Source organism: Daphnia pulicaria, chromosome 7 (genome assembly GCF_021234035.1).
Source record: "Daphnia pulicaria isolate SC F1-1A chromosome 7, SC_F0-13Bv2, whole genome shotgun sequence".
Taxonomy (NCBI): domain Eukaryota; kingdom Metazoa; phylum Arthropoda; class Branchiopoda; order Diplostraca; family Daphniidae; genus Daphnia; species Daphnia pulicaria.
Genome location: NC_060919.1, coordinates 11,334,377 through 11,404,586, shown reverse-complemented (window position 1 = coordinate 11,404,586; position 70,210 = coordinate 11,334,377). Strand labels below are relative to the sequence as shown.

The 70,210-nt window shown below is 37.9% G+C and overlaps 6 protein-coding genes and 1 long non-coding RNA gene across 14 annotated transcripts; 4 read left to right on the top strand and 3 right to left on the bottom strand.

Moving 5' to 3' along the window:
- Positions 1-8,010: 8,010 nt before the first annotated feature.
- On the top strand, positions 8,011-8,434 carry LOC124351169. The gene is made up of 3 exons (XR_006921415.1): positions 8,011-8,151; positions 8,219-8,306; positions 8,372-8,434. It is a non-coding gene; the product is annotated as an uncharacterized LOC124351169 (long non-coding RNA).
- Positions 8,435-41,846: 33,412 nt separating this feature from the next.
- LOC124348441 (coiled-coil domain-containing protein 50-like) lies at positions 41,847-44,310 on the top strand. 6 transcript variants are annotated; one of them, XM_046798657.1, is made up of 10 exons: positions 41,847-41,948; positions 42,096-42,211; positions 42,275-42,337; positions 42,406-42,468; positions 42,534-42,672; positions 42,737-42,851; positions 42,916-43,007; positions 43,071-43,137; positions 43,196-43,589; positions 43,660-44,310. In XM_046798657.1, exons 2-10 carry the CDS (start codon positions 42,157-42,159, stop codon positions 43,800-43,802), a joined length of 1,131 nt encoding a protein of 376 aa, XP_046654613.1. In that variant the 5' UTR covers positions 41,847-41,948; positions 42,096-42,156; the 3' UTR covers positions 43,803-44,310. The 6 variants fall into 6 exon arrangements, with proteins under 6 accessions (XP_046654613.1, XP_046654611.1, XP_046654615.1 ...); XM_046798655.1 differs by having other exon boundaries at positions 42,272-42,337; XM_046798659.1 differs by lacking the exon at positions 42,275-42,337.
- A 779-nt stretch (positions 44,311-45,089) lies between these two features.
- On the top strand, positions 45,090-49,016 carry LOC124348810 (esterase E4-like). The gene is made up of 13 exons (XM_046799083.1): positions 45,090-45,395; positions 45,479-45,629; positions 45,821-46,009; positions 46,161-46,222; positions 46,302-46,425; positions 46,659-46,754; positions 46,811-46,902; positions 46,974-47,139; positions 47,240-47,430; positions 47,491-47,674; positions 47,837-47,963; positions 48,220-48,358; positions 48,505-49,016. Exons 1-13 carry the CDS (start codon positions 45,141-45,143, stop codon positions 48,718-48,720), a joined length of 1,992 nt encoding a protein of 663 aa, XP_046655039.1. The 5' UTR covers positions 45,090-45,140; the 3' UTR covers positions 48,721-49,016.
- Positions 49,017-49,812: 796 nt separating this feature from the next.
- LOC124348811 (glycoprotein 3-alpha-L-fucosyltransferase A-like) lies at positions 49,813-52,881 on the bottom strand. The gene is made up of 3 exons (XM_046799085.1): positions 51,887-52,881; positions 50,921-51,389; positions 49,813-50,849 (listed from the first exon to the last, which is right to left on the bottom strand). The coding sequence occupies exons 1-3, from the start codon at positions 52,512-52,514 to the stop codon at positions 50,456-50,458; spliced, it is 1,491 nt and encodes a 496-aa protein (XP_046655041.1). The 5' UTR covers positions 52,515-52,881; the 3' UTR covers positions 49,813-50,455.
- Positions 52,882-54,228: 1,347 nt separating this feature from the next.
- Positions 54,229-58,181, bottom strand: LOC124348812 (7-dehydrocholesterol reductase-like). 3 transcript variants are annotated; one of them, XM_046799086.1, is made up of 9 exons: positions 57,937-58,180; positions 57,541-57,820; positions 57,384-57,441; positions 56,901-57,011; positions 56,550-56,707; positions 55,607-55,992; positions 55,025-55,173; positions 54,484-54,620; positions 54,229-54,411 (listed from the first exon to the last, which is right to left on the bottom strand). In XM_046799086.1, exons 2-9 carry the CDS (start codon positions 57,810-57,812, stop codon positions 54,306-54,308), a joined length of 1,377 nt encoding a protein of 458 aa, XP_046655042.1. In that variant the 5' UTR covers positions 57,813-57,820; positions 57,937-58,180; the 3' UTR covers positions 54,229-54,305. The 3 variants fall into 3 exon arrangements, with proteins under 3 accessions (XP_046655042.1, XP_046655044.1, XP_046655043.1); XM_046799088.1 differs by having other exon boundaries at positions 57,541-57,801; XM_046799087.1 differs by having other exon boundaries at positions 57,541-58,181.
- Positions 58,182-59,890: 1,709 nt separating this feature from the next.
- Positions 59,891-61,482, top strand: LOC124348814 (probable methylthioribulose-1-phosphate dehydratase). The gene is made up of 7 exons (XM_046799090.1): positions 59,891-60,135; positions 60,220-60,258; positions 60,330-60,490; positions 60,565-60,668; positions 60,728-60,864; positions 60,922-60,987; positions 61,056-61,482. The coding sequence occupies exons 1-7, from the start codon at positions 59,993-59,995 to the stop codon at positions 61,141-61,143; spliced, it is 738 nt and encodes a 245-aa protein (XP_046655046.1). The 5' UTR covers positions 59,891-59,992; the 3' UTR covers positions 61,144-61,482.
- On the bottom strand, positions 61,206-63,098 carry LOC124348813 (RING finger protein 121-like). Its single transcript, XM_046799089.1, has 7 exons — positions 62,609-63,098; positions 62,437-62,474; positions 62,222-62,363; positions 62,106-62,155; positions 61,576-62,046; positions 61,404-61,505; positions 61,206-61,341 (listed from the first exon to the last, which is right to left on the bottom strand). The coding sequence occupies exons 1-7, from the start codon at positions 62,657-62,659 to the stop codon at positions 61,221-61,223; spliced, it is 975 nt and encodes a 324-aa protein (XP_046655045.1). The 5' UTR covers positions 62,660-63,098; the 3' UTR covers positions 61,206-61,220.
- Positions 63,099-70,210: the final 7,112 nt, after the last annotated feature.

Here is a 70,210-nt window from a genome sequence, read left to right as displayed (position 1 = left end):
TCCGTTCTTCCTATATTATTCCCCACGTCAGTAAAATCTGTAAAATCTTTCTTCCGGCCCTACCAAAAAAACTGACTCTCCCTTCCTTTGGACTAAGCATTGTCTCGAGGTTTGGGTGTTTTAAATATGATATTATCCCTCACGTTAGTGATTAACTGTTGTATCCACAGCTGACTTATTCATTTTTTCATCATTATATGCTAAAGTTTAAAAAAAAATATATAATCAATCTTTCTCGACCTCGCCAAGAGGACAGAAAAAAATTTTCTGGACCAAGCATTATCTTAAGAATTGTCTATTTTGAATACCATCTTATTTCTTGCTCTAGTGATTTGTAGCTATACCTACAATGGACTTATTAATGTTTTTTTATTATTTTTTCGTCCTTTACCAATTGGGCCTTCCCTGTTTTTTCTTCAGTCAAAGAAAAGTCTGAAATCTTCATAAAATTAAATTATTTAGCAAACTGCAAATGACGTGAAATTATGGATAAAACAACGAACGATGTTTTATCAACTATCTTTTATCAACTAATTCCTTTTACTCTATTTCTTACCAATGGATGGGGGAAAAGGGGACTAGTTGGCAGGATTATCTTTTCTGTAACTTTATTTGAGTTTTTCTACTACACGTTTTACAATTTAAATGAATAAAACAAATTCAGATTTCAGTTCTTTATGAATTAATTGTGTATATTCGTTGACAAAAAATTGTGAGATTGTGTTAACCCCACAAACAAGTCTGCCAACTTGCCTCAACCACGGGGTAATGATAGCTGACGATTCTCTATTACCCCAGAGTTTCTAAGTCAAAACATATAAAAAGAACTGGCAACTCAACATTTCGTTTTTATAAAAAAAAACTATATGCCAACATCCCCCTCAAAGTTACAGGCAACTAACCCTACATGGAGCTCTTCAAACAAACTAACTGATAATTAGAATAATTTTCTAATATGCTATTGTCCGTGTTTTTAATAAAAACAAACATCGACTCTTTCTTACTTAGATTTTCTGACTCTCTTAAAAGGCACAATAATTTTATATCTTACTTTTGAAATTGTGTATAAGCAATCTGGGTATTGTCCTTCACATTTGGTATAAAAGGCTCGATTTGTTTCGATCTATAAGGATCTAACTAGCAAAATGCCAACTTACCCCACCTGACCAACTAGCCCCTCTCTACCCTATCCTTTATCAGAGAATCGGTTCATCTTTCGACAACACAATAACCAAATATTTTTTCTCAAAGAACGGACCTTCTCCTTCTTCCTGAGCCAGAACCAAGTATATTTTTTCTCCACAACAAATAACCAACTTTGAATAATTTAAAAAAAAAAGTCTAAAAATAATTCGGTTTTTAGACATAACTACACACCAATTGAATTTTATTTCCCCCAACCAAACCTAGTTCTTTTTTCGGTTATATCAAGCATTTTTAAAAAAAAACCTTCTTCTCCTACAGGAGCATGAACGTGACTCGAACCTCCTATGAAATAGAGGGACAAATGATTAACATGGACTTTGTCATTACCCCAACATACCAACATCCCACATCTAGACCAGCTTGGACTGATTTTTTCCAACGAGTCAGTTGGAATACAACCCTCCCGCCACCAAAGAACCTTTTGTGTATCAACTTGGAAAACCACGGGATATTCGTGTACAGACGATGCCCACCATTTGTCCTGGACAAGGATCCATGTGCAAACTGGTTGGAATGGATTATCTACGGAACACCGATTCCAAATGGGCCCATTAAAATGTTACACGTTAAAAAAGGAATGAATCCAAACAACATTCAGAACAACACTTCTATCTGCACCCACATAATGTACGAATTGTACACATCCCAACTTGAGGCGAAACCTAAAGATGAACCAGCGATCCCAAGTCGACAGTGTGCCATACTTTGAAAATTTAATAATAATAAAATTATTTGGAATTTCCCAATACACTTATAATAAAAAAAAAACAACGATATTAATCTTGGAGTCGCAGACTCTATTAAACCAGATCTTCTAACCCCTCGGCCAAACCCTATATAGCATTTAACAAAAAGAAATAGTATAACGTAAAAAAATTCACATCCAACTTCCAAACCAAAGAAAGGAAAGCTGATCTGGGGTATTCAAAAAAATAAAAAGAAGTTAAAATAAATCTTTTAACTACCTCAACACCCGACGAAGAGGAAAGGTTTGGTTTTCACCGGAAAGGAAAGCTGGGAATTCGGGACTGGTTCGGGCTCCCTCGCGTGCACCACGACTAGTCTGAGATAGCCTAAGAGCTCGGCGTGATCTGGGGGTGACGGGTTCGGTGAGCCTGGACTTCTTCACGTGCCCTTTGGCTAATCCAATCTGGGGTCAATCAGAAATTTCTATTTCTTCCTTGAATAAAATAACGAGCCTTAATAAGTCTTTAACACACCAAACTGACCAAATTAACTACACACCATTTAAATTTTATATCCCACAACCCACACTTTTAAACACGGCTCTTTTATCCTTCTCTCTTCTTCGACCAAGCCAGAACTGAATATTTTTTTTAATAGCGCAAACACAACCTAATAAGGGCCTGAGTCCGATGCGAAGTAAGCTGTGATATTATTTTGAGCCCTTTGCATAAGCCCGGAATTAGTCCTTGGTTCTTGGTACTACCACTTAGGTAGCAGTAATCCGGTCTTTCAAATCAGACGCCCCGGACTAATTTCTGTCCCAACTCATAACTAAAATTAATGGTGTATAAATGCCAGCCATTGGCTACCTCCCTTTATTTCTCCAACATAGCTCTGGGAGTGGGAGTTATTATGGCGCCCACCTCTGGTTCTGTAGCGGATTATAAAGCCTCTTCTGTTTTCTCTTTTTTCTTTTTTAACAACTGGGGTGACATAACCAAGTCCTCCAGTTTCCTGTAAATGATTCTCTTCCTTCCAAAAAAATTATTTTGACTCTAAAAAATTTTTTTTAAACAGTTTGCTCTTTAAGAATTCGCCCTTAAACTTTATCAAAAGAAAAAAACTTCCGTATATTTTTTTACTCTTCAAATCTGGGTTATTTAAAAGTAATAAAATTAAGTTAACGTAAAGAATCTTTAACCTACCTCAACACCCGAAGAAGAGAAATTCTTCTTTGAATAAAATAACGAGCCTTAATAAATCTTTAACACAACACACCAAACTGACCAAATTAACTACACAACTTTTGGATTTTATATTCCATAACCCACACTTTTAAACACGGCTCTTTTATTCTTCTCTCTTCTTCGACCAAACCAGAACTGAATATTTTTTTAGCGCCAACACAGCCTACGACTCTACTAAATTTATCTCCCGATTCTTTAAGAAACAACTCATACCTCTTGTAAATCGTTCCGACCTTTGATTATTATCGTGTTCTGAATGATCTATCCCAAACTTCCGGTTCTGAATACAAATTTATTTTTTCCGGCTCTACCACCCCTTAAAGGATCTTTTCCTCCACACCGGCTTCGCCGGTTAACAAATGATTTTTAAAAATAACACATTATTTTGAACTAAAATAAACTAGTCTCTTACCCTGGTCGCTAGATGACTCATCACACAAAGGTCCTATAAATAAAACAAAATTGACCCCGTTCCATCGAAACATAACATAATAGCAAACGGGAATGAAATAAATACAAACATATATACACAGAAACCTATAAAAATTCAAGCACCATGTACTAATTCATCTGACACAAAGCCGGACACCACAAACACCGAAAAAATAAAAATTTGATAAAAATAAAAATGAATATACCGGCTCCGTCGGTTAATAATATAAACTTACCCTTTACTCCACACATCAGTTATCTAGACTGGCCAAACCTAACCTAATTGGAAGTCCCGCACGGAACACAACAGATTGTGGCTCCACCACATAAAATAAATTACAAACCCGGCGTAAATTATTAAAAAATTCTCGCGCACAAGATTAGATGGCACACAGAATAAGCCAACAAACCATTTAACCCCAACAAGAGTACAAAATCTAAGAAAAGAACAGAATTAACAGAAAATCGGCATACCGGCTCCACCGGTTAAATAATAAAATCCGATCCCGTACTTTACACATCAGTTATCTAGACTGGTCAAACCTAACCTAATTGGAAGTGTCATACAGGACGCAACAAATTGTAGCTCTGCCACACAAAATAATTTGCACACCCGGCGTAAATTACTTAAAAAATTCCCAGGCACAGGATTATATGGCACATAGAATATGGACCCCACACTGTTAAGCCAACGAACCATTTAACCCCACAATGGGTACAAATCTAAGAAAACAACAGAATTAACAAAAAATCGGCATACCGGCTCCACCGGTTAATAATTAAATCTGGTCTCCCTACTCTACACATCAGTTATCTAGACTGGCCAAACCTAACCTGATTGGAAGTCCCGCACAGGATGCCACAAACTATGGCTCCGCCACACAAAATAATTTACACACCCGGCGTGAATTATTATCACGCACGTGATTATATAGCACACAGAATATTGGCCCCACGTTGTTAAGCCAACAAACCATTTAACCCCAAAGAAAACAACAGAATGAACAAAAAAATTGGCATACCGGCTCCGCCGGTCAATAAAAATCCGATCCCGAACTTTACACATCAGTTATCTAGACTGGCTAAACCTAACCTAATTGGAAGTCCCGTACAGGACATAACAGACTGTGGCTCCGCCACACAAAATAATTTACACACCTGGTGTAAACTACAAGGGATCGGCGTGCCGGCTCCGCAGGTTAATAATAAAATCCGACCCTTCACTTTACACATAAGTTATCTTGACTGGTCAAACCTAACCTGATTAGAAATCCCACACAGAATGCAACAGACTGTGACTTCGCAACACAGAATAATCTACACACCAGGCGTAAATTACAAAAAATTGACATACCGGCTCCGCCAATTAATAATAAACTGGCTAAACCTACCCTAATCACGTATATTAAAAAAATCGGCATACCGGCTCCGCCGGTTAATACTAAAATCCGACCCTTTACTTCACACACCAGTTATCTAGACTGGCCAAACCTAACCTGATTGGGAGTCCTGCACAGGACGTAACAGACTGGGATCCCGCCTCACAAAAAAACTTACACACCAGGCTTTAATTACAAAAATTTGACATACCGGCTCCGCCGGTTAATAATAAATTCCGACCCTTCACTCTACATACCAGTTATCTGGACTGGCCAAACCTAACCTGATTGGAAGTCCTGCACAGGGTACAACAAACTATGGCTCCGCCACACAACATAATTCACACACCTGGCGTAAATGACTAGAACAATTCTATCACACAGGATGAGAATTAACCCAAAACTTAATAAACTCAGTTCCCGATTAGGACCGCTAGATGACACACAGAATATTGGCCCCACACTTTTAAGCTAACCAAAAAAAATTAGCTTTTTATTCTAGCCGCTTGATGGCGCATCTCATGTGTCAACGTCAAAATGAATAGAAACCATTGAGCTCGTTTTTTCAGCTGTACAAAGAAAACCATCTAAAGGAAAAAGCACATTAAAAAAAAACCCAGATCACCTCCCTTCAAAGAATGTTTTGTTATCTGAACTCTTTTCCTCCAAACAATTGTCTTTTATATCTGGGGATTTTTTTGAAAAAATTTTTTTTTGCAAACTTTTTTATAAAGAAATATAATTTCATAATGGAAATATCAACAAACCAGGTTACCTCTCCAAAAAATTGTTTTTTTTTAGAAAACCATGACAATATTAACGAACCAGATTGTCTTCCTCTAAATAATTATCTGAACTCTTTTTACAATCTTTTGTAAATGGCAATATTAACAAACCAGATTGTTTTCCTCTGGAAAAAAACCTGTCTTTTATCTGAACTCTTTTCAAGATGGCAATATTAACAAACCAGATTGTCCTTGTCCAGAAATAATTGTCTTTTATACCTGAGCTATTTTTTACCAACTTTGATAAAGGAAAATCATTCCAAAAATGGCAATATTAACAAACCAGATTACCTCCCTCCAACAAAAATAATGTCGTTCATATCTGAAATTTTTTGACAACTGTTATGAAGAAAATTACTGCAGAATGACAATATCAACGAGCCATATTGTGTCCTTTATATATGAACTCCTTTTTTAAGGAAAAACATCTCAAAATGGCAATATTAACAAACCAGATTGTCTTCCTCCAAAAACTTGTCTAAACCCCCTTTACAAACTTTTTATGAAAATAACCATTTCAGAAAGACAATATTAAGATTTTCTTCCTTCAAAAAAATTATTTTTTACAAATCCTTGTAAGGAAAACCTATTTCAAAATGGCAATGATAACAAACCAGATTATCTTCCTACAAAGAATTATCCAAACTCTTTTTACAAACTTTTGTGAAGGAAACCATTTCTTAAATAGCGAAATTAACAAATCAGATTGTCTCCCTCTAAAAACATTTTGAACTCTTGTAAATAAAACCATTCCAAAATATCAATATTAACGAACAAGATTGTCTTTTTCCGAAAAATTGTCTTCTATATCTGAACTCCTTTCCACAAACTTTTGTAAAGAATACCATTCCAAATTGGCAATATTAACAAACCGGATTGTCTCCCTCCAAAAAAATTATCCCTACTATCTGAGCCTTTTGTATACCATTTCAAAATGGCAATATTACCAAACCAGATTGTCCTCCTCCGCAGAAATTATCTTCTATATTTAAACCCCTTTTTACAAACTTTTTCGAAATGACAATACTAACGAACCGAATTGTCTTCCTCCAGAAAGAATTACCTCTTATATCTGAACTTTTTTTACAAACTTTTGGAAAGAAAACCATCTCATAATGGCAATATTTACCAGATTGTCTTCCTCCAAAAGATTGTCTTTTATATCGGAACTCTTGTTTACAAACTTTTATAGAAGGAAACCATTTCATAATGGCATTATTACAAAACCAGATTGTCTTCCTCCACAAATAATCGCCTCCTATATCTGAATTCTTAAAAAAAAAATTTTTAAAGAAGACAATTTCAAAATTACAACATTAACAAACCAGATTGTCTTCCTCCAAAAAATTGTCCTTTATACCTAAACTCCTGTTAATAGCTTTTGTAAAAAAAAAACATAAAAAAAAAACGGCAATATCCACAAACCAGATTGTGTCCCTCCCAAAAAAATTGTCCTTTATACAAACTGTTGTGAAGAAACCATTTCGTAATGGCAATTATTATTATTATTATTACTATTTTTTTTGTCTTTTTTATTATGCACTTAAATCTAATTTAACACTTAAAAACGATACTCATGGCGTATGTTCCTAGCCCGACCCCTGCCCCTGCCTGGCACGGTCGTCAAAGTAACTAACACCGCTCGCTCACCCAAACTTCTGGCCAGGGCTTCACCGGCGGCCTTGAAGGCTACCACCTCTGGAGTCTCTAAACCCAACGGATCCTTTGGTTCCTCAGGTTCCACCTCCAAGGGTGGAATTTGTTCCATGTAGTTGTCAAGGAAAGGGCGGAACAAGGACCTTATCTCGTGATAAGAAGCCAATTCAGCTACTAGCTCGGCGGGGAAACACCAGGGCTTATCACTTCTTCTCAGACCTTTTATTGAATTATCTCTTGTTTTCCATAAGGCTTCTGGAGAAAATTCATAAGCCCCGAAAAACTCCCTCTTAAGGGCGAGGAACACAGCCTCCACTTCGACCTTCAAAAGACGTGGATAACGATGAGGTTTCAAATAGCACAACGCGAGCCGTAGAGCTCGCCAAAAATCGGCGTAAGCTATAGCATGCGGGACCACAATATGACCGCAAAAATCCCCGTGACCAGCGAGACACGCTGGGGCAACTTCATCGAATTTACCCCCATTGACCGGCATGTCAAGTTTGTCGTAAACACATGTCGCGGCCAATTCAAAATGATCGAGCGTGAAAACACGACCATTATTGAACCAGATGTCCCCCTTACCATCTAAACGAACTATACGGGTGTACTCCATATAAGTATCGATTGAGATTTTTTATTATAAAAATCAGTAAAGTAAAAAAAAAATTATATATTTGGTAACGCTTTTTGCAATTACGTCATAAATAGCAGTGCTGATGGGCCAAGATCTTAAGTTTGACAGAGCTAATGGTTCAGGTGAGTTTGTTTCTCTTATTTTAGTTTTAAATTTTATTTAAAAGACGTTTTAATTTGCATTGATTAGAACTTGATGTGTTATTACACTTGTGAAGAAGTGAAACAGCTTCGTGATGTCAGAGTTAAATCAAAATCTCACCCTTCTACACGATGCAGTAAGGCTTTAATAACAGTAAATGATTTTCCTTTGCTTAAAGTTAATATTTACATTGTTTGATAGGTGCCCAAGTCTAGCTGGCTTGGGTGTTACAAAAATTTAGATTTACCAATCAACAAGAATGCAATTGTGCAAACCATGGAAGATGGCAATGTCATCCACAGCCTTGTATTGCCAGAGCTGATTTCTGATTTCGAAAAGTATACTTTTTATCCAAGGATGACTCAACAAAAGTCGTCGCAACCAGTTTACTGGGAAAACACCAAATTCATGAACAATAGAAATCCCAAGTCAGATTGGCTCGAGTATGAATTGGTCAGTTATCTCAATCCACACGACTTAAGTAAGTTTTAAATGTATGTGTGTATCTAAACTATTTCAGCTTGTAATTAATAATTTTCTCGTTTATGTTCTTTTAGAATCCTTTGAAAAAAATCAACAAGAGGCTGAAACTTATCACATCTGGTCTTGCTACAACATGGGAAGAATCAGAGTCAGAAAAAATGCTTGGTGTGGGCAAGCGAAAGAAAATTTCAAGCTCAAAATTGCAAGATGCAGCAGCTTTGGTTGTTGTGAAACCGAGACGAGATAAAAAAAAAAGTGACAAATATTACGACTGAGAATGGTATATTTCACATTTTTCTGTTTATGTTAATCTTTTAAGTACTTAACAAATTTTTTTTTAGAAGGAAACAATCAGCCATCTTCCTCTATCGTTCATCGTATCGACAGTGGGTCACCTTCTGTCGGCCGGAATAATTCTCCGACTGGGAATGGTATGTAAGATTCATTTGTTTGTTTTGTATATTAGACTAAAAGTTTTTTATTTTAATAGCGAGAAGCAATTTGCCTAATATCCCTTTCGTTCGTCAGTCTGACAATGGGTCACCTGTCCTCACCGACTGCGAATGGTAATTTTTTTTTTTAATCTTTTGCTTGTGTTAAATCTGTAAAAGAAATTTGTTAAAAAAATGTTTTTACTTCATAAGCAGGAAATAATTTGCCATTTTTCCCGTTCGTTCATCCGACTGACAGATTGTGGCCACCTTATACCCCGAATAATACTACGACTGGGAATGGTAACTTTTTTCTTTTTAACTTGAAAGTACTTGATTTAAACTTTTGATTTAATTAGATGGAAGCAATTTGCCATCTGTCCCCATCGTTCATCGTGGGTTGTGGTAACCATCTGTCCCGCCTAATTCTTCAACTTGGATTGGTATAGAAAACAATTTGCCATCTATCACTTTTGTTCGTCCGACTGCTGACCATGGGCCACCTTCTGTTCTCACTGATAGGACTGAAATTGATGTGTGGTCAACTGCTTGCTTCACTACACCAACAGGAAACGGTAATTTTTCTTAGTTATTACGGATTACATTTTTCAATACTAATCAAAGTTGACTAAATTTATAGGAGGAATAGGTGCAGTAGCCCAGGATGAAAATTCACATTCAACGACTGGAGAAGGTCATTTGAGAGAGAGCAGTCTAACTTCATTTGGTGTTGCGATTGCAACCTCGATTTTTACTGGAGACGAAGATGTGCAAACTCCCACTACATCTGGCGTTTTTCGTCGCCCGTGGCAGATGACACTTCCGTCAGAACCTCACACAGAAGTCTACAATGTTAGTTCTCCTCCACCGATCAAAATGCATCAATCCCCGCCATGTTTGATCGATAGCTCTGCAAATATCCATTCGTCAAGCAGTTCGGCATCAAGTTACATTTAAACATCAATTAACAACGTTTCTTCCAACCGTTTGAAAAGGCGATGACTTCATTACAGTTCCGGAAGTGAAGATCCAATGCACCTACTCGACCTCGGTACCATGAAGAAGATTTCTATTTTTCTTTTTGGAACAGATAGAAAGAGAAGAAATGCGATGGCGACGATCGCCCCCTTCGACAAATGCCCCCCGACTGTCGCCCCCCCCCCCCGTGCCACATGTTACTTTGCACCACACAATAGTAGATTAAATTGATCCCTTTATTACGGTCCATATAAGTCGGTTTATGTCAAGAATTGAATTTGCCCGGCAGCCACGAGCCATAAAAGAACTTTCTCGTTGGAAGACCTCTGAATTCTGAACTTTCTTTCGTTACCTCGGAGTAGTAATTTTCCAGCTGTTTTTGCAAACTGAATTTTACACCCATTTTCTTTTGCTCCATGTAGCTGTAAAGTTATTATCGTATGATCCTTGGTCCGTCAATGATAATGCGTATGCTAACGCACTGCTTTCTCGTTTCGTTAATCAGTCGCTGGCTCTTTATTCACACTTATTTATGTCTTACAACATTAATGCATTATTTCATATGTCTTCCGATGTCTTGAGGTTCGGGCCGCTTTGATAATTTCAGTGCCTATCTTTTTGAAAGCTATAACGGGAAAATGAAAAAAAAATATCAGGACAAATCCCTTCAACTGCGTGTTACACTTCTATTAGAAGAAGTAAAAAATCAAAGTTTTGTCAGGGTGTCCCTAAATTATGGACTTGGACAGTCCAAAATGGACTACTAAAATAATGGACTTCGATCCAAAACTATGGACTTCACCAGATGGCGCTGCCTGTCCGAAACTATGGACTTAGGGATCTAAAATATGGACTTTGTCCTAAAACTATAACTTCACTTCATGGCGTTTCCAGTATGTAGGTATGGATTTTGGTGCCAAAAAGTGCACTTATTGGCCCTTACTGCAACACAAGATTTGATCCAACCAAATCAAAACCTTTACATGCTACAATCCAGTGGTCCCTATTGTTGTGGAGTATTTGTATCCACTTATGGGAGTTGGCTGGATTGTACTGTAGCATGCCCCCCCCCCCATTGGCAATTATACAGACCACCAGCTTCAGGTAATTTCTGTTGAATGAGTTCCATCGCCGCGTTTCTCACTTTCGTTGGCAGCCAGCTTTCTGGTTTTCCTATTTCGATGATTTCTTCTTTTTATAATATTTCCGCATTTCTTGCGGTTGGCGATAACTGGTTGAATGAACAATGATTCAGCTATCTTGACTTTCAGTTCAATGTCACTCGCATTTTCAGCCTATAAATAGAAGAAAATATGGAAAAAAAAAATATCTTTGTGACCAAGGTTACCTCATCATCCATATTTGTATAAAGTGAAGGCGACGGTGAGCAGGATTGTTTGCCGTCGGACGCTGAAGGTGAAGGCGACGCTGAGCGGGATCATCTGTCGTCGGACGCTGTAGGTGAAGGCGACGGTAAGCAGGATCGTCTGCCGTCAGACGCTGAAAGTGAAGACGACGCTGAAAGTGAAGACGACGCTGAAGGTGAAGGCGACGCTGAGCGGGGTCGTCTGCCGTCGGACGCTGAAAGTGAAGGCGAAGGTGGATGTCGAATGAAGACAACGTGAGGAATCTCTTACTTCTAAAGACCCTAACCCTAACCCTATCACTAAATCCCCCTAGGTTAAATGAAGGTCAACGTTATTATGACGCATCTTCTAAACCACTTTCGGCATATTTAATATTCAATTACCCATTATGTGAATGTATTTGAAATAAATTTAAGAAAATGAAGCAAATACATAGATAACAGCCGAATGTCTACACATTTACAAAAATCGACTGAAACCAATTTGAACAGCTTCACATGCGGGCATAAGTGGATAACAGTTTTATGGGAAAAAAAAGGTAAGCTGAAACCTATCACAAAAAATCTTAAATAAAAATTTGGCATGTAATTAATGTAGAGAAATTTGAATAAACAATAGAAAATATCGTTGCCTGTTAGCGCCTTAGCGGACAGCTTAACCAAAAACTTCAGTTGAATTTGGATAAAGTCCATATTTTTCAGGAAAAGTCCATAGTTTAGTATGGCCATTGGTGGGGCGTTCATGTTCTAAAATATGGACTTTGACAGGCAGCGCCATCTGGTGAAGTCCATAGTTTTGGATCGAAGTCCATATTTTAGTAGTCCACTTTGGACTGTCCAAGTCCATAGTTTAGGCACACCCGTTTTGTCACCTGAAATATTGACGTCTGCAACGAAATAGAATTTTTTGATACATACAACAGTGAGCCCGTTTTGGAAAACATTCATGGTTTGCAATTCAGATCAGAAAAAATTCTTTGAGTTGGTCACTTGAAATCTGATGAAGAACAACTGTTTGTTTCTCAAAGAAATGTCCGTTGTTCTGATTTCCGACATAGTTAAATGCCCATATAACAATGTTTTTATTGGAAAAAAATTGAAAACCAATATGATGCATATACCTATCCCTGTTCTTTGTCTGAAATCCAAGAATATCTTGTTTCTTCACTTTCTGTTAACTTTCAATGTTGGAATATAACAATGAAGACATTTTGTGTAAGGTAGTTAGATTGCCTACTTCAGCCTCACTCGAATCGTTTGTAGTTTTCCCATTAAAAAAAACAATGAGTTTTCAGTTTTTCACTTATACTTTTGTTTATTTTGAAAAAAAGGTTAAATTTGACATTAAGAAGGCCAAAATCGATTTCAAAATAGCCGTTGTAAATTCGACTTTCCGGAGCATCTTCAAGCCATCTTGAAGACAACTTGATGTAGTCGTTTATGGCGTATCCAGAAGCCATCTTTGAGTTGACCGTAGGACACAATATTTTTGTCTTGAAATCGCTTGAAAAACACAGGAAAAGTTGGCTTAAGGTCGCCTTGTCGATACGCCTTAAAGATATCCTTGAAGACATCCTTCTGGTCTCCTTCTGGTCCTCTTTTCTACTTGTACAGTTGTCTCGAGATAGTATGATCTCAAACCTCTTATGGGCATCTTATTTTAGTACCACTGCTATGTACTAAGTTCGTCTTTTTGTGGACACCGTTAAGAAATATTTGTTTAGTCTTCTATTCAATTTTTAGATCGCATTTAATGATAATAATAATAATGTATTGCATTTATATTGAATATTTCAATTTGCATTTCAACCTGGAATCTACTTCTACGGAGAACCGCTTGGATTGTTAGGTTCTCCAACAGATGACGGAAACGAAAGCGTAACCCAGGATTAATAATAATAATTGTAAAATATATTTTTAAGGCGCCTTTTTCATTGCATGCCAAGGCGCCCTTAAGCTCACAATACGTGGATGATACAGTATCTAGGGAAAAACAATTTGGAACATAAAAGTCTTGAGTTGGGTTCGAAAGGAAGAAAGAGTGGGGAGAGAGCGAAGAGAGAGGGGTAGGGCGTTCCAAATTCTAGGAGCACAACAGGAGAAGGCTCGTTCACCCTATCGTTTGCAACGGGATTAGGACTGACTGAAGCAATTGAAGTAGGAGATAAAGAAATAAGAGTCACCAGAATGTCAGGTGAAGAGTTAGACGAAGCGGAGTTGACGATTTACAGGCAACTCAAGAAGGAAAGATATCCGAAAGCGTTTTAGACTCTCCAGCTTGGACGACCGATTCCCTAAAAGAAAAAAATTTCATCTCTTAATCCAGTTGGGGATGAAAGTGATAAAATCATCCAGATCAGTGGTCGAGTCATTCTCGCGCTCAGGGACAAGAATATCGAGTCTCCTTTTTTACTACCTGCTAACCACAAAATTGTTTCTTTTATCATAACAGAAAAACATGAATCGATAATCCATGCAGGCGTGAAAACAACCCTCTCCGAGCTTAAGGAAAGATTTTGGATAATCAGGAGACGTCAGCAGACAAAGAAGGTGTGGTTTGCATGTGTTTAATGCTTCAACGGAATTGGTCACCAAACTTAGACCTAGGGCAACTCCGAAGACGTAGTCGTTGAAGAAAACGCAGGACTGAAGCTGATCGATGATCCAGCTCCACCTAATCCGTCGCCGATAATAAGTTGAGCCGGATGACACGGGCTCTCGTGGGGAGTATGTTGGGAATATATCGATTCCCCAACAGCCTACTACAAGATCTGGCCGTCGGAACTCGGAATCGAGTACCTCAACATCTCGACGATTATTGCCTTCGGGGCCCCCATTGGGCTCCTTATAACTATTTACCTTCACCCTAAGTGTGTAAACACCCCAAATTTGCTAGAAAATAATTAGTGTGAATCAAAAGTCGAGCCTGTCTACACCAGCTTTTTTTTAGTGTTGAACCTTCTCTCAATTTTCATCTTTGGGTATGTAACTGGTATACACTTCCGGTAAAGTGTTACATACTCAACACTGATCAACTACTATGGCAAGTTCATCGCAAAATTGTCGCTTGTCGTCACTCGGCAGCCCCCTTAAAACCATCTGCTGAGTAAAGATACGCTGTAGAAATGGTAAGAGGCTCAATAGAGGGCTTGGTGATGTGCCCCTATAACCCAAAACTCCCTTGACGTTTAGCTTGTGATGTTTCCTTTTGCCGTAGCCGCAGTTCTGTCCCATATTCTATCCAATGGAGAAGAAAGACCAGTCGCCTATGCTTCGAAGAGCCTGTTGACTGCTGAGAAGAAATATTTCCAGCTAGATAAAGAAGCTGTGCATAATATGCTGAAGCTTATACATAATTTTTAGCATATTAAGCGGTTGCATTCCTACCTATTTGGTAGAATGTTTACACTAATCACAGTCCACAAGCCTTTATTATTTATCTTAAGTAAAAACAAAAATGTATTCCGCCTCTAGCAGCCACCAGATTTCAGTGTTGGGCATTGATCCTTGCAGCATATACCTACGAGCAGTTGTTTAGGAAAACATTGGAATGCTAATGCCTTATCTCGATTTCGGTTAGAAAACGAAGACGATGTCGTGTACCATCAGTTGCCTACTTCTGCCACGTTTACCATGGATTTCCTCAACACTAAATTACTCACCGAGGAGGTACAAATGGCCAAAGAAAAATATCCAGTACTTCAGGAGATCATTGACAAGGTACCATATGGGTAGAACAAGGTAGATGCAACGAGTGAGCGGTTGTCCAGTTATTTCAGAACAAAATTTGAACTATCTTTTGGAAACGGGCAACTTTATGCAGAAGATGAGATGTCATCCTCAAACCTTGTGGTCAAAGTTTCTAGCAATTTTACATGAAGAACACGCAGGCATAGTTCGGATGAAAGCAGTAGCCCGGATATATGTCTGGTGCACAGGATTGGACGAACAAATTACTCAACTAGGAACCTCCTGTGCCCCCTGTCAATCTCTTCGAAATCTACCCAAAAAAGAGAAAGACGCTAGGTGTCCGGTGACTGAGCAACCATGGTACCGCCTGCATACTGACTCCGCTTGTTCACTCCAGAGTAGGAGAAGTTATTGGTTTTTACTCATGAATACCACGTCAAAAAGGCATGAAATATTCAGGCTTCAGCAAAAAAAAACAACAACTATAACCACCTTGAAGACCATTTTTTTCGTCTCGGCTTGCCACAAAAGTTGGTGACGGATAATAGCCCCAATTTTCTTCCGAAGAGTTCAGGGGATTCATGCTGATGAATGGCAACGTCCAAAGGATGGGAGCCCCCTACAATCTCAAAATCAACGGATTTTGCTTGACGATTACGTTTGACGAAAAGCTTTTTAGATTTCTAACCTCCTACAGAAAAACCTCACAGATCCACTGGAAGATCACCAGCGAGAATTTTATCAGGGGCAAAAAACGAGAGGACACCTTGACCTCATTCGGGCGCCACAAAAGCCACCGCCAACAGATAAAATTCCGGCTAAATTAAAAATAGGTGAACCGTTGTTGATGAAAGATTTTCTGCCAGGAATCCTTTACCGTCAGCATCAGAATGCCCAGTTCCAACCATTTAAAACGCCATCCAACCCACTGCAGCTACCGCTTCATCACAGCCCATGGAGCTCGCTAATTGGAGGTTACCCATACAGTTCAACCCACTTCCGATAACTAAAGATCACGATCTTATTCCAAAAGCTGATTAATAAAGACCCCTTGAGAAGATTAGGTTCTTAAAAAAAATTGTCCTTACCCTACCCGAAATTTATCTTGTTCTATGGCCGTAGAATAATTCTTAGTTTGCAATCGAAACGTTTTGGGAACTTTCAGTTTATTGCAGTTTTAGGTGAGTTGGAGAACGCAGTTCAATATCCGACATGGATGATCAGAAATTAATATTCCACTGATACTTTGTGTGTTCGTGACTGTTAAAGTGGGAAAGAGGATTTCAAACAAACATTCAAATTAAGAATTTTTGTTTTCTTTTTTTTTGCGGATATAAAATCCTGCTGGAAAAGAAGAAGGAGCTGAAAACAATGGGGAATCAATGGAAGCAGCATGAGAAAAAACGCTCAATTAACCGTCTCATTGTTAGCAACGGAGAAGACAATTAACAACAAAAAATGGAAAAGTCAAAAACAATAAATCGGTTTCCAAATCATTTCAGCCTGGAGAAAAATGAACAAATCCTGAACCACCAAAAGCAGTGTAAAGAAAAACAACTATATCTATATTGCTGGGTGAGTTATTTGGGAGTCATTCATATTGCCACTGCCTTGGTAATCCAAAAGCAGCTTGGAATGAAGAAAGATATATAGTTTAAATGTGCAAAATTAACAGCGTCAAAAGGAAAGTGCTGCCTATTAATTCCTAATCGTGGTCTCGAACGCAATATTGCTCCAAAATCTGTTCAATTTCCATCAATATTTTTCCTTTCCCCATGTTCTTAGTTAAAACATGCAGAAACGATTCTTTTTTTGTTGAAATACAATGTATCAGAAAATGAAAAAAATGAGAAGGTGAAGACGTTGCTTCTGGAGGTGTAGGAGCTGAAACTGCTGGTGTCCAAGGGTCCGCTGTTGTTGATCTCCGTCAAGAAGCCAAGATGCTAAGACGGGCAGGTCACCATGGATGTCACCAAAGAGGTTGACCTGGGGGAGGGAGCGGCTGATCATTGAATCATTGAACTCACCACCGAAATACTATGCTGAAACACAAAGTTGAAGTATCTTCCATTTTTCATACTAGACTAGGTCATTTTTTGGTCGTCAATTCAATTATTCTGTTTTCAAATTTTCATTCAATCAATTTGGAAAGCATATTGTTGCTATGCATGTTAACAGCAAGCTTAATTAAAAGTGATGTGTGCGTTTTCTTTTATGTCACGTTATTTATGGCACGGAAATTAGACGGGATTCACTCTGATGCAGCTGAATTTTGTGGTATGTCGTCTTATTCATCGGATTGGACAGGAGGGAAGTTGTCTGCGTCGAAAAGCTCCATCTCATTGGTGCTGGAGGCAGCGCCTCAGCGTCCAGCCAACCCTGGAAGTCGTTTCCGGCTTTGGGTGTCGGTATCCCAGCATCCAATGAGTCGGCTTTAGCATCCGGCGGAGAATGATTTGGTATTGGAAAGGCAAGTGGTGTTGGGGCTCGTGCAGCATCACTTTCCAGAGACAGTTTTTTGTTGCCCTTTTATTGTTCGACAATGCCGTGCAGCCTTTTCTGTGATGATTAGCGGTTTGGCAAAGAAGATGGGGCCTTTTTTCATTTGGTGATGACATGTGTGCCAAATAGAACAGTTGTTCAATTTTCTCTGTAAAATTCTATGAAATTCATAAAATTTTGGCTATGTGTGAAAATTTTGGTACAATATAGTATTATAAAAGTAAGAAAATTACTTTTTGCTAGATAGTAAGAAGTCTGTTAAAAGAATTTTTAATCAACTATTTGAATTAAAGTGTAATGCAGTTGTTTTCAATTATGGCCAAATATCTTGATGCCAGTTTACTCCAAACATTTTTCTCGACACTTGGAAAAGCGCAATTTCCAAATGTCGAAGAAGTAGCCAAAATACAAGTATGGGAAGGACCAGATATATCTAAGAGAGGAAGTAAAATGTGCCAAACGTCGAAACGAATAACCTAAAAAATGGGATCACGACGGGACGTCTTAGAGATAACCCTGTACCCTTCATTCTATTGGCTCAGTTTTGGCATCTCGCTGGGCCAAAATTCCTATCTGGGGGATTGATAAAATTCTAGGTAATAAACTGACCACATGAAGCTTTTTCCCCCACCCTATTTTAGTTGAGATTATAAACACGAAAAGAGCTATCGAGACCGAAATCATTTTTTAAACCCATACATTAGAAAATTTCCCAAAATATATCGAGGAAAAATATTGCCAAGCCCTTTAAAAAACAGTCGTTTTCTAAACCCAGAATCTCTTGTAAAACTTACTTCGAAGAAAAGTGAAGCAAAAGTCCGGGAATCTGATTTTCTTTTGATCATGAAAGCAAGACAACTAATGCTACACGGTAAGAGGTTCCGAAGATTTTTAATTTTTTCACTTTTTCCCTGCCATTGTTTCAAGCTTCGCCTTTCCCTCTTTTTTCTGTCCAAAAAAATGTGTGTTCAATCTAGCACAGCTTCATACCTTTTATTAATGTAGCATATTATTTTTTTATCAAGGTTTTTAATTTTTATGAAGAAATTAAACGATACTTTGACCGATAAATACTAATGTTCTGTTTTCTGATTAAAATGAATTTGGTCCCAAGTTTAACGTACCAAATGTAAAAGGAAACAGAGCAATACTTCTGTCATATGGCTGTAGACCATATAAATTATCCTGTAGTAATGACGATACCGCATTGTTGACACCGCGTTGGATCAAAATGAAACCCGAGCTTCCCCATGACGTTCGAACGATCCAGTAGTTCACTCCGGAGAGAGTGACCCATCCTACAACGACCACTGCGTGATTTACGGACAAATTATCGCATGCTTTATCCGTATAAACTCCGCTTCTTCATTGATTTTGATCGTTGTTCAAATTAATTAGTATTAGTTTTACCATAGTCTACATCAGGGCTCGATGAGAAAACCAGCAGACGACACCAGCCTCCTATATTCAACCGATCGTATCCCACCAAAAACCCCACCTACCTAACACCCAATCACTCAAAATAAAGTACGCTTTTAAGGCATGGTATAAACAAAGAAGTTTTTAGCAGTAGACGTGATCACGTAAACAAATGTTTTCTCAATTTTCATGTAATAGTAGAATGAATCAATGTCTGTGATAGCCAAAGAAACAGGGCCATAGGTTTGAAGGGTCGTTTGACTAGAGGTAGGTGAGTTAGATGCAATTTCGGAATATCCAAGAACATTTGAGTGCATCATAGACGTAGTGTACTGGCAGGTATTTTGCTGCATTTTAAATCAAGCAGTATTAATAGATTTATAATTAGCCAAAAACTGTTCAAAAGATACAATCAAATATATAAACACGCGAATGAAACATTGTTTACAATAGCACTTTAAGTGTAAAGTGACTTTTTCTCCGACCCATCCATTAGTTAGTCCCAGGCGCTTGTATATCATCCACCGTCACAGCCACCATCGGTAGAGTAGCAGTCGACTAGGTGCTGTTCGCTTTATAGAAAAAATATGTTTGATAATTAAATCTTTTATGCTACATGATTGTCCTAAAATCTACTGTTTCTCTATTTCAATAATGAAATTTAGCATAAAACCAAAACTTATTCTTTGCATAACTTCGCTAAAGTTAAAGCATCATATGATGAATTCAACCAATACCTTAAAATTTATTCGAATTACCTCAAAAGGACGGATGTCCCTTGTTTTTGCATTGGGCAAACTCGAGTGACGAAATGGCAGAGAATGCCCATCAGCTTCCACACTTTAATAATTTAAAAAATAATTTAAACCAATTCAAAATTAGAATTAAGAAATATAAATTGTCCTGATCGTAGTTAACAATAAAGCGTATTTGATCTTGAACGGCTGACAAGCATTTGTTGGTTCTATATAATCAAACTGGAAACAAAATATATATTTTTCATTAAACATTTTTTAACATAAAAATGGATGAGTAAAAACTCACAGAAGTCTTTGGTGCGCTAGGAATCATCAAACTGATGATCGCCAATTAGATATCTAGAACCTGTCTTCGCAGGAGCTCGTTTACTAATGTAACGCTGTTTCTCTTCATCATCCTTTACATGTGAAGCAAGTAAAAAATGTGTTTGCAGAAGGATTAAATTTATAGAAAATGTTATAAAAATCAAGCTGGCTGCTCGCAGCAAACAAAATAGTGATAGGTCTATACTTTTTAAAATAAGGAAAAAATTATTCCTACCAGTATGGAGAATTTTTTATGCTCCATTTGAAAAGTGATGTTCTTGTTTTTTCAGTGCTCCTGGGTCATGGCGTGGACCTTGAAATAAAATTATTTGCGCTTAACAGCTTCAGTGTTGGATTTTGTGTTAATTGGATGATGAGTCTTTCAAAATAGATTTTAAACTATTACAGTCTTCCCCACCCAGCTATTATTGGTCACCCAACCCGGTAACCCAGCTATGCTATCCGCCCCCCCCCCCCCACTATCATCTATGGCTGTATTTCACCCCTATTTTTCCGAGGCCCTTTGCCCACTTGCTGCTGCCATCTACCGGGAGATCGTCAAAATGGCCGAACAGACTGGCACAGATAAGACAGATGAGAGTCTCGTTCTACCAGCGCGTTCCACCAACATTTCACATAACAGCAATTGACCAAGGGAACAGCAGGTAAGCAGCTCATCATTTAGGAATTTTTATCAAATGAACTAAATTGAATTGAGTTAAGGCTCTGGCGTGTCTTGGTGATTTGTGCAATGTCATGAAAAGATCCAGAGGCCGTGTGGGATGTAACCAGATTTAAGTCCAAGTGCTCAACAGCCGCAATCCAAATTCCAAGAGACAGCCAGCTAGAGTGAGTGACGTTGCCCATTCATTTTTACCTGAACTAATTTTTTGATTGATTGATTTAATGGTACAGGGAGCTTATGAGTACGGCATGAGTTTGCTGATAGCCGCTCTTGTCTTGCGTCGCTCGACCAGTTTCTCGCCGGACCGTAATCGCCAGCTGACCGCCTTGCTTTGTGATGACTGGAACCGACTCTTGGCCGCCATGCAAGAATAAATGACCCGCCTCAGAGTGTCTAGGTTGCATTATCGTGACATAGCACAGGTACTATATAACTGACCAATATATTCATTAATAAAGTTAAATCAATCAACTTAATTTCGGTTCCATTCCAAAAGCCGACTTGACTTTGGACAACTCTGAGAACCAAACAAAGTGGGCAAAAGAGAACAGGACATGCGGCAAATATCTGGCGCCGGAAGCCGAGCAAGTCTTCCGCACCGTCGAAAGGATTATCCGTCTCGGCTTGCTGTTGTAGCACTGAATCCTCCATCCTCTATTGCCGTGAGAAGAGTATAAAAATCTATTGAAATAAAAACCAAATTCTTAAATAAAAAGTAACTGTAATTTTCAGGTTAAACGGATGTCCGGAGAACCAACAGTAATCAGCGAGAGGATTGCTAACCTGACGGAACTGGCCCACCTTCTGGACGTGGCCCTGGGTACCAGTTACGGCTATGGCAGCTGATAATGCGGAAGGCATTTAGAGACATTTATTCGCTGTCGGGTCAAAACAGTATCACCAGCAGTACAGTCACTCTGGCCGTCTCTTAATCATGTAAACAAGTTATCTAGCTAATATTACATTTATATATTCATTGTTGATTGGCATCATACACACACGTTACATCAGTTGGAAGGAGGCTGTCATCTACCGGAAGATTGTCCAAATGGGCAAACAGACTTTTGTTTTTGGATTTACGAAAAAATTTGCTCGTAACTATTCCAGATAACATTCATGTTTTAATTATGTTCATTTCATCTTTCGTGTTACCTGATTTGAATAAAACAACATTTGAATTTGTCTCAATTTTCGTTTTTCGCATTCTAAAAGCCAGCGTAAATTACTAGTATTGAGGGATGCCTCCTGATATTGTCTTTGAGGATTGCATATCCTGTGGAAAGGCAGTTGAAATTTCTCTTTTGGAAAAACATGTGTCAAAGTGGTAATTTTTTCAAAAGTATTAATTTCTTCATTGTTCTACATCTTCTGTTTCTTTAGTCAAATTCTCAATGAGCGAACAGTTTCTGCTGTCAAAAGTAAACCCAAAATTAAGATCGACATACACCAGCTGAAAAATTATTTGGGTAAGAAATTGTATTCTGCAGATTAAAAATACATTATATATTATTTTTAATTTTTTTTTGTTTTATACTATATGGATTAAAGAAGACTTCCTACTACAACTATTCCTACTCAAGAAATTTGTCGACTGCTGCAAGTGTCAAGAAGGACTCTGTTTCGTGTACTAAAAGAAGTAAACCTCTCAGCTGGATCAAAGTACGCAGAGATTTCAGATCAAAACTTGGATGGCTACGTTGATTCATTGCTTAAAAAAAACCCACAATTTGGTGAGTTTTTATCACAACCATTTCATGACGCTACAAATGTAAAATGTTTGATATCCTTTAGGCTGCCAAATGTTTCATGGGGCTGCTATTGCAGACAATGTTGTTTTGAAGCAAAAACAACTAAGAGCCAGCTACCACCGAGTAAGGAAGCAAGACAATTCTGCACTAATGCAAAGAATCCATCGCAGAGTATACGAAGTTCGGTTGGGGGACATTCAGGCCACAACCCTTCAGGCCACAACCATTCAGGTCAGTAAAATTACATGCCTGAACTTCCATGACCTTTCAGGCCAGTATTTATTATTAGTTCCCAGGGAGTTCGAATTCTCCCCTTCTTTCCAGTCTTTTATTGATAGTTTACGGCTAAGTTTACTTAGTTGAGTTAGCAGTTCCTTTAATGACAAAATTTTTTCGTTGCATTGCTTCCATAGATGAAATAAGTGCCCATTCCATGTCGTAGTATCTTTATAGAAATTAAATGATATAAAAGGTATTTTTAATTTGCTTGGTTTTTTTTACCTTTGTTAGTCCTTTCCAGAATTTTTTTTGGGAAAGCAACTTTGCCTTAAAATCGATTTTATTGGCTTCTCCTTTTAGCAGCCTAATAAATTTTATTAGATTGATGCTGTTTGTCGAAACCTCAAGCTTCAGGGAGTTGTGGTAGCCTATAAATTTAAAAAATTGTGTAGAATATATTAATGTTATAGTATTTTCATTTCCATTACCTTCTGCGTTATTGTTTGTTAGTCTGTGTTTCATAAATCAAGACCATTGAGTCGGTGGCCATATGCTTCTGGTTATCGAAACTCTTTCAGCATACCGACAGAATTGTAGAAGGAGTTCGGATTTCTCCATCTGATTTACCCTATCCATAATACTGTCGAATCTCTTGGGAATTTTTTCAGCCGGCATTAAGTGAAGGGAAAGGATTTCGCGGCACACCCCTGGCACAACTTGCTGGGGTCTAGTTGTTGCCTTATTGGTTCTTGGCTCTGGTTTCTTGGCAGGAGCTTTACGTTTTCGGCTCACAGATGACTTAACTCCATGTTTTTTTGCATAACACAAAATACACTCGAAATCTAAAACTTTGTTGTTCTTTTTTAGCCGTACGTACTCCTGAGGAGATAAATTTTCAGGAAGGCACACTCTATGAACAAGCTCCTTGCAGGAGCAACAAACAACGATTTGAGGATTTCTCCCCTTAGAAAAATCTTTCTTACAAGTAAAGCATAATACTGGATCCGTGCTTGCCATTTTTAGTAGAATAGAGTTTGACAACTACGTTTGACGTTTTTCAACTATTGACTTACAAAGACAAACTGAATTGGCAGACGGATTTTTTCTAGCGGTTTTTTTTCGCGTTCACATCTTTGCCATATGTATATATATCGACTTTTTATTATTTATATTTTGTAATTTATATAATTCGTAGTGCAATACACAATTTTTTTATACACGGGCCTGAAGGGTTATGGCCTGAATGGTTGTGGCCTGAATGCCCATGACCCCGAAGTTCGTGCACCGCTTTCGTTGTGGCACATTAACGGACACCACAAACTTGATTGGTAGATTTTTTATTATCCATAGTTTTGCTGTTTATCCTTAATGAGTTATATTAAGGATAAACAGCAACAAAGCCATAGCTGTAAGAAATATATTTCTTACAGCTATGGCTTTGTTATCCATGGAGCCATTGATGGTTATTCTCGTTTAATCGTCTACATTTCTTTGGAAAACAATAATTCTTCTGAGACTGTTATTGGCTTGTTCGAGAAAGGCGTGGAAATGTGGGTTTGTCCAGCAAGTGTCAGGTAAATTTTTTAAAACTTTTCCTAAAAGAGGTTTTTATGTTCAGTTGATACTTCAATTTATATGTAGGTCTGATCTTGGAGGTGAAAATGTGCTGGTAGCAGACTTCATGATAAATGCCAGAGGTATTAACCGTAAGAGCTTTAGAACTGGAAAATCAGTACATAATCAAAGAATTAAACGTCTCTGGAAAGATGCAATAGAGCGTTGTATACTGTAACTTTCATGGATATTTTTGGGTTAGTTGTCTTTACCTTCTATCACTACTTTACAAAAATTCCCCCTTATTAACCTTTAATTTTTTAATGTGGTAACAGAGAAATGGAGTTGAACGGAATTCTAGATGTCGATTCCGATGTTGATCTATTTTGTTTACACTTTGTTTCCTATGATCTCATGCAACGCTCATTACAATCATTTAAGGACGCGTGGAATCGCCACAAACTAGGAACAGCAAAACACTAATCACCAATTCCGTATTTGAAAGGTTTGAAACATCTTAAACAACAACAAGGAATTGGAGCTATAAATGGGGAAATTACTGAATTAATTCAGGTAAGAAACCTAAAAATTAAAAAGAAAATATCGATTTTAATCTTATGCTATAATTTTCAGGGAAAAAACTCAAACCCCTAACCAAATGGAGCAGTTACGAGAATTCAATTCAAACGTCGTTAATTACGAAATATTCTGTTGATATTTCGGATAATATTTTTATCTATTTGGAAAAAATGATGAAGCCAAAATCTATCCAAATCTGGAATGTGAAAGAAAAATTTATTGAGTTGAAGAATTTATTGTCGGCTGATTAAATGTACTGAACAATAAAGTTGCTGACTAATTTTAAGTTAGCTCGTTTAAAAAATTTAGTTTTTTTATTCAAAATAGTCGGTTCATAAAGAACTGGGGGATTAAAATATGATTACACATTCCCTTCCTCTTGCGTCTTCCGGCAAAATTCAAAGATTCCCATCAGCCGTTGCTGTTATGGGAAAGTAAAGGATGGCAATACATCGACAACTTGAATGATTTTGGATTCAACTTTTGCTGAAGAAGAAAGAAGAAGAAGAAGAAATTTCTTCAGGCTACAGACGAATCTTCTCAAACAGCATTTTGGTTGGAAAATTGAAAGCGGAGCTTGTAACCTTCTTCTGTGTTTTTTCATTTAAGTGAAAGACAGTTTAAGTTTTTCCGTTGAACAGTACACAAGTCGTGAATTTACGTTCCCTTATAGGTTTTCCGGTTTTGTTTTTACGCACATTTCGTTTCCTAGCAGGCTCTCAACTATGAATTAAAAAAATGGAAAAATAGTTTGAACAATTTAAAACCAGCCTAGAAGGAAGTGAAGACGACGTGGAGGATGTAGATGATAAGAAAATTCTATTTTATAACGTCTGATCCCGTGTTTATTTTTATCACTAGAATTCCGTGGTTATTCCTTTTTTTCATTGCTGTGATTAATTTTAAATATCTTTTAGATCCAGTGCCGTCAACTTCCACTGGGAGAAGAAATTTCACATCCCCTCCGCCGGAAAGTAGGAAAAATCCTAAGAGACTTCAAATAAAAAAACGTGTTGACCACTTTGAAAAGGAAAAAAAAGAAGAACGTCGAAAGTTATTCCAAAGCAAAAATAAAGGTATTTTTCAAATTTTTACATTTTTAAAAAATCCTAACCTTCTCTCTTTTTCTCAGCTCCTAATCAATTTGAGAAGGAAATACGATGCTTGGCAAAGAGATGCCCCAGTAATCCATTTATCAAGCCAGTTGACACGAAAATATTGGAAAAACCGGACTTTGGGGGAGGACAGTTTATTTTTCAGAAGCGGACGACAAAAACACCGTGAAGCTTAAAATTTAACAGTAAAAAAATTTTTATTGGAAGTTTATTGAATGGAGATGAATTAGATATCAATATCAATATCAAAATCAATATCAATTTAACAGGGCATTTCCAGAGGTGAAGGGTGGCTTCAAGATGCTTAAATCAAACAAGAACGGAAAGCAATTATTTCTTATTGGGGATGGGCCATTTATCGTGGACGGAAAAACACTGAAAACTATCTCTGCTAAAAACATTTATATCTGCTCCATACAGAAGGATATTGAATTTACTGAAGATGACATGGCTCAATCGTCAACCGATGACGAATGCATGGAAGAGTGTTTAGTCTGCGGTAAGCAGATGCCAATAACAGTAATGCTTTTACATGCTGAAACGTGTAATGCTGAAGAAAAAAATCCTGATAGCAGCTTCGACCTTGGAGAATATGACTTTGGTGCTACTTTTGCTACATCCAATTCACCAGATCCGGAACCACCGGCTGAATTAACTTGACTTATCATTTCGTGATTCCTTCCGCTTGTTGATTTGATTAGGCAACATCTTTAAAATTTTGTCTACTTATAGGATTGAACAACATGTTCATACATCGCACCAAAATCATGGAATATACCGACATGGAGGCTTATGCATCACCTGACGAAAAGGCAAATTCTCTCAACGTGACACGAGGCACATATGTGTCTGATTTAATTATCGCATCTAAAGATCCAGTTTTCTTGTAAGTTTTAGTTGGATGGAAGAAGGAAGCTTAAAAAAATAATCCCTCTTGTTTTCCCCTCTATTCAGGGCCAAGATTAAACGTCCCTTACTGGTCACTTTCATAGGCGAGGCAGGACAGGATGGCGGTGGCTTGCGGAAAAATCTACTTTCCATGGTTGTTGACCATTCAAGAGATGTCTTCACTACTGAACCGGACGAAATGGCGATTGATGCCGATGACATCGACGATATCCATTTTGCTTTGTCTCTTTTTTTGGGTAACATTTTGAGAAATAGTAGCCCATGAAGTGAATTAAATAACCGTTTCGTATTTTTTAAAGGGATTGGAATTGTGCAGGAAGGTTTATGCCCAAAATTTCTTATCGGGGTCTGGAAAAAGCACATAATTCGTCACGGGAGAAAATTTAAATTTCATCCAATTAAAAGGGGCCTCGCATTATTTGATGTTGATAAGGTTGGAGAATTCTTACTTTTTGTTAAAAAGTAACGTAATCGTTTTTTTTATCATAGTTGCTGGAAAACGTACAAATACAAACGTTGTTTGTAGACATACCCATTACCGTGGCATTAATTTTGGAGATCCTCGAAAACGATTCTAAGCCATCAAATCCCGAAACAAAAATGTGTCAAATAATTTCTTTCAATTTTTTTGTTGACTTTCTGAGCAACGTTGCCGACGGCAAAGTTTTGGTTCCGAATCGCTTCATCAAGATTTCTTTGGAAGAAGTTTACTACTTCATTACCGGCTTGAAAAACGTCCCCGTTTGTTGGGACAGCTTAAAGTACAAAATTAAATACCAACTTAACGACACCATCAATCGATTCCGTCCTTCATCGAACACCTGTCCCGGAGTTGCCCAGCTTACGCTGCCAATCGTCGAAAAATACAAGGACATGGAGGACGGATGGATTGATGCGGTACTTAGTCTTGAACACGGTTTTGGCCGTTTGTTATCTGTTCTAAATTTACTAACAATACAAATCAAATTTGAAAACGATTTAATACTTTCCCTTACTTCATTATTACATTGGCTGCATCATGAAATAATTGTGATTAAAACCAAAGGCTATCAGCAAACTCATGCCGTACTCATAAGCTCCCTGTACCATTTAATCAATCAATCAAAAAATTAGTTCAGGTAAAAATGAATGGGCAACGTCATACTCACTCTAGCTGGCTGTCTCTTGGAATTTGGATTGTGGCTTTTGAGCACTTGGACTTCAATCTGGTTACATCCCACACGGCCTCTGGATCTTTTCATGACATTGCACAAATCACCAAGCCACGCCAGAGCCTTAACTCAATTCAATTTAGTTCATTTGATTAAAATTCCTAAATGATGAGCTGCTTACCTGCCGTTCCCTTGGTCAATTGCTGTTATGTGAAATGTTGGTGTGTTCAACTTGTATTTTTCCAAACTCTTTCAAACGAGTCATTCTGGAAATGTAAAGAAAACGAAAACATTTTGTAGTTGGCAAAAACTGTTCTGTAATTCCTGTTGGTTAAATAGAATATGGTAAAAAAGAATTTGAGCAATTAAAATATTTTTCTTATATTATAGTCAGTAAATAAATGCTATTGGTAAAATTACCAGTACCAGAAACATGTTTGCCAGAATAGAAATTATGGCAATTGTACAGCCACAGGATATCACTCTTCAAAAAAATTTGAAGAGACATAACCCCAAGACTTGTTCACGAAAGATTCTAGAATAAAACCTAGTCGAAATATAATGAAAATTATTACCATGAAATGCGATTATATTCAAATGAGATACAGAATTTGGACGTGGAAGTAAACAACAGAAGGCCTATTCTGTGCAAGGGATTTCATAGATGAGGGGGCGCTGGTAGAACGAGACTCTCATCTGTCTTATCTGTGCCAGTCTGTTCGGCCATTTTGACGATCTCCCGGTAGATAACAGCAGCAAGTGGGCAAAAGGCCTCGGAAAAATAGGGGTGAAATATAGCCATAGATGATAGCGGGGGGACGGATAGCATAGCTGGGTTACCGGGTTGGGTGAACTGGTAATAGACCAATGTAGAATGGGATAGATTGAGGAGTTACTAGTACAAACTAACTTTTCTAACCAAAATCCCCTACTAACACGGCCCATCCTCTTTATGTAAGATGTAGATAAATATGGGATGGATAATCCAGGTCGCAATTGTGGGGCGGTAGTATAGCGTAGGTATAAATTTATTCGGATCTAGGATGGGATCAAATAAAGAATATTCATCGTATGCGCAAGTTGCGTTTATACCTTCTTACGGCGAAAGCTAATGTCAAAAGTAATTTAAAACAAATATTTTTGACTTTTCTTGGAACCGAACATACGATCTTTTCACTGCTGTGCAAGAGCTCTACCACTGAGCTATAACGACATGTTTCTTTCTTAATTTTTTTCAAACCAACATGGAAGATAACGTCGCAGCTTGCGCTTCTGCTAGAAACTTGCGTTTTAGCGAGTGCGTAAGTTTTTTAATTTAGTTACTTTCGCTAGTTTTATTGCGCATATTGGTGAAAGTTTGTAGGGGGACACATATTCGCAAAAATTAAGGCGAAAGCTTTGTGTTTAAGAAAGTTTGCGCAGGTTGCGTACATGCGCGAAACTTGCGACAAAAGTTGCGACTGAAACCTTTAGCAGGTCTGATAGCCGGAGATTTGTCACCTTTTATGAATATTCATAGCACCACGGTAGAGCACTGACCTGGAACAGCGTTAACTGGTGGTTCGATCCCCACAAGTATCGTTACTGATTAAGAATTAAAAATAAAAAACCTTGCACTCATACTCATTATGCCACAATGTTATTCAAGAAGGAAATTGCTCGCATGGTTTAGTTAGAGAATTTATTTTTGAAACAACCAATAGAAAAATTCTGAAGTTGGCATCAATGTCAAAAGTGCATACAACAGAATTCGGAAAGTGTTTAATTGATGTTGCGTAATCGTCCTAATTTTCAAGTTCATCGTGCTACTTTCGCAAATAAGCAATGGAAACGTAAATATTTTTTATTTTGACCAAAATGTGCTTTTTACCGCAGCTCCCGGGGGTATGATTTTGTTGTGATACCATTTGGTACATACACAGAATGTGCATCACAGTATAACCATATTAGGTACACAGTGGACGAAAAAGCTAAAAAATATCTCAATTTCCATTACTCCCAAACGTTTGTTCCTAAATTGTACGAACAGTAGGTCAAATGGTTAGAGAGGTGAGCTACGGAATTGAAGGTCAGTAGATCAAGTCTCGGGGTAGACTTTTATCTTTTAATTTCTGACAGAAATCATATCCAAAGATGGATGTTATTTAAGGATACTGTGTATACACAAACCGGTATATTCAAGGGACATACAAATGGTACGTGCGGGGAAGGGGAAATAAGGATAAACATGAAGCATTCCATGGATATGCTGTTTGTATCTCCCTTATCCTTGGGAGTACGCTTCAGTCATATCCATGGTACATCGCTGTGTTATTAGGGTCGCGTTTTATATGTTGCTGATAATGTGTTGACCTAAGGTAATGGAAAATTGTTTTCCACTCCACGTTTGGATTGTCGAAAGCCATACGTTTCTGTAACATAATACAGAAGCGAAGTAACGTCCATTTCTTTATGGACAACAGGTAACCATTAGTCTTAATAAAGACGTCAAAAATATTTGCTTGTCACAAGGCGTCCAGTCCTCTTTACTATTTCCAACAGACATGAGAAAATTATAATCTATGTATGCTGTATACCACATCCTGTTGCTACAGATATTTGAACAGTTGGCCTAAATCGAAGACAATGGTCTTATTGAAGCCTACGAACTGACCATACGTTAATTAATAAGGCTTACTCATATCCACAGTTCTACAATAAAAATTTACCGATAACAGCTCAACATTTAGGAAATAGTAGGGTAATTTGGACCGGTATCTGTTCTTTACGCACAACTTTTCCTGTTTTACCGATATCTCATTTTATACATAGTTATGTCTTTTTTATGCAGCATATATTTTTTAAAATGGGGAATGTTAATTTAAAAGTTCTAAGCGTAATACTAGACCTCACTTTCATGAATTTCCACACACCCAGTTTTTGCATTTCTGTTCCGGTTTGGAGCTGCTATTTTTCATGAAATTTGTTAGAGTAGGGACTAATATTATGCTTATAACTTTTACACTAGATGCCTTATTGTCTACTGACTAAACCTTCGGGTCTAATTTTGAAAAATATAAAAAAATTTGTTGTGCATCCATTTTAGCGGCTAACGTGGCCAGCAGTGCGAAAAAAGGTATGTAAGGGATGATAAAGAGTTCACCTTGCCTGGACAAGGAAACTTTCTTTACTGCTCCGAAGTATGTAAGATAATAAATTCTAGACAAAGATCGAGTAGTTCTAGCAACATCAATGGGGAGAAACGTAATCGCACAACAAAAAGTGTGCAAAACAATAGCCAAAATCCTCTAGACGAGATGTCGAGAGAAGATATGATAACATTAATTAAGAACTTAAAAGAGGAAAGAGAGACTCACATTCAAGAGAAGGAATGTATTATTAAGCATACTAAAGAGGTAGAAATTGAACTAACTGGGCCTAGTATTAAAATAAAACTTGCAAATAAGCTTCTGGAGAAGTTTTTCAACGATGAAAAACGAAGCAAGGCAAAGGAGTCATTTGTTGAGGTAGGCTCGCAACAAGGTAAATCCTACGCTGCAGCGGCCTCAAAATCCGTTACCAGCGTGACAAAACTAAATCCAGAAGTGGATACGAGCAATCTGAACGCACAGCAGCGACTGAATACTTAAATTATAATACTACAAAATGGCCAGGGGTACTACAACGGTTTTTAATACTAAAAATCACATCATACTAGAATGGTTTAGGTTGCTAAAAATCTCGCCTTTATTTTAAGTAAGGATACTTCCCCTACTGAATTTTCAGTGTTCAAATTTCCTACTACAATTTCTATATAGTACTTACTATTTTGGGATCATACTTAAATCTAGATTCATTTTGTAACCTACTTAAAATCAATCTATTAGGCAAGAAAAACCATAATGCTCAGTTCCAGTTGTATTGATTACTAAAAGAACAGCTACACCAATTAGAAAGAAAATTGAACTGTGTTACATAACACGCAATTACTGATGTTACTATTGCACTGTACATGACAATGCAAATTTAACGTACAAATACAGACAGTAAAAAGTTTATAGCTAGGAAAAAACAAATGCAATTAAGGTTATAACTGGGAATTTTTAGCCATCAGCTAGATCAACATCGACGGAATTGTCAACCAGGAATTTGTTAAATTTTGTCAGGAAGTTTTTAATACACTGAAATTCTTTCTTGGCATTCTTGTTCAAGCGTTTACGACCGTACGTTTACAAACATTCAAATAAATAAAATTTCATTAATTGCACTATATACGACACTAAAAATTAAATCGTCATGCTTGTTTATTAGTCTGTTTCATTCCCGCACTTTTTTGATTTTCATAATGGCCTTTTTGAATCGAGGTTAGGATTAGGTTAGGATTAGAATAGGTTGAATAACTACCCTATTTTTTTTTCTTAATAAAAAATAAAATCTAGACCCCCCGCCAACTCATAAAGTGTCAAAATGTGTGTTTTTTGACGGTTTTTTGGCACGCTTGGACTGCGTGTTAGTTTTAAAAATCGGGCCTTAACATATTATTATTTAACTAGTGAAACTACATATTTGTACCAATTTTGAACCAAATCGAATGAAATTTAGACCCCCCACGATAAGTATTTATATTCCGTTTTTGATATGACAAGGTCACTCAATGACGTTACCTGTGGGGGTGTGAAAAATTCCCTTTAGTCTTATGTGTAGTGTTATGTAATGAGTCATTAGACTCATAACCAGTCACCAGGCAGTCCGATGTGAACCTTTTTCATGTGCCTCGCAGTGAAGAGAAATATTTTCAAATGAAAAGCCGAGTTTCAACGAGTCATTCTATTACCGATATCATCATTGGATGCATAGAAAATGAAAGTCTTGCTGACAAGTGTAAGCTTCCAACTAACAGAAGCGTCATGGCCCGTTATTTGCACATGAGAACTGAAAACGCTCTTAAACCCAACAACGATCTAATTAGTTTATTGTTTGGTGAAATGGAAATTGTGTGGGCAAAATCTGGCATTCCCATTAAACAGAAGAAACATGTGACGAAACAACTAACTTCATTGTTGGACGAATACCGAAATCTCAAGAAAGAAGGTACCTGGTATATCTGGTATATCGGTATATCTGGTCAGTTCCAAACCAACGCGCTACAAAAAAGAGAGCTTACTGCAAAAGAAAATTAAGTGCTTTAAAGAAAAACTGAACGAACTTTGTGATATTTCTACTAGTGACTGTTATCAAACACTACGTTCTTCTAGAAGAAAAAATTGGAAAAATGATTGGGATTTTTACCAAAACCAAAAAAGTATCAGAACCCCAAACCTTGTTGCTGTTGACAGAAATGCCCAAAACATCGAAATGAAAAGAAAGGAAAGCGGTCAACCTGATACACACAATCATCGGCAAGGCATGACAGACAAAGAAATTCAAGATGCGCTTAACTTTTTAGATGGTGAATCGGACTCAACTGACGCTGATGAAGAAGAAGATTATCAAGTTATCCCGTCTAAGAGAAAAAAGTCCAGTGAAAACGTGTCTCTTACACTTCCAGCAAATGAGTTATCGAAAGTTATGTCGCAAGTGTTCGACCGATCAAACATTTCCGTTCGAAAGCAGTTACTAGTCCAATCTGCAATTATTAATTCTGACGGTGAAAGCGTTAATTCATTTTCCTTATCCGTGTCATCCGTCTGGCGTCAACGAGCTGCAGAACGGAAACTGAAGGTCAAAGAAGTCAAGAAAACTACTTGAAGAATAAACGAAAATATACGACGGTCCATTGTGACTCTAAACTTATTTTGTTAGCGGAAAAAAAGAAGAGCGCGTTGCTATATTAGTTAGCGGTGCATCAAGCGGGTATAACATTTAAAGGACTTAAGAAATGATTTGGTATTTTTAATACTTCATTTTTTTCATAGACCGAAAATCATTGGCATTCCATCCGTTGCAGATTCAACCGGTATTTCGCAAAAGAACGCAGTAATTGAAATGCTAGATGATTGGCAACTAAAACAAGACTAGTTTTTGATACCACCGCTAGTAATACTGGCATTCGAAATGGTTGCGCCAGTTTAATTTAAAAGGATCTGAACCGCCCTCTTCTTTGGCTGGCCTGTCGTCATCACATGTACGAGGTTCACATAAAAAATATTTGGAAAGCCGTTTCTGGTAACACATTTGGCCCAGATGAGTTGCTTTTCAAGCGGTTTCAGAGTGACTGGGAGAATATCGATCACGATCTTAACGACGTAACTCTATTTCAATGGCCTGGGACCACGGATGACAACGGGGAGCCAATTACATCAATGATAGCATCAACTGCAGCAGAAGTTCTAAAAATGGGCGGAGAATTGTTATTCGACTGGTGTGTTTCCTAGGGCCGATTATAAAGAACTGCTAGAGTTAACGATTTTTTTTCTTGGCGGTGACGTGACGATTAAATTAAGGAAACCGGGGGCGCTCCATCATGCCCGGTTTATGAGTAAGGCGATTTATTTCCTAAAAATGTGTCAACTCGTCTTGAACTTACAGACAAAGAGCTAGATCAAATAACCCGGATGGCAAATTTCATCGCACTTTTTTATGCTAAATCTTTCCTTCGATCTAGATCGGCCCTTATTGCCCCAACGGACGATTTTTTGTTCCTTGGGTCAATGGTATGGTTCAGAGACGATGACGAAGTAATAGCAAACGCAGCGATTGAATCTTGTCTCCGCCATAAATGGTATTTTACAGAAGTCTTAGTTGTGTTTGCAATTTCAACGAGCATTTATCGGAGTTTACTCGGTCAATGCTAGCTCGAAAGTTGTGGGAAACACCCAGACCAAAGGGGTTCATTGTGGGAAAACAAAAGTTTCCGATTAAATCCATTGACGACATGCCTCTTTTACATTCACTCATAGGCCCAAACTCATGGCTACTTTCGTAAATGACTGCGCAGAACGCGAAATAAAATTGATTTCCGATTTTAAAGACATTTGCCAATCCGAGGAACAACAGGCTTTTTATTTCAAGTTGTTGAAAATCATAGAGTATCAATGGCGTCCGTGAAGAAGACTGATCTTGATCGCTTATGAATTTATTCTGTTTTTTATGTTATTGGTTATCAAGCTGTGTTATTTTAATAGTCATGAACTAAATAGTCTTCTTGTCCAAAATCAACTCAGTGAAAAATAAATTTCTCTCATCAATACTACTAATTTATTTATCAAAACTTATCGCGGGGGGTCTAAATTTCATTCGATTTGGATAAAAATTTATACAAATATGTAGTTTCACTAGTTTAAATAATAATATGTTAAAGCCCGATTTTTAAAACTAACACGCAGTCCAAGCGTGCCAAAAAACCGTCAAAAAACACACATTTTGACACTTTATGAGTTGGCGGGGGGTCTAGATTTTATTTATTTTTAAGAAAAAAAATAGGGTAGTTATTCAACCTATAAGTAACCTCGATTCAAAAAGGCCCCTATGAAAATCAAAAAAAGTGCGGGAATGAAACAGACTATTGTTTATGTATAAAAACTGGCGGTACGCCTTTTACACCACGCGCATTTGACGAAATGCGATTAATTTCCATAATCCAAGCAAGATTTCCATCCTTTTCCTCAGTATAGTCCATAAGACAGCCACCAACAGCAATTAGGTAACTTCGAAACTTGTCCAACAGCCAGACGAAATGTTTTTTAAACACAGTTTCAGAAATTCCGTTTGATTCAATCATTCGAACAAAGTCGCCGTACGTCTTTAGGAATAGTAAGAGGAGGCGTTTCAATGTTGGTAATTTCAGAGAGAGGTGTTTTTTCTCCTAAATTGTTTTCTTTGACCGTTACAATCATAGTTCCTAAGGTAGAAGTAAAATTAACAACCAAAACAAGGTAAATAACAAATAAAAATTAACAGACCCATTTTCAATATTATTTCTTCATTGACGTTCAATACAGTCAAATCAGTACTGTCATCAGCCAAACCTGCAGTTAAAATCAAGTTTTAGTACGAAAATAAATGACAAACATTTCATATGTTACGTATAGCAAATGCATTTACCATCCATGACTGTCACAACACTAACTTTGTTCGATGTCATAAATTGGATTGTAGGTTGGAGAAAACATGCTGAGTAATAGTTTAACCAGACAAGTTGAAGTATTGAAATATATGAATAACATTTAAATATTGCTCCATAGATATCGTTTTACCTTCTGTTTCTCCCAAAGCACCATATGTGTCTGATGTTATCTGAGGTGTGGCTGGGAGAACACACTCTGAACGGTTTAAGAATATTCCTTCCCAGTGGAATATACCGATGAACTGTTGCTGGCTGGAACATCAAATGTTGATGTAAAAAGACAATATATATTTCTCTGAGTAATGTTAGGTAAACATCAGCTAAATTGTAATAATTACCTTCAAAATGAAATTATGGTTGTTCCTTTAAGAGATCTTGGCTAACACATTCAATTTTTACAATAAGATTTTCTGGCAAATGTTCTATTTGATCAGAATGCCCCAAAAGTTCCTCAAATTCTTCAGAGAAAAAAGAAAAACTTTGATAAACTTTTATGTCTTCGAGTTTAATTGAAGAAGTAATTTGAAATGCCTCCATGTATAAATATGGACTGCTCATTATTTCGGTGTAGTACAACTTTTCTCTAAGAATAGATAAGTCCGACAAACGGTTTTGAACACATTTCCCAGGCAATGTGAAAACTTTCTTTCCAATGCTTGACTTCAATGCACCGTAATAAACAATTACTTTGCGAGGTAACAGGTTGATATCCATTACTAACCGTAACACAGACCTCGTGATTCAAAAATCAATGGCTGCCCTGCTTAACCTCCTCTCCGTTGAGCTATAGATTCACCGCGGCGTACTTGTCAACATTAGGAAGATGTTGCCAATTTTTGATAAACATCACTCATTTCAATTAAATTTTCAAAAATTGATAAGCAGTACAGTTCACACTTCTATTTCACTTTCATTCTTTACATTCTTGAAAAAAAGGAATTATATAACGGGAATAATAGAATTCTTTGTGAATCAGAATACGAAGAACTCTTGAAGACCCACAGAAGAACTAATGGAACAAAAAAAATTACATTACGATAGCTCTTTACTTGTCAAATGCAAATACTGGATGGAATCGCTTTATACCTAAAGAATATAGACAGCTGCATCAACAATTTCCAAAATGACTTGATGTTGTGTGGAATTTTGTGTCAATCAATGTATAACAAGTAGGGAAATAAATGTTAAGTAGGCTACCCGAAAATACTTTAAATTTGTTCATACTTAAAAAGACTTATTGTTATTTATTTTCCATTAACCTACTTCAGTTCAGAATCATTACTACCATTCCAGGTAGATAAAAATAATATAGTGTTTCATTTTGTATTTCAGTATTCTGAAAAATGTTGAAGTAGGATACAATTTTTTGTAGTGTTTATAAATGAATATTTAAACGTTTCAGTAATTTCAAACCACTAAAACACCTCAAATTAAGTATTCGATCGCTGGTATGCTACGATAGGAACGTTTCTTAAAAGTAAGTCGTTTTAAGTTTAATAGTGAAGCAGATGCCCAAAACGCTAAACAATTAATAGAAGCAGACTCTACAATTAAGGTATCAGTAAAATCGGTTACACAACGTAAACTAGAATATCCAATCGCAGTCTTTGGAACATGAACAGAAAACCTAGAAGAACTTAAAAATGAGATGGAATTTACAAACGAAATACTACGACTATAAGTAGAATTAAACCCCTTTCAAAGCTAAAACAACATTTAAAGATCTATGTTACATCTAAAAAGTGCGAAGAAACAGTAATTCAGGCGAGGAAAATCTCGATGAAAAATGCTGCAGGTGATTTTAAGGAACACAGGGTAGAAAAAACTAAATTGGACTTTGAAATGACATACTGCTTCAAGTGTAAAAGACAGAGCCATGTCGCATTTAACTGCCAAGACAAAAAAAAACAGCAGAAACCTGTGGCAGATGTGCGGAATCGCACAGAACGCAAGACTGTACCCATCCGGATAGCAAACTCAAATGTGTAAACTGCAAAGGTGCACACAGGTCGGACGATTTCCAATGTCCGGTGCACATCAAGGCAGTAAATAGACTAAAACAACTTTTAGCTTAATTATGGAACACAAAAATATGGCAAGAAAACTAAGGTGCATACAAATAAATCTAACATTCCATCTCAGCAACACTCCATCTAATTAAATTAATGAACGATCTAGACATAGATGTCACCTTAATTCAAGAACCGTACGCCAATAAGATCATTTTTAACAATAACGTAATACATCTATCAAATTTTCCAGAAATATATACGATTCATCACAACCTTAATACAGATCATGCATACAGAGCGGCTATAGTAACTAAGAAAGTACATTTAGAAAAAAACATAACCTCGCCGAGCAGTAACTACTGTGCAGGCATAAACATAACAAAATATAACTCCTTATCTCTATTTTCGATTTATTGTCGCCCCACCCAACCACTCGATACTATACTAAAACCTCTAGAAGCACATAAAGATCTTAATAACACTATATTTGCCTTGACTCAAACGTAAATAATAAGATGAGGAATAGCAGCAACGCAGACAAGGGTCTGAACTAGAAAATTTTACAGAAAAGAATAATCTTTATGTAACCAACAAACCAAAGAGTAAGTTAACCTATGTCCCAAAGCATACATCTATGATAGACGTTACAATAGCAGGAGATAATCTTAAAGTAAAGTCATGGGAGTACCTCAAAGATGACTCATTATCGGATCACCCGTAAATCTATTTTGAGATCGAGTTGGAGAGAGAGAGTTCACAGTGGTAATACTACGGTACCCAGAATTAAAAACTTCGACAAATCAAAATACTTAAAAACCCTAGAATCCTCTCTTAAAACACTAGACATTAAATGGTCAAGCACGAAAACAAAGGAAGAGCTAGATGTAGTAGAAGGGATTATCACAAACACAATAGCAACTTGCACTACTTCTACTTGCACAGTAGAAGTAAGGTCCCATACAAATTGTTAAGCAAAAACAAATTAGATTTTTGGTGTGAGGAACTCTCAATAAGACAACAAACAAAAGGCGTACAATAGATTTGGCTAACGTCCGAAGTTGCCAGTTCGCTGAAATTGTGGAAAAAAAATTGGACGTGAACTAGTAACATTTTTTTTATAGTGGCTTACGGAGTTTCACCCGTTTCAGTTTTTGTTTCAATTTTTTCCATTGTTATTTTTGTAATTTCCGTTACCAATTGGATTACAAAATTCTTTAGTTATCAGTTAATCTTTTAATTTTTATTTCCCCTCGATAGTCATTGTAGTTTATTTATTATGAATTTTTTTGTAAACGTCCCTACTGTGTTTACAAAAAAACATCACCATTTCCTGCCCCAAGGGAAGAATGGTAAGAAGAGACGAAGGAAGAAACTAAGAGGGGACAAAGGGGTGCGCGGGGTTCTCTTTCCTCGGGGCTTTGAAAACCAAATGCCTTTTACTTAAAAATTAATAATAAATTAACTGCAATAACTATCGAGGTGAAACAAAAATTAAAAGATTACCTGATAACGAAGGAATTTTTTAATTCAATTGGTAACGGAACAGACGAAAATTTCAATGGAAAAAATTAAAACTAAAACTGAAACGGGCGAAGCTCCGTAAGCCGCCATGAAAAAACTGTTACTAGTTCACATCAAATTTTTTTTTTTTCACAATTTCAGTGAACTGGCAACTTAGGACGTTAGCCAACTCTATGCAAGAGACGTGAGCGAGGCAAATGAAAACTTATATAGGGAACTAAAATCACAATACCAGCTTCTACTAAGCAAGAGTAAGGAAAAGGCCAAGATGAAATTTATGTCAGAGGATATGAATAAGTACCCCTATAAATGTATCTGTTCTTTCCAACCTTTTGCCTATCAAATCCATAATATTAGAACTCTCTGCCTTCCAATTCATCTATTATAACAATAATCAATTTTCACCTATCTCTATAAATACCATCGAGTCAGTTTTGCTAGTTGTGGTCTAGGCGCCTCGGTTGACAAACGCAGAAAGTTCTTTTCATCCGAATTCCCACCGTGGATGTATCACAAACCGAAATTTCAAGCAGTGTCACCTGGAGATCAAGACCATGAATTCCTATTCCCTCACGAGTGTCACGACAAGAATATGCATGAGTATTTGGACGAGTGCCATCAATACTAAAAAAGGAGTCGGAATTGTGATCGTAAGCTGATGTTCAGCAGGGGCTATAGTTATTCACAGTCACCAAGCCAAACTACCAGACTTTATCACCGTAGAACAGGCTCACACACAGGCGCTCGATCTTGCACTACGCTATGCTGACTCCAAAAGATCCAACTAAAACAGCTGTTTCATCAATAGCATCTCAAAAAATGCTCTAATAGGGGAAACATCAGAATCCAAACCAACCAGCACTGAAAGATCAAACCGAATGCTGCTGCTTAAAAATCCTGGCTACATGAAATTACGACTGACAGAAAATACTGGGACAAAAGGAATCTCTATAGCTAACCAGAAAGCGAAGATAGCAATTAAACAACTATCAACGCATCACCAAACGGTTTCCTACAGTCACCTACCCTTTTACACCGAGTTATCTTATCTAAGTTAAAAGAAAACTGGAACGAAGACTTGGCGCACAGTGAACAGAACATAACGACTAGGGATTTCTCCCCAACATCAAAGACGCAACAGTCTTCAAGAATGCCTACATCAACCACCAAGTCACCCAGGTGCTCACAGGCCACAGCAAACTCAACAGCCATATGCACAAAATAAACAAAATCTCTTCATCTATGTGCAACTGTAACGAAGAAGAGGAAACAGTCGAACATTTTATCTATAGATGTCAAAACCACGAATTCCTGCTAAACAACCCAGCTAGCAGAGTATATTTCCTAAATATTGCTAAAATATTATATTCCTACAATTGAGATGTTTCCAATATATTTTTGCACCCAAATTTGTTGGCTCACAATATTTTTTCAACTTGTTTTACTTATTTTACTTTTATTGGTGAAATAACAGTTTTACTACATTTAAAATTTTGACGGAAATCTGTTAAAAAATCTGTAAAACTGAAATTGACGATTGGGGGGGGGGGGTCTATAAAAACATGAATAACTTACAGAAAAATCGGTCCCGCCTTCAAAAAACTAATAAATAAGGGGGAAAATAAAATAATAATAAAGGGGAGAAGAGGAAAGTATGGGTCCCCCCTTTTTTCATACTTTCCTTTTCTCCCTATTCTTCCCTCGGGCCAATTCTCCGACCAAAACAACCAACTAAAATGGCGGAAATCGAAACAAATGACACGCGAAACCGCGAGGTGAATAGCCTCTATAGATTTTAATTTTTTTTAAATACTAAATTATTTTGAAATTTAACAAAAATTGGAACTTAAGTTAATCTTGCAATTTTCTTTAACAATGTATTTTTAAAATAAAAAAATTTTAATAAAAAGACACCATTTAGCAGAAAGTTAATTTTTAAACACATTTTTTAATATGATTCCTTTATTTTTTCTTGGGCGGGTTTTACACAGAGTAATAAAACATAGGTATAAATAAAGCTCATTAAAAAATTGCTTTTAACAATTTGTTTTGGGTGAAAATGCTAAAATGACTACTAATGGTAATCAGTAAATTGTTATTATTAAAGGAGAGTCACACTATCGAGCGCTAGATGGCGTCCTGATTGGTCCTAAACAGCACGTGATCAGAAAGGATTCTGATTGGCTTTGGTAGCAAATCCTCTCGCCTTCATAGGGAAGATTGGAGTTTACTGTACTGGCCGCAACCATTAAGTTTTTCAGTAGGCCTTCGCCTTGGCTCAGCCTATATTTGCTACTCTAGGTCACTTGTAAATAAATTCAATTTATTTCATTTTTACTATTACTTCGTCATTGTTTAAAATAAACAATGATTAATTTACAATTCCTTGAACACTAGCTTTACAAAAATGTCACTCATTTCTTTATTTCTTTTTATTTTCACATTTCTATCTTAGTTTTCCTGACACTTGTTTGTGCTTTCTATCCAAACCTTGTTGATGTTCATTCATTCCTAGGATGGATGAACCAAAGCCTTTGTCCGGTGTCCAAAACAAACGACTAGTCCAGGAAGGCAAGTAAATTTTTATAACTTAAAATGATTTTGAGTTTTCATCCTCTGTAATTTGAAAAGAAGTTATGAGCTCAGTGTCATCTCAAAGAACTTCCACTTGTCCTAAAACGGGAGTTTTTCATGAAGGTGACTGGGGCTTTTGTTAATCATGTGTTCCACTTCTAAATTTATTGGTTTTATCTTGGATGTTTCAGTTTGTAGAGAATGGCTTGTTATTGAAGATGGTGCTTTAGCACATCAGCTTCAAGATCAAGAAAGTAAGTTTACTAGGAAGAAGGTGTGTTTATTGAGAACAGCTAATAGCAGTTTTGTTTATTTTTAGTTGCAGCTCATTATGGACACAATCGAGAGAGAAATCGTATAGTCAGAGGAGATGTCTCTCAAGCACGTACTGAACAAGAGGATGAATTAAAACAAGCACTTGCTTTGCAACAGTTTCAACAAGAGCTACGACTGCAACAGTAATTTATTACTTTTTTCTCTACTATACCTATGACATGAAAAATAACTTAATTTTACATATAGAGAAAGAGAAGATGAAGAAGCTGCAAAACAATTAGCAGAAGAGTTAGAAAGAGAAGAAGAACTTCAAAGGCGCAGAAGAGTTATTCAAGATGAAAAGCTTGCTCAGAAGCTACAGGTTTATATATTTTTTTCAATGTCACCATTAATTTTCTTATTGATGTTTAATATGTTACTGATAGATCGCTGCAATTTCCAAGCCTATTGGGAAATCGCATATTTCAGATAAAGAGTTGCGTTCCAACTCGGTGGAACCTCTTTGTTCTTCAATAAAGTTAGTTTTATATTGAAGTTTTTATCGTCTATCAAATTTAATTTTTGTAACTGATTTTACCAGAATGCTAGATATGAATCAACCGATGTCGGAGGAAGAAGCTCGCGAGTGGCAAGAACGTTGTGATGCAGTAATTTTACTTTAATACGCCAAAATAAATACAGTATTAAATATAATATTTTCGTTAGGAAATGGCTAGAAAACTACAACAAGAAGAAGAAGAAGAATCTAAATTCCGGAGAGACGTGACTGATTTGAGCAGAAAACTGGCTATCGAGGCAAAAGATTTAGAGCTGGCTCGTATTCTGCAAGAAAAGGAAAAGGCTCGCCTCCGTAAAGCCAAAGAAAAAGCCCGTCTTAAAGCGCAACAAGCCCAACTAGCACAACTGTCTCAGCAAAATCAACACGGTCAACAAATAACTTCCGGGGTGGAAAACCACAATCGGCAACAAAGCCCTTTTTGTGTTCCCGAAACTCAAAATATTGCAGCGTGCATTGATCCAACTTGGAGCCGGAGGTATTGTAATCCGGAAATTCGCCCTGAATCCGGACAAAGGACACAAATTCCGATAACCGATCTAGGTTTGGAACATTACAGAGTTGTTCAGTCATAAACAAAAGAAAATCGGAATATTTTTCTTCTCTTCCATAGATTTCCCAGCACCCGTTCAACCAATAGTTTCTGGTCATCGTCGAACTTCCAGTGTATCTCGATCAGAATCACCTGCTGCTGAACCGTCTAATAACGTAGAACAATCTCGTAACAAATCTCGAAAAGGATGTTCTCACCAATGATTGAAAACGACTTACTTTACAACCTTGTCACTATAACTGTTTAACTAATCTTACTAATATCGATCTGAAATCGTAACATTTCACAACTTATTGCTTTATTACGACCCCAAGAATCATGTGTCACCATTTTGGGGGTGATTTATCTTATTTTATTTTTTATTATTCCAATATGTATTATTATTCAGTGTTTACTTTTTGACATTTTTACTTCATTTTGCGTAAACCAATGTAAACATTTGGTTGCCTTACTCTACTTCTCATTCGTTGACATGTAATAACGGTTACGGTGTTGAAGTCGATGAGATTTGAATTTCATGTGTTCCGTCCAATAACATTTTTGCCTTCCACTAAATTTGCACGAGGACCAATTTTGACTGATCTATTTACACTCAACTTTTTTGGAAATTTCTCCCATCTTCAGCCAAACATAATGTCACATGGTGAAAACCTAAGCTTGAAGGTTTAATAACTTGCATCTAAAAATAAACGGATTTATTAGTTCTTTAAACTCAATTTTTTAATTCTATATTAATAGTTAAGCAAGTGCGTGCCCATCACAAGTGTGATAGTTATATTGTATTGATTTTTATAAACTAGGCATATATCCTTCAGTAGCAAAAGTAGGTCAATAGTGTAAGCTTATGGAAAAGGTGGATTTTTCGTGTGCAGTGATTATTGATCTTAATATTTCCAGAATCACAATATAAGGGCGTCCTGGAAGTAAAAGGCTGAATTAGAGTCATAGAGTTTATTACTTACGTACCCGTACCGTAACTTAGTTGATTGTAAGTTAGTTAATAGAAATTGAAACCAGCAAAATGAAGTTTAAATAACGCAACCCTATTTTCACATTTACTGAGTATATAACGCAAATGAATACAGTTTACTATTTGAAAGTAATAACGTAAATATTTTGCATAATTGATCGAAACATGCAACGATAGTGTTTTCGCTGGTTTTCCGTCGTAAATATATATATGCTAATAAGTACTATTTCTTATTTTCTAGAAACACAACATTTTATGTGTATTTTTTGTAGAGTCGGAATAAAAATTGAATTATAAAAAAGCTTATTCTGTCTGCGTATATTCTGAGTCTAATTTAGGTTTGGTTTCGCAATTGTTTTTAGTTAGTTGTTTCGTTCATGCGAGCAAACTGACGAATAAATTATAACGAGTAACATTATACACGAGACTGAACCCGCACATTTGTTATTGGGGCATGGTGGGTAATGCACACATGGTCTTTGGAACTTTTCTATCTATCACTACTCTACAACTGATAAAATTCAGTCAGTCTCATAACAGCTGTAGTGCAGCTCTGAACACAGTAAAAGCCATGAAAGGCTGGGAAGTCATAAATCTTGATTTTCTTAAGTTTCTTTTGATCCTAATTCTAGCTTTGCCATGTCTTTCGGTAATGAATAGACCTGCTGTAAAAGTGACTACCAACTTGGGCAGAGTAACTGGTACTGAAGAGACAATCGGACCTGAAGATGGATTTCCAATTGGAAACGGCGGACGTGGTAGATTTTTTCGTTCCTTTCGTGGGATTCCCTATGCAAAACCTCCGATCGGAGAACTTCGTTGGAAGGTCGTTTTAATATTAACTAGAACCTTAATTATTTATAATTGGCTGTAGAGTGCATGTAACACTAAAGTAATGTTCCGTGACAGGATCCCGTACCATATGGTTTGTGGCCAACAGATCTGGATGGGACCAATTTTGGACAACAATGTCCTCAGTTTGATCGAGTCACGGGCCAAGTTATAGGCAACGAAGATTGTCTCTTTCTTAATATTTTTACTCCGTACATTTCGGTTGCAGGTAATTTCCAAATAATGATGGATATGAATACATTTTTAGTCGAATCCTGTGTTCACTCTAGAGTAATAATTAGCATATTCTAATTCAATTAAGTGGTGAAGTAATAAACATTAATAATAGTTCATTGTGTTGAAGTAGGCGAGAAAGAAATGTAAGCACAATGATAAAGGCTACTTGAAATTTTCTGCTAGGTCGCGCAGAAATAATTCAGTCCGACGAAACTAGTCGACAAGACCGTCAGCAAAAACCTTTACTTCCCGTAATGGTCTGGTTTCACGGTGGTGGTTACGTAAGAGGCAGTTCTCACCAATTTGGACCCGCTTTCTTGATGCGAGAGGATGTTGTCTTGGTGACAGTCAACTATCGTCTCGGGGTGTTGGGTAATTTATTTTAAAATTTTCGGATGTCATTTGGAATTATTATCGCTGCCTCTCAACTTCTTCTTGGCGTGATTGAGGACCTTTAAGTTTCCCACGTCGTCACTGCACGTGCTGCATAACAATTAACAATAACTGACTCCTTTGGTTATAGGATTTTTGAGCACTGGCGACAGGAACCTACCCGGAAACTACGGAATGTTGGATCAAATCGAGGTAACATTATATTTTAAATCTATATCCTATACCATCACAAATTTTAATTTTGGAAAAATTATCCCTCTTCATTATGCAGTCCTTAAAATGGGTGAAAAATCATGTATCCGATTTCGGTGGTGATCCACAGCAAGTTACCATTTTCGGAGAGTCTGCTGGTGGCGCAATCACCCATCTATTGGCACTGAGTCCCCTAGCAGCAGGTTAGTTTCAGATACTGGTGGTAGTGCTTTGGTTTGGGGTTCAACGAAAAATTGTCATTCACGCGCCAACATCCGCACTTTCGCCATTACATTGGTAGCAAATGAACAATGTCAACCCCCTAAATCCTGCTTCTTTAATCATGAGCGCATATTAATTTGAAGGCCTGCTAACATAAAGATTAACGTTTTTTAATAAATAGAAATGACTATTATTTTTGATTTTATTTTTACAGGATTGTTCCATAAATTTATTCTTCAATCAGCCAGTGCCCTTTGCGATTGGTCAATAGAGAAGTCTCCTTTAGAATATGCGCTGAAAGTAGCTGACGGTAAACACCAAACTTGCATGAATACAACGATTATATGTTTAACAGATTTTGAATAGGTCTGCAATGTTCTGGTCGTCCAGATTCCATCGTTCATTGCCTTAAGAATCAGAGTGTGGATCATTTGATTCGAAAACAAACCGAATTATTGGTAAATAAAAACTCAGATCTAGCTACTATGAGAGAATTGCGATTAATTAAAAGTAAGTTGAATTATTTTAGCAATACAGCCTTTTTCCAGTAAGATGCGCTCCTGTATTGGACGCACAGTCACGAGACCACCCGTTTTTACCGGAACCCCCACAAGATATTATTAAAAACCGAAGATATAATCCTTTACCTATGATGTCTGGTTTGAATCCGGATGAAGGCTTATTATTCTATTTATGTAATTATTTTCTGGATAATAAGTTTGTTATCAGATAATGACATTGTGAGATTTTTCAGAATGAAATAATCGCATAAACTTTTCATTCTTTCATGACTAGGGATTCATTACGAAAACATGGCAAAAATGACAAGCAAAACATTTTTAAAAAACGAACTTGTCCCCGGAGTGATTGCTTCGTTGATTAAAAATGTTACTGAATTGGATTCAACGGTAAAAATAATTCAAGAGCAATATTTTGGCAACATGGACTACGGGGATTCAAGGCATTTCGTCCCGAGGTTTTCGCAGGTTGAGTTATTGCATTTAATATACTTTAATGTTTCATAACATACTAAAGCAAAACAATAGTTGATAGAAGACTCTTCATTCACGTCGTGCGTCTATTCAGCACAGCTGCTACATGCTAACTCTTCGGCCATACCAAGTTATGCATATCTTTTCAGTTATAAGGGAGAGAAAACCCCCTCCTATTCAGCAGCGTTTGCTGATCTCGTTAGAATGACTGGATTTGACCATCCGCTTATAAGCAGAGGTAAAATATTTTGGCAAAAAAAAAACAAATTATGCTTTCTTGTTACGTCAGACAAATTAATGGGTATACACCAAAATCGTTTTCAATTAATTTTAGAATGAAAATAACTATAATATTACGTATAACTCTTCCTAACTGACGAGAATCTTGATTTTTGTACAGGAGTAACGCATGCAGACGAGCTTCTTTATTTGTTTCGGATGGCAGGACTAACAGCTGATTATTCGCAAAGAGATATGCAAATGTCCAGAATAATGACTCGGTTATGGGCCAGCTTTGCCAAAACTGGGTAATTTTTATTTTCATTAAGTTATGCTATGTCAAATCATTCTCGCAAAAAGGTTGTTTACCCCAAAAAATATAATATGGGTATTCTAATTTTGTTCCCTTTTCAATTTCGGATCATCCGTTCTTCACGGTTCACGGTTGAGTAAATTTAAAAGAAGGGGTGGGAGGGGGGGGGGATAAGTATCAATGATTTTTTTTGGGTTTCATACCAATTAGCGAAGTAATGAAAACATCTGATTGTGTTGTTGTTCATACAGCAATCCCCTGACAGAATGGCCATATCCTGAGATCATTCCCAATTGGCCTCATGTCTCTTTACACAACGGCTTAGATGGTGTCTTGTACTTAAACTTGGACCTGCCTGCAACTATCATTGGCCTGGATTTTCGTAAAGCGGTGAGATTACCGCAATAAAGTTTTATTAAGAAACTAGGCTAATTAATTTTTTTGACATATTTGCACTTTGAGTTTAAACCTTAAAAAAATGTAATGAGTGGTTTAAATCTGATTGAAATAAAAAATTTTCTGATAAATTTTTTTAGGAACACAATTTTTGGATGAACGTCATACCGCATATTCGATATACCACGGCAACTTCAAATCAGAAAAGCAATGAGTGTTTTTCAGCCGTATGGTCATTGTTGAGTTTGCTGATAGCTTCTCTCATTATCATCGTGTTGTTGACTTGTATCATGCTGTTGAACAAACGGAAACGACGATATCCTGAAAGAGGAGTGGTCCTGCAGCGAAACAATTGATAATATCGGTAGAGACATTTACATAGTTTGCTTTTACATATCGCCTCCAAAAGAAACCGGACAACTTTCTCCTGTTTTTAATTTACTGGCTTATGCTGTTTATAATTCAAATGGGATTGAGAATGCAGGGGGAATTCAAAAAAAGCCTTATCGTAGTAATTTTACGCACTACTTATTTCTTTATTGTTTTCTTTTTCTCCTTCTTCCACTTTAGAGATGCAATTCTTTTGTGTAGTATTAGCTATTACTTAATGTTTTGTGAGGACCTGCTAATAAATTAACCAACTGTAAACACTATATATTTGCCAAAAGAAACAAGCAAATAATTCACAAGCGATTAATTACGCGTAAGTTTTTTAGACAATTACAAACAAATGGCGTTGATCGGCTTGAGCCGAAGGCTTACCTATAATTGCGATGAAGAGTAATGGCGTATTATTTTACACTTCAGCTGATTCACTCAAGTAAGAAGTTAAGATAGACCCTAAATTTCCAATACGTGTCATATCGAGGTGCTTTGGGTACTCGATTCATATATCTTCATGACACACCGGCAGCAGTTTGTAACGAATGTGTGCGTGTGAAGTTCTAACAAAAGTAATTTACTAGGTTATAACATACACCTGATATACATCCAACTGACTGACATGCATAACAGCAAATCGGATAGTCTATTTCACAATAAGTCAAAATCGAGTACCGTACGATCGTATCGAACTAACAATTTTTTTTCCAAGAATGCTAGCACGCAGTACAATATAAACCAACTTTTCAATAACAAAACACACAACTTAACATAAAAAATAATAATAATAACTCAATAAATAAAATCCCAGCAAACTGTGAGAAGGTAGAGCTTTCAATTCTTAAAAATGACTATAATTTGTATGAAAAAAACGTTGCCCTGAAGAGGGGTTTCTTCGAGATTAAAAATCGAAGGTTCTCAAAAGTCGCCCATACAAGTCACGATTTCTTCGCTTCGTGGTAGATCGAATTTTATTGCATTCGCCATCAGGCACGCATCACATTGACGTTATTGTTAAATCGATTGAGCCAAGAAGGGGGGAAGAAAAAACATGCGTTGAAAAGGAATTTTTGAATATCCATTTTTTGTGTATTTTCAGTTAGAAGTTTGGTGTAACAGTAAATTTCATTGGGAACTATAAAAAAAAATGGGGAGTCAAAATAAAGTGCACAACCCGGAAACACAATAGTGAACAGCAAAATGACGTTCATAGAAGACGAGAAAAAAAAATGCCTTCCCCGAATGCGAACCAAATAACACAACAATTATAGTGGCCTTTTAACAACAATGTGCAATCAATTGCGACTGGATTATGTGCGCCCGTTGGTCTGAAATATAGTGACATTACACAGAATAGAATCGCAGTGTGCTGTAAATATAAATAGCATACACACGTTCACTGTATCAGTGACTAGCACCCAAAGAAAAATGGTGTGGGGGTAAATCACAAGCATCCCATCCATTAAATAAAAATAGATTGGAATAGCACAAACCTTATCTTTTCAGAATGCATTCCAGTTCAGACTGGAACGCCGTCATTTCAATTCAAGTCTAAAGTCTTTTCACGGTTGTGGATGGGTGTGTGCGTGTGTGTGTTTCGTAATTTTTTCCAATTAAATTACAGCTTTTTAAAAAACATCTTAGGTGAACCTACTTGACCTCTTGGAATTGGCATCAGCATTAGCCATCAAATCTGTAAATTGGAATGTTTCAATTCGACTTGCGGACTGCGCCGTCTCCACCGCCTTTCTTTTTGTTCTTCTTGTTACGTTGGTGGTTTTCTAAATCTCGCCAGGATCCCTTGATGCAATTGGTGCCACCTCTCCACCACTCATTAAAATCGTCGTAGTATCGCGGAGGTGAATAGGGGGCTTCGTGCAGCATGGAACACAAACGACAGAAGAAATATGTGTTGATGAATTGGCCGGTTTCTTTCCACTCGAAGTACTCGTTGTAAAGGGTGTCGTTCGAGTTGAGTAAGTGAAGATAATCAGCCAGTTCTTTGGGAGTCGCAAAGTCATCGACGTGGATAAAGGAATGTTCAGGAGCATGCTTCTCATAATCGGCTCTGGGAGCTCCCATCACTATGGGAAGGACTTTGGACCTGCGATGGGAAAAAAGCAATTAAAAAAAGACCAGGAAAACTCAACAGTTTCGGAATGAATCAAAACCTACCCAAGTCCATTGACATAAAATTTCTCGGTGATGTAGTCTCTGCAATTCGAGTTCTCGAAGGCCAAATAGAATTTGTATTCGGTCGACAAGATATCCAGACAATGGTCGCCGCTATGTCTTGGACAATTCTTGGTTCCACAACTGCCGTAGATGTCGACATCGATGTGCTTTTGTAGAGCGTGGGCATATTCGAGACGATTGTTTTTGGCTCCACAGTTGGAGACGAACCACGCCACCTTTTTGGTCTTGTTGGCTGCAAAGTTGGTTGTGACTGGTTTCCTCCTGACCTTGTCGTCGAAGTAAACCCATTTTTCGTAGGGTGTGACCAACTCGCTATCCGACTTGTAAGTGGCCGTCCAGTTGAACACGTCCTTTTCTCGGATGTACTGAGTGTGTAACGGGCATTCCAACATGTACATGATCCAGATTTGATGTGGTGGTCTCGGATGGCTGGGCGTAGAGAAGAAATCTGCACGAGAATGATTTCGATTTATTATTATCAGTTGTTGCTATTGCTTCAAAATTTTGAATTTGCTCGTTTCTAGATCTAGACTAGACGTTAGTAGACTGAAATACGGCCGCTAGATGGACTTGAAAAGAATTCCGTTTTTGACGACTGCTCTTAACTCTTAAGTGTTCCTCCCTTCCGTCGACGGAAACGAGTGTCGGCATTGGCAACACCACCCATCCAGACGGCCCAGACCCCTCTAGCTTCCCGCAGGTGTCGTGAGCTGGCATTAATGAAATCGTACACGACGCAAGGACGCTTGTCTCGCATGTACTAACACACACGTTATTAAAAACAATTTCTTTTACACAACAAACCCAAATAGAACGTAGCAACAATCTAACCTTCGTCGATGTTTACTTCTTTGTTCTAATCTATTTGACATTCCCCCTGCGGTTTAGGACGTACAACGTAAATGGACGGGAAAACCGAAGGCAAGATTAAATAAAAAAGCCAACCTTTAAACATGATAGCGTCTGCATTGGCCGCCTCGTCCCTGTTGCTCGTCAGCGAGCACCGGTCTACGGGGCATTTCTGTTCGGTGAAAACCTTTTGGCCGCTCTTTGTCTGCCAGGAACCCAGTCCGTTGGGCAAGAAGATTTTCTTCAGCTTCGGCTTAACAGGAAACAATGTGCCGTCACCTGCCGGAGTGGCGTGCTGGTCAATATCTCGGCTGGGAATCATCAGCTGTTCTTCTATCCGATCGCCCTTTAATCGACCAACAGGCCAGATGTTGTCGACTAGATCGCCTTGTGATGGTCTGTAGCCATCGTTCTTGATGTACCATGGCAGTCCGTGGCGGCGCAAAATATTGCTGCTAATCGTCGTGTTATTGATTCTAACATTATTATCAGCACTTGGTATCTTGGACTCGTCATTGTTGATGACGACAAAATTGGCAGAGTCGTCGTCGAGTTCTTTGCTGTTTTGTTGATAGTAACCACCACCTTGAGCCGACGACTGCTCTAACACCCTCAGCCATAAGGGATTTTGTTGTTGAACATGCAATGCCAACATGACTAATGAAGTCACCACCACAGTATAGATCGCGTAGACAAATAGCCGACGAACAGAAACGCGTGGCATTTTGATGGCAGTGATGGGCAGAAGCTCAGTGACACACAAATGTATCAAAACGGTTCCATCTAGACATATCACAGCGCGCAATAAGAGGATGTGGAGACGGATGCGAACGTGATAACCGACAACAAACTACTGAGAGACTCTACTTTTGGCGACGCTCTCTCTTCCGTCTACTATGGCGGCTCCGTGACACACACCCGCCCAGAAAATCAATACCGTTGCGCCGAATCACAAAGGGCCACCATCATCCGATCTGACGAGACCCAGACCACTTTCAAACGGAAAGCACAAGACTTGTAAATTCATTTGCACTGTTCACGCTACCGACTACCGCTGGCCTGAGAAGCAGAAGGCTGACTGACTTGGAAAATTTAAAACACCACCTGGCGACCAACTGTGTGTGTGTGTGTGTGTGTGTGTGTACATATGGACACACCTGAAGCGTGTGTAGCCTTCGAAATGCTCAATTCGGTAACAGGGTCAATTGTTTATATGTACTTGGACGCTTCAATGAACTTTTTTTATTGATTCGAAATCAATCAAGTTCGCTCATTGAATATTTTCAGTAATTCAATTTTCTCTGTAAAAAATCTCAAACTTTGGAATTATTTGGTCGACGTGAAGCAAAAATCCAGCCCATTCAACTAGTGTCCTTGAAAATGTTGACGCCTCTGGGGGGGAATAGAGAAACAAGTATTCTCCTCTCCCTCTTCCGTAGTTTTATTTATTCCTCTTTCCCCCACTTTCCATTCTTCTCCCGCTTATCTTTCTTACCTGTGATGAAACGAAGAGCGCAGCAAATCAAAGAATAGTTTTTTTTTAAAGATGGCCGCTAAGTCTCCTCCTCCCTTTTAGGTGACAAAAGTCTGCGGACGAACGAACGACTTGGTCGGATTCCGTTCAATATATCAATGAACTCGAATAACATTTTTCTTTAGTTCATTTTATTCTTATAAATCTAAGTTGAATGAAAAAAAGTCTAGTATTATGCCAACGGTTAACAAGACCAAAACACGTTTAATTTTAATTATTGTTGCGCTAATTACGGGTCAGATATTCAGATTTGTATTGCGGTTATAATTGTTTGTTTCTACGTATTAAAAAAAAAAGAAACCCAAACCAAAAAATAATTGGCTTCATTCTGTATAGCTGAAGGGTTTAATCGCCCTCCAAAACCAGATTATTAAAATCCGGTTTTGATCGGGACAAAGAAATCCGATTTTTCTTTTTGGATAGGATTTAAGCTCGGTTGGTTGAATAAGCTCTTATTGTGGGGCAAGCGTAAAATTTTCGATTTATTCTGATCCGATTTTTTTTTCCTTTATCCAAGTCAAACTTTTGGGCCCTCTGTAAACTAAACAATTGACAATCTCTAGCTAGTAGTGTCTCTCACTATCATCAGTAGAATATACCCCAGGACCGTTCTTTTGTAGCGAGCCCCCAATCTAGTCATTTTTTATTGTGGCTTGGCTTTTCCTCTTTTTTATTTGTTGTTCAAATTCTTTTGTGTTTGTAAGACTCTTTGCAACGCTCTTCAAAAAGGGCGGATGCGGTCTGGCACACTGCAATGGGCGCCCATCGAAAATCGGACGTTGAACTCGGGCTCTTTTCATTCTCATGCGCCGCCGCTACAGAACGGAACGGAATTTCACTGACCACAATCGACTCCCGTCGTCTCACTCGGTATCAAATTGACATCACCCCCAGAATTAGCCAATTCTTTTGCTCACAGTGATTTATTATTGAAGGAACACTTTTGATTGAGACACAGCGAAATAGGATGTGGCTTCGAATTTAAAAGACATAAGGAATCATTCGGTAAGGAACCCGCTTGCAATATTCAACCCAGGCTGGGCCGTACTTGTCCATACACTTATCCTCGTCGCGGTAGCAGCGATGCCTAAAGAAATTTAGAAATCGATACATCAAATAAGAAATAGGGCTTCTTTAACCTGTCACATTTGATACTTACACTAGCAGCACAATCAGAAAAAAGAAATATAAAAATGGCCAAATTCCATGACCATACCCCGGGAAGCACCACATCAACGCCGCCATTAACTCAAATGTATAGTTTAAATGTCGCGCCACACCCCAAAATCCGGAGAGCTGCAAATTTAGAAACCATTAAACATACAAATACACAGTCGAGCATTATTTTTTAGACTTCTAATAAATACATTTTTTGGGGGGATCTAAAATCTCAATTGCGATTAATTAGAGAGTATTAATAAATTTTAAAAAATGTAATTAATAAAATAAAATAATCATTTCATCTTCCGTCTCCATTATTAATTAACTTGTCAAATATTCTTAAATTTAGTCCATTATGTGTAAGAGAAAACATATTTTCATAACCACAAAGACGAATAAGGCCCGAACCCCAGTTTCCATTTTCTAACAATATACTACCGACCTACTAGTAATAATAATTTTTTTGTTATTTGTTCGCTGTTGCCTTATTTTGATTATGGAAAATTAAGATCAGGTTGTAAAAAGTGGAGTTGACTCACTATTAATTTGGTACTTGGTTTTTTGGTTTTTTTATCGACAGTTGGCAAAAATTTGGCTGGTTTGCCCCACAAACGGCACTTTCCGTCTGTTTCCCGGAAGAGTTGTTTTTCATAATCGACCCAGTAATTCACCACAACACCTAATAGTCCTGTGAAATTTGAAAAAAAAATTAAAATTAAATAAAAATAAAAAACAAACAAATAAAAATAATAACATGAAAATTCTCAATTGAAATAGAGAAGAGACATATTAACTAAAATCTACTACTCATGGATGCAAGACTGCAGGTATTCTCTTGCCTAAATGGCAAGAAAAAGGTATAGAATTCTTTTGACTAACCCCCCTAAATCAACGAATTCTACCTTTTAGTTTATGCATTCATCTTTTAGAAACGTGACTCCCATGAATAAAAAACTGCTTTCTCCGATTACGTAGGCTAAAGTAATAGATAGATGAGAAACGCGCTCGTAGATCACATCAAATATCCCAAAGATCTTTTTGAAACTAATTATTTCTCTCTATACGCACGGATAGCCACCATTTGCTGAGAGACGGTGTCAGATGAAAAGATAATAAATTACCTAATAATCCGATGACGAAGGCACCTTGGGCAGAGAAATGGGACCGATTTGCCACTAGGTAGTAACTTGAGTAGGTGTAGAAAGCTGGTACCCAAACCAGACATCCCCAACAAATATAATATCCAGCCCTGTCCAGTGTGATGTCCAAAGTGTTAAAGTAGCCAGTCTCCCACCAGAAGAATTTGGCTATGTAGATGGTCTGGAGGAGAACGTTAGTTACATGGCCCGGACTTATCCCTTGTCGTCCCCCGGCAATTAGGAACGCAACGATGAAGATTTGCCAAATCATCATGCCGACACGACAGTTGGTCCATTGCTTGACATCAACACCTAGCAGACGTGGGTGCAGCTCCATTCCGCGATAGAATTCAAACAGCATCGGCGATCTACATAGAAAGAAGCAGGGAAAAGAAAAAAAAAGAAAAAATCAATAGGTATTGCTGATGGCGAACATTTTTCGTTTCAAATTCTATTAGACTCTTTTGGCAGTCAGAGCGTAGTCTGACGGCTCTATATGTCAAGATCAAAGACTTCTTTAATTTAATTGGCGCACATATTGCTGACGGCATACTGCACAAAAAGAAAAAGAAAAAGGCTACGGCAACATTCGGGAAACTCCAATCACGCCCACTGAAAATGCTGTCACGAAAGGGATTCCGCGAATACCGATAGCAAGGTCGATAATAATGCCAGTGCGATAATACCATCAAACCCCTCCCTTTCCCCTTTATCTGACCAAGACCAAATGGTAATGGTTTCAAAAAAGAGAGAGATCCTTTGACTTAGTCAATATGCACTTGTGGGCGTTATTCACATCTCACTGTTTGCCCGACAAACAAACAACTGTACAAACACAGTATCAGTATCCCATTAACACATCCAAACATGTTGTATATACAGTATATGCAAATGAAAATGAGATTTTTGGATATAGTCGGTGTACCTTGGCAGAACTTCAGAAGTTTGAGGCCGATTCCTGCCCATAAAGAGAAGAACGGTGCACAGAGTCAAGGCGAAAATATTCAGCGAACCCAGAATGTAGGCCATGTTGTCGTAGATGTCCAATGACAAATCAGGATAAATGACGTGGAGCCCCAAATACTGTTGGGGGGAAAATATATTGGATTGTTTCAGAAACATGGCGCGATATAACATTCTCTTTTTTTATAAGCAGATTTCTTATTCAAGATTTCTTTTAAAAAACAAAACAAAACAATATAATGTAGAAATAGTGTCGAGCAAGTCCCGCCCAAAGACGGAAGCCATATAATAAATGTGGCTATGCTTCGATTACCGTAAACAAAGTTGCCGTGTAGTACACCATTCCGTTATCAGCATATTCTGGCTTGTAGCCCATGGGCGAAGGTGGGCCGACGAAAGTACGAGAGGGAATCAGCAAGAAGAACTAAAAGAAAAATGGATAAATTTGGTTAACTGGTTAAAATGAAGTACAGACGTCTGGTTGAAATGGACTACAGGGATGGGAAGGATAGGCCGACAGGTAAGACGACGAGTGATTATGTAATTGTGATGAGAATCGAATAAAATGGCGACAAAAGAAATGCTGACATTTGGGCCAAGCACGTGTCGGACATGGCGTGATTTGAAGGTTTCTGTCAACGAGTAACACGTTGCTCAGTCAAGGTCAGCGACACGTTAGCCAAGGTCAAAGCGAATGGCGATAAAACCGAAATGAGCCAACGTACGACACTTCAGTAGACGAAAGCATGACATGAAACGAAGGCAGAATGAGAGACGGCACAACAAAATGAATTACCAGAGACCAGAGGAAAAAAACGGCGACGGCCGTCCACGAGAACGAATTGCCCAGCAATCTATAAAACAAAAGAAAACAAAAAAATATTTCATACTCGCGTGACGAATATGCTAGCTACAATATTGCTGCCAAATGAAAAATGAAAAATGGTTGCTACCTGTCCCATTGGAATGGAGCGGCAGGGTTTCCCAAATGTGCCAAAATCTGGATTGCTGGAGTGAAAAAGACGAGGAAAAAGGGTGCAATCACGTCATTAGAAAAGTGCTTGATGCGCGACCATGTAGTAGTCTGAGATTCGGATTTCTTTTCTGCTGCTGTTGCTGGCTGCTGCTGCTGCTGCTGCTGTTGCTGCTTGTGCTGTCTCATCTTTTTCTCAATAGGCGCCGGCGCCGGCGTTGCGGTTTTCTTCTTGCTGTGCCTGCGTGCCATTACACACCCTATATACGAACGTGATAGTGGTGATACAGTCGTTTGAGCCGTCACACTCGGGCTCTACACTCTTTACCGACTTGCACAATAAATTCTTAGAGAAACAAAAGACAGCTGGTGTTACTTGAGAGATTTTTCTGAATGCTGACAGCGTGGTGGAATTGATATTGTTGAGCGAACAGTGATGTCTGGCAAGATGAAACGGTAGCGAATGGCGCCCGGTCAATAACCTCACCAGCCAGCACGCAGCTTCAACCGTCTCCTAACGACGAGCCAACACTATTTTGAGGCTGGAATCGTATTGCGCAGTCTCCAGCCGCAGTGTACTATGCCGAACCCCTACTACTGATGGCGCCCTGAAACGAGAAGCGGAGTCTATTTAACGTCTTCTCTTATTCCGCCCAAAGTCCGTCTGACAACGTGATCAGGAAATGAATTTTATAAACACACTTTATTTATCGCCTGTCCTTTTAAAAAAAAAAAAAAAAATTATGTTGAAACATTATAGAATTCAAGTTAAAAAAAATTTATTTTAACTGCATTTCAAATATTCATTTAGCTTTAATTAACACACGAATAAATTACGCATTCGTCGTCTTGCATCGTTTTAATGGAAATTATTATTTGCTTTGGCAAACTTGGTCTATTGCAAAACGACAATCGATATTTGAATTTTGATCTATTGGAATTTGAACTAGGAAGTGAGGGACTTGGAACTTGTTGGACTTTTAAATCGACAATCGCCTTGTGGTCTTTCCTTATCAATCGATCGATATGAAAAATGAACTGTGTAGAAGAATTGCGTACAGTTACGCTTAAAGTCTTACAAAAAAACAAAAACCTTTTAAAATTTATTTAAAGAAAAGGACATTGGGTTCAAACCAAAATTTATATTTTAATGTTTAGCCTCCGGCAGTCCGGCTGTTTTAGTTAGGTTTGTCCAAATACGGCAATCCACTATATATACAAGTCAATCACGCATGCTGCAAGCTTGAGCATTTTTTATTCTGCTGGATCATAAAAGTTAAATATAACAAGGACAAGGTACAAGAAGGTACCTTTCTACATAACATATTCAAATTGCGATATCTGCGAATAACACCCAGTCAATGCCAAGGACGCAAATTTGGCGTAACATAAGGGCCGCGGATTTGTCAGAATAAAAAATTAAAATCCTTTTTCTACTATGCAAAATAAAAAGCCAATTGCATTTTCGAGAAAAGGGGAGAGTATTAAAGAGGGAGGACTTTTCAATTTCTGATCTGAATAATTACGTAAGAAATCAAATAATATATTCCGTTTTTTTAACTTTGTTCTTAGATTTTTAAAATTATTCCAGTCTAAAAATTAAAAAAAAAAATGAGTTTTGCTATGGAATTTTTTTCTGGTGCAATCGCAAAATGGCTCCCCTCATTATTCATTAAGTATGTAACTGGGTAGTTTGTCGTTTGATTAGGAAATCGTAATAGATACCCTCATGCAAATCATTGTTGCCAAGGCCACAAGCAGTAAAACAGTAAATAGGGTAAACTGGGCGACGAGTTGTCGAGATCCAAGCAGCAGTGATATTATTTTGCATGGCTGAGACTCTGAGATTCTGAGGATGACAGAAATGCCGGAATGGCTTCATTCATTTCTTAATCTTATATTCCCATAATTGATTACATTAGCATGATAAGACAAGATCTTCTTTCGTATGGAGATTAAGATTAAAGAGTTAGAGTAGCCATTTATTGTAGAGCTCAGTGCAAAAGCAGGTTGGTGACACCACCATCGGGAATCACTTTTTATTAAAGAAATCAAATGAAATTTGTAATAAACTTAAGTTTAAATGTTTAAAACCTTTCCCAGACGGCGAATTTTAAACAAATCCTGTTAAACTTTATATTGCTCGACCGACCTTTTATTTGTGATAGACAATTCTTCAAATACTTTTTTGTTACATGCTGTAATGGTTAGGTGTGAAATCTTATTTAACCTTATTATCGAAATATAGATATTTTAATTCGCATAATTTTCGGGTATATTAGATTAGCATACCCCACCAAGGCCATCTTGTGATGTTACACAGAACTCGGTGTGTGTTGATTGATAAACAAAGACGACTGTCGTAACTCTTCGACCCAAACCGATAATAAATGTAACACATTTCCACATTAATCTGTTTTGGACACCGTAGAATGGACGTTTGTCCTGCAAACTGCTCAACGTCAAATGCGGCAGATAAGCCCGCTTGGAAAGAAGAAGCTGAACACGAGTGGGATGAGTTACATCCACGTAAATTAATTCCTGAAATTTGTAATCTGTTATATCATTTGGGATGGTAAGTAACGAAAAACAATTCATACGTCGACATCAATTATCTAACTCTTTTTTTATTCACTGGCTCGTCCTTCCTTATGGACAGGGTTACTGGGACAGGAGGAGGCATGAGCATCAAACGAGGGTTTGTATTTCTAAATATTAATTTGTAAAGGTTGGCAAGTTTAAAAAATGTTATGTTTACTTCTTCTCTAGAGATGCAATTTACATTGCTCCTTCTGGTGTGCAAAAAGAAAGAATTAAGCCAGAAGATCTTTTTGTTCAAGACATACATGGACATGATCTGAAATTACCTCCTTCATCAAAAGGCCTAAAGAAAAGCCAATGCACCCCATTATTCATGTGTGCATACACAGGTATAAATTAAGATACAAGGCAACTCTTAATTCTTATACAAATCATTAAACATAGAATTCATGTTTGGTTTCAGAGAGAAGTGCTGGTGCTGTGATTCATACTCATTCAAAAAATGCAGTTCTGGTCACTTTGCTTTGTGATAAAGAATTTAAAATCTCTCAACAAGAAATGATAAAAGTTTGATACTTTTTCATTCTTAAAATTACAGCATAATGTTCTGTTGAATTAATTTGAAGGGCATATGGAATTCAGGATTAGGACGGTACAATAAGTTCAATGAAGAAATTGTTGTCCCAATAATTGAGAACACTTGCTGGGAGTCAGAATTGGAAGGTTCACTACGAGTGGCCATGCACAAATATCCAAATACCAGGTATTTTTCTTTTGCTAGGTTCAAAAGATCAAATAACTAATTAGTGTTTTGGTAAAGTGCAATATTAGTTCGCCGCCACGGGATTTATGTGTGGGGATCTACGTGGGAGCAAACAAAAGCAATGTAAAATATGTGCCCATAAAAATTTATCGTTTCGTGATTTTATTTAAATGATCCAATCTTTCATGTAGGTGTGAATGTTATGATTATCTGATGGAATTGGCGGTGAATATGAAACAACTTAATATTCCCTGGCATGCAGTTGAATGGCGTCCTTAAACAATAACGTTTCTCAACAGCATTGACTGAATATTATCAGAAGATGAAAATATAAACTAATCTACAAAAAAAAAGATCTATTCAAGTCCAAGGGTCCACGAAATGCCTTGTACAAGTAAAAGAATAAGGGGCTGCCATGCTACAAGCCATCGGATCCAGTCCAAAAGTTGGCCATACAAAACGTGTGGACGTTCCCACCTAAGAAAGATAATTCGTTAATGGTTTCAATTTTGTTTCGAAATAACAGCAACAATTTATACGGATTGCAAAACATTTTCTTCAAATCAACTTTTTCACGGCAGTAAGGGCAAGTTTGTTTCTTGCCGACTATGCACCAACCACGAATGCAAAACTCGTGAAACCTGAGGGAATTAAAAAAAAACCTATTAAGATATTTACTTGAAAGTGAGGCGAGATATAGGAACAGTTTACTCGTGATTGCAAGACAAGCGGCAAGTTTTCTCGATAATAGCCTCTTCTTCAGCTTTAAGTAGGAGTCGATTTCCACAAACAGCGCAGACATTGGGATCCAATGAGCGGTTAGGGATTGCTCCCGCAGGAGTATAAAACCCAGCATTACTGGCCATAGTTTCAGCTGCAATTTCGGCCAGATCTCGACCAAGAACTCCATAATATAGCCCGTAAAACAGAAGTAAGATTCCACAATCCATCCAAGTTGCCGGAAGAGCGCCGAATATTAAATTGAGTCCCATAAACGTGGCCATGATAATGCTGTACCCCACTATTCCCAAGCCACAACTGATTTGGTGCAGAAAGTAGAACCATTTGTAAACTAGACGAGGAGTAGAGCCATGCAAAGGTTTCTCAAGAGCTTTCCTCAACACTAAAGATGAAATGCTTGAAAAGAGGAGCCAGAAAAATACAAAGCGCCACCAGTAACTCCTGTAAAGATATAAAGATAAGAAAATGCAGGTCAAAGAACTAGTTTAAATAAAAATTACCTGATACACAATACTAAGGGAATCACCCACATAGCAAATAAAGTTGCACCCTAATAGAAAAATTGTGAAAATGTACAAAAATTTCCAAAATAAATTCCTTTAAAACATGATCTTACTTGATACGATCTAAAATGTCTTTTTCTCCATTCAACTAAAACCACTTGAGCCACCAGTACAGTTATCATCAGAATGAGTAGCATCTGTGCATGCATTGATTCATGACCTTTGTGTGCCTTGTGAACAGCTTCATGTGACAGCCTGGTAATAATTGGTCAAGAACACTTGAATAGTTAAGTCCACAAGAATAGTTTAAGACAGGAGTAAGACCAACCTGTGTTTTTCATTTTCAGAATTCAAATCTTTCAAAACCTGGCACAGTATATAAAAAAAGAAAAGAAGGCATTAATAGCAAGCCGGCTCGTTATCAGCTATTTGACAAGTTCATATTAAGACAACTCATGTTTACACTAAAGAAAGAGAATGAAAACAAGATTAAATTATACCGGCTGATCGAGATGATTGACTGTTTCTGTTTGATGAATGACTTCCTCCATCACTCTTTTAGCGTTCACGTATTTGGGAGAAAAATTCCTAAATGTTTACTATTGTGGTGGATTATTCGAAGAATACGGTAAACTGATAAAGCCAAACAAGTCGGATCGATCGTTCGATCGTTGATGAGAAAGAGCAGACTAATTTTGCTGGCCTTCGTTCTCACACCACCTATTTACAGAAAGTGAAACTATTTCCAAAAAAGCTATTTAGCAGAGCCATGTATATGATAATATATTAACATGGGGGTATTATTATATTAATTATAATAGTACATTATGATATAATTGACTGATGACGAAGAATGTGATGTTTTCAACAAGTGGGAAGAAGTAAAAGTGCTAGAGAAAAGAAGACCATCTGTCATCGAGCAGTTTTCCAAGATAAAATTGAAAAACTGCAATATAATAGTGGTGTTTGCGCACAATTAAACGTTTTAAAAAACAACAATTTCGCTTGTTGAAAACATCACAATCGTCTTCACGTTCACATTCACATTCGCCAACAGGCAATTGAAATTGGTATAGACTTCTTGTCCAACGATCTAATTAATTCCAATCATGTTGGAGCATATAGGGCTGTGGCCCGGGACGTTTTGAGCGGGTTTTTTTTAATGGGTTTTTTAGACGGGTTTTTCTTCTTCCGCGGGTCGGAGCGGGTTGGGCCAACTGAGTGAACGGGTTTGGCCCGGGCCAACCCATGGGTCAAAAAATTTTTACCGGTCGGGTAACGGCCCGGGTAAAAAATCGGCTCAAACACACTTTTTTTTACAAACTTTAAAAAATTCCCTAAATTTCTTAATTATCTTCTTCTTCCAACAGTGACACATCAATTCTGTCTTCTGAACACCCCTGAACACCCTTTTCTACCACTTATCCTACTTTTCATGCTACGAAATTATCGTAGAGCATTTGGCGGGCAATATTTTGAGGCCGCAGGCATAGAGAATAACGAGCTTCTCTATGTGGCTACTAGATGGCGCCACCGCTCGGGTTGGCCCGCGGACCCGGGGGTTTAACCCGTCGCCCGGCCCGCCCCGTTAAAAAAAATGCCTCGGTGGGTCGAGTCGGGTTGGGTTTTTTTTCGTTCAGCCCGGGCGGTGGCCCGGGTTTTCATCGCCCGGGCCACAGCCCTAGGAGCATATGCAAAAGACCCATATAGGGCTCTTCGGGATCTGTTTTATTTAGCCGTTTTATCTGGCAAAGCAGCATGGCTCTAGACTTTTTTGAGGGAAGAACGGGGAGAAGAGGGAGAATGGGACGAATGGGGGAGAAGAGGAAACGTGGGTCCCCTTTTTTTTCGTACGCCCTCCTCCCTCCCACTCGTCCCATTCTCCCTCTTCTCCCCGTTCTTCCCTCAAAAAAGTCTAGAGCCATGCTGCTTTGCCAGATAAAACGGCTAAATAAAACAGATCCCGAAGAGCCCTATAAAGGCTGCCATCATAAATTCGTTCCTGGGGCACCCTTAATTTTAATAATTGATTTTTTTTCAAAATGTTGAGTAAAAGGAGTTTTCACTTTGAACAAACAACTGGAGTTCAGCAGGAGACCAACTTCTCCATCCAAGAATTTGGAGACGACTAAACTTATTGAACATAGAAATTGGTCGCACAGCGAAAAAGTGTTGGTCTATTCTACTTTGCAAATTGTGTCCCTTTCTGATAATTTAAATGTACCCGCTAAGCGTAAGGACGAATAAAATATATGGATGAATATAAATGAATATTGAATCGACAGAAATGGCCAATCGGCGCACAACCTCTCTAGAACGATGTACGCTGCTTGGCCATTTTGGACACAAATGGGATTTTGAGAAGTGGCAACGCAGGATGTCCAACAACTCTATATTGTATTTTTAAATAATACAGAATTAAGGAGAAAAAACATCACTTATACGAAACATAAATTTTTGATTGAAGCAGCTGCATTCCTTCTTGATGGATGATAGTGTCCTCATTTTCCCCCTCTTTAATCTGGATTTTTTTTAAAATATGACAACTATCACTCAGAATAAAAAACATAAAATTATAAGGTTGAAAACAATTAACTTGGAGATGTGGCTTACTGTTGTTCACGATGCTGAAGTCGTCATTGGTTAGTGTCAGAAATATTATTTCCCTCCCAAATTTATGTTGCAATGTTGCACCCCCCCCTCATTTTTTGCAACCCTTTCTCACCCCCAATTTCAACACACCCTTTTCTTTGTTCTTAAAACGGCAGAAAACGTCCCGCTCTCCCATCGACAAGACGCTGTCTCTCGCTTTCTCTCTCTTTATTTCCCATTTAATTCTCCCAAACGTAATTCAATCTGTATTCCGTCTTTATAATACAAAGACTAAAACAGATCCGTTATATCTCAACAGTTAGTTCCCAATGACATAGTCATCGCAGCTAAGGCCACAAGATTCTCCTGTTGAGGTGGAGCCGGCGGTTGCAATCCAGCAATTGGTCGTAATGGAACTGTGGGATGCTGGAATGCTTCCCGGATGAGCTCCGCTGCTCTTCTCATACAAGTACTTAGCCATCCCGTCGAATTCGTTGGCAGCTTGCATCATCTTGCCCGCTCTCCACTCGAGTGGCGTTTTGGAAGAAATCTCCGTCTTTGGTCAATTCGGCCACCCCAATTGAAAAGCAGCCAACAAGGGCGGCGATGACTGGCGAAAAGAAGCATTGCCATTTTAGCATGGTCCTATGCTTGTCCGAATTCACAGCCAAAGTCCAGCAGGCATTCACAATTTTTAGGATGTTGGACACGAAGAGGCAGGTGTTGACGGCCATCCCCATGCCCGTCAGTTGGTGATTGAACGCCAAGATTATAAAAATTAATGACGCAAATCCGTCCATCAGCTCCGCTGAGGCCAGCTGGTTTATGTGGCAATTGAACTTCTGTAAAAAAAAAAAAGAAACAAAGAACGCTTTGGCGCTCGCTCCTTCCACAACGAGGTTCAACATGCGAATTGGACCTGTATAAAAAGTAGGTTAAAAGTCACACCAATGCAATTTAACAACATTTTTACCCCATTCAAAGTGCAAAGTTGGGTTTTTCGGATAAGATGACTGTTTTTTTTCCGCTGTACCGCTCGCACGACGTTAGCCACAACCGGAATATTCCGATCTGGATTACGTTGAAATATTTCCAACATCTCCTTCTCCACCACTTTTCTGCTGCTGACCAACGGATTGCTACAAGTATTCACCTTTGCCTTCGTCATCAGGGAAGTATCCCACTCAACATCTAAGTTAGCTGGGCAGTTGTGAGGAACTTTGATACTAAACGATTTCGCTCCCATCACTTCGAAGGCGACACCACGACAAAAGTGTGGCTTTTTGCATGCCTGTTGCACCTCCATGTCCGGTAAATTTTGCTGGTCCGCTTGATGTGGTACGAATGACGGATTATACTGAACGAACCTAAGGTGAGCCTAAGGATTGATCTGGCTGTGACGTCTATCTTGAGGAGGTTGAATTTGCTATCTGAACCGTAGATGATGAGCCCGTAATCGATCCTGCTTCTTACTAGGCTTTTGAATAGAGTGGAAAGGGATTTGAGATAGGGTGCGTATGAAGATTTTGAGATGACGGAGAAAGAATTTTTTTATCTTGACATAGATATCGATGACAACTGCGATGTGGTCCTTCCACAGTAGTTTGGTGTCCATTTTGACCCCAAGGAACTTGACTTTTTTGGCGTTAGGGATTCTTTGGCCATTTAGGAAAAGTAGTGAGTCTTCAACAGGGTTATAGGCGCGGGTGAAAACAACTGAGGAGTATTTCGATGCAGAGAATTTGAATTTCCACTTGTGGAACCATTTGGCCAATTTGTCAACGTAGGGTTGCGGGATGATTTATGCATCTATAGGGCGTTTGACTGTGGTGTGGAAGTTGACGTCGTATGCGTATAGTTGGAGGTTGATGTCTTGGGGGGGGGGAGGGGAAGTCGGAAAGTCGTAGAGCATGAGATGAATAGCCTTGCGGGACACAATTTTTGATGGGTGCGAAATGTGAATGGTGGCTTCCTAGGGTGAAACACAAATTGAGCGTTGCTGATGAAGTTCGTAATCCAGCCGAGGCAGTTACCTCGTATGCCAGGTTTTCCGAGTTTGTAGAGGAGGCCGTTTGTCCCGACAGAGTCATAGGCTTTGCTAATGTCAACAAATGGAGCAAAGGTAAATTTTTTGGTTTATAAGCCTGATTTGATGTCATAGTCTAGTTTGACTAGGTGGTCGGTAGTGCTGGTTGTTTTCTGAAACCAGCCTGCAAGAAGGTTGTGGTGCTCGACGAACCAGGACAGACGGTTGGTAATGATCCTTTCGAAAATTTTACAGAAACAGGATGTTAGGCTGATGGGCCTGTAGGAGTTGGCATCATCAGACGGTTTGCCGGGCTTGGGGAGGGGATAACTATTGTTTTTTCCACGCGTCAGGGACGAAAGCGTTGCTGTAGATGGTGTTGAAAAGTAAAAGGACGTTTTTCTTGTTGTTTAGGGGAGATATTCTTGATCATGATAAGAGATATTTCATTATGATCATGATAAGTCGGAGCCCATCACTTTGCTTTTGTTTTTCCTTGTTGCTTGTTCCAGCTCATTCAGGGTTAAGTGCCAGTTGAGGTTATTGGGGGAGTTATTTGAGATATGGGGCGGATATGGGGTTCTAGGAGATTGTCGTCTTCGGCATAGTGTGTCTGGGGTTTGGGTTGGCAACTGAAAAGGTTAAGGAAATTGTCAACGATATCATTTATCGAGGTGAGCTTGTCACTGTTGGGTGTAGTTATGGAGGGGGTATAGGGATACTGTTGTTACCTCGGCCAATCATTGATTTCATAAAGGTCCAGATTGGTCTTTGGCCGTCTTGAGGGTTTAGATTACTTATAAAGGTTGCCCAGGCTTGTTTCTTTGATTTGATGATAAGTCTTTTTTTTTGCGTCTGCCCTTTTCTATTCAGCCCTTTTCTTTGACGATAGGGGATTTTTGCGCCATTCTTTTTCGGCTTTTTTGGCCGACGCTACAGCTGCCTGGCAGTCTCTATTCCACCAGGTACGGCGGGGTTCTTTAGGAGATTTGGAGCAGGAGTGGCATGGTGGGGTCAGAAGAGTTTTTGCTGCTAGATTGGATCGAGTATGTGAAAGTGTCAAAAATTGATTTTGGGTCGGACAATTGAAAAGTCCTTGAAACGATTTTGTAGAGAGTGAGTCTTCAAGGTCTTTGTTCCATTGGGGCAATCTGGTTTTGTTGAATATCTAGGTTGGTGGTCTAGATGACAGATGGATGGGGTTGGCGTTGAGGGTGGTGATCACCGGGAAGCGGTCACTGCCACAATAGGGGCAAAGAACAAGGGCAAATACGGATGATGTGATGATGAGGTCGATGGTGGAGAGTTTACCGGAGGATGGGTTTACTCGGGTGCCCAGGTCCATGGGAGTGATGAGTAATGCGTCGCGGCTTTTGATTAGGGCGTTGCCTATGGATTTACCAGCTACTTTTTCTGTGGGAATGACTCCCATAGGTGATGGTGTGCGTTTAGATCGTCATAAAAAATAAATATAAATAAATATCTTGAAAAAAGCTTACGGAAAAAGTGATTGATGTGGTTGAGTCTTCGACAAGTACAGTGACAAGTTCAGCTTTAATTACTGCACGCATACTTTCCAATCTAAGCTTCATTGGAGAGTGACGTTATTTATTCCAAAACATCGGATGGCTGAACCGCACATTTATTCCCTTCGTTAACGAAAATAATTAATAGTGCAATTTCATAAGTCTGTCCAATCTTATAAATGTACGAAATGGTATTTCTAAATGTAATTCTAGGCATTCATCTTCAACGTTTCCGTTTTACAAAGTGGTAGGTAGATCCATTGAAACAATTTTTTTTGTTTTATAAATAAAAGGAAATATCAAATAGAAAATAACATACTTTGCATTCAGTAACAATGTTGCTTTCGGTTGAAAACACATGACAAGGCGATGTGGACACGAATTTCATTTGGTATTTGAAAATGACACTCTAATTCAGGTCTCCTCCGAATGTAAAATTTTTTCAGGTGTTGTTCACGAAAAGGTATATCTTATTTTTATAATTAATTCTCAATGTGTTACAACAAATTTTAATATCATTCGATGCCTATACTACATGAAATCTTGATGAAAATTTTCATTATGGATTGTCAAGCTTTCTTCAGGCATGATTGTTATGTTGTAGATTTTTTAAGGGAAATCCGTTATGCTAGCAATTTGTATCATGTATTATTGATTTTTTATTGCTAACCTATTTCCCGTTGCATTCAAGAAATTGGCAGTAGAATTTTGTTTTCTCCCCTTTGTGCTGCAACAACTGACAAGTTACGTTAAAGAAACTTTCCCCGTTCACCTTCCGGCGTGTTTCTTGCTTCATTAGTGATTTTCCGGTTTAAATTACGTATTTGCAAGTCAACCACAAATTTTGTCTTTCAATTTAACTTGTCTCTTCTTAACTTTTCGTTATACCACAACGTCTGCTTTGACGTTGTCGTGTTAGACTTTCGGCCCCTTTTTTCCTATGTAAAATTCCATTGCAGTTTGAGGCGACAACAGCAAAGCCAAAGCCAGCTCTTCCTGTCATTTGACTGCATGCCAAAAAGATGTTCAGCGATTTTGCATCACAGGAAAGCAGAGAGACAACCAAGTTGTTGGGTAAGAGCTTTCGTCTAAAATTAAACATCCATTGGGACAACACATAATTGTTATGTTGCAGATTTTTAAGAGAAATCCGTTTTGAATGAATGAAACTTGCACTTTCATCATGTATAAATATTTGCATTGTTTACATATTTCCAGTTGCATTCCAGATATTGGCAGTATAACTTTGGTTTTCTCTTCAGTCACAACTCACAAGTAACGTACTGGAAAACTTCCCCCCGTTCACCTTCTGGCTTGTTGCTTGCTTCAATAGTGATTTTCTGGTTAAATTACGTATTTGAAAGATAACCACAGAATATTTTTTTTCCAATTTCACTTGCTTCTTTTTACCTTTTCGTTATACCACAACGTCTGTTCCTTCTCGTCTATGATCTGTAGTAAACACAAAATTAATTTTTTTATCATACGGGATTAGTTATGGCCACTATTTAAGTATTGCTACAATATTAGATTGCAAGTATTGCTTTCCATCCATAACGGAAGTACCCGTTGATAAATTATCTGGTTTAATGTGATACCAGTAATTCTACTCAAATAATTCACCAAAGCACGAATTGCGGAAATTTCAGTTCATTTCAAGTTTTGTCGTTTGTGAATCAATATGTGTAATCAAATATGTGTTTCCATATATTTACTAATTTCTTGCTGATTCACTCTTTAAATTTGGCTGAATCAAAGAAAAATTGTTTAAGATTTTAAAGGGAAAATCGTGATTAGGCAATACAACTTAAAAATCTCGAATAATATTCAGGAATTAGGGAATTGAGGTTAAAGGCGATTACATTTATCGTTATTTGGACATGTTCAACGTTTCAGTGGGTTACCGAAATCGTCAGTTTGTTGTCATCATATTTTAGCATGATCTGTGAAGCTTGCCT

Coding starts and splice junctions, on each gene's coding strand:
- LOC124348810 (XM_046799083.1), top strand. CDS start 45,141: ATGAAAGGCTGGGAAGTCATAAATCTTGATTTTCTTAAGTTTCTTTTG. Junction 46,426..46,658: donor ACTGAGTCCCCTAGCAGCAG/GTTAGTTTCAGA, acceptor TTATTTTTACAG/GATTGTTCCATAAATTTATT. Junction 47,675..47,836: donor CCATCCGCTTATAAGCAGAG/GTAAAATATTTT, acceptor ATTTTTGTACAG/GAGTAACGCATGCAGACGAG.
- LOC124348814 (XM_046799090.1), top strand. CDS start 59,993: ATGGACGTTTGTCCTGCAAACTGCTCAACGTCAAATGCGGCAGATAAG. Junction 60,136..60,219: donor CTGTTATATCATTTGGGATG/GTAAGTAACGAA, acceptor CCTTATGGACAG/GGTTACTGGGACAGGAGGAG. Junction 60,669..60,727: donor CTCAACAAGAAATGATAAAA/GTTTGATACTTT, acceptor ATTAATTTGAAG/GGCATATGGAATTCAGGATT.
- LOC124348812 (XM_046799087.1), bottom strand. CDS start 57,812: ATGGCACGCAGGCACAGCAAGAAGAAAACCGCAACGCCGGCGCCGGCG. Junction 56,708..56,900: donor ACACGGCAACTTTGTTTACG/GTAATCGAAGCA, acceptor TCCCCCCAACAG/TATTTGGGGCTCCACGTCAT. Junction 54,621..55,024: donor AACCAAGTACCAAATTAATA/GTGAGTCAACTC, acceptor CTAAATTTGCAG/CTCTCCGGATTTTGGGGTGT.
- LOC124348441 (XM_046798655.1), top strand. CDS start 42,157: ATGGATGAACCAAAGCCTTTGTCCGGTGTCCAAAACAAACGACTAGTC. Junction 42,469..42,533: donor TCAGCTTCAAGATCAAGAAA/GTAAGTTTACTA, acceptor GTTTATTTTTAG/TTGCAGCTCATTATGGACAC. Junction 42,673..42,736: donor CAAGAGCTACGACTGCAACA/GTAATTTATTAC, acceptor TTTTACATATAG/AGAAAGAGAAGATGAAGAAG.
- LOC124348813 (XM_046799089.1), bottom strand. CDS start 62,659: ATGGAGGAAGTCATTCATCAAACAGAAACAGTCAATCATCTCGATCAG. Junction 62,364..62,436: donor TCTGAAAATGAAAAACACAG/GTTGGTCTTACT, acceptor AATTATTACCAG/GCTGTCACATGAAGCTGTTC. Junction 62,047..62,105: donor CCCTTAGTATTGTGTATCAG/GTAATTTTTATT, acceptor ATATCTTTACAG/GAGTTACTGGTGGCGCTTTG.
- LOC124348811 (XM_046799085.1), bottom strand. CDS start 52,514: ATGCCACGCGTTTCTGTTCGTCGGCTATTTGTCTACGCGATCTATACT. Junction 51,390..51,886: donor AGACGCTATCATGTTTAAAG/GTTGGCTTTTTT, acceptor ATTCTCGTGCAG/ATTTCTTCTCTACGCCCAGC. Junction 50,850..50,920: donor TTTTATGTCAATGGACTTGG/GTAGGTTTTGAT, acceptor TTCCCATCGCAG/GTCCAAAGTCCTTCCCATAG.